The 72,089-nt window shown below is 36.2% G+C and overlaps 2 protein-coding genes, 4 long non-coding RNA genes and 1 pseudogene across 9 annotated transcripts; 4 read left to right on the forward strand and 3 right to left on the reverse strand.

Annotated features, from left to right (window-relative positions):
* Positions 1-18,370: 18,370 nt before the first annotated feature.
* Positions 18,371-20,884, reverse strand: LOC113360666 (glycine-rich protein 2-like). The gene is made up of 5 exons (XM_026604152.1): positions 20,860-20,884; positions 19,392-19,688; positions 18,961-18,998; positions 18,802-18,867; positions 18,371-18,493 (listed from the first exon to the last, which is right to left on the reverse strand). Exons 1-5 carry the CDS (start codon positions 20,882-20,884, stop codon positions 18,371-18,373), a joined length of 549 nt encoding a protein of 182 aa, XP_026459937.1.
* Positions 20,885-27,476: 6,592 nt separating this feature from the next.
* Positions 27,477-29,035, reverse strand: LOC113358676 (S-type anion channel SLAH1-like). The gene is made up of 2 exons (XM_026602297.1): positions 28,074-29,035; positions 27,477-27,969 (listed from the first exon to the last, which is right to left on the reverse strand). The coding sequence occupies exons 1-2, from the start codon at positions 29,028-29,030 to the stop codon at positions 27,673-27,675; spliced, it is 1,254 nt and encodes a 417-aa protein (XP_026458082.1). The 5' UTR covers positions 29,031-29,035; the 3' UTR covers positions 27,477-27,672.
* Positions 29,036-42,118: 13,083 nt separating this feature from the next.
* Positions 42,119-42,929, forward strand: LOC113362121. Its single transcript, XR_003365555.1, has 3 exons — positions 42,119-42,165; positions 42,661-42,735; positions 42,866-42,929. It is a non-coding gene; the product is annotated as an uncharacterized LOC113362121 (long non-coding RNA).
* A 9-nt stretch (positions 42,930-42,938) lies between these two features.
* LOC113362122 lies at positions 42,939-44,346 on the forward strand. The gene is made up of 3 exons (XR_003365556.1): positions 42,939-42,982; positions 43,298-43,399; positions 44,290-44,346. It is a non-coding gene; the product is annotated as an uncharacterized LOC113362122 (long non-coding RNA).
* A 362-nt stretch (positions 44,347-44,708) lies between these two features.
* Positions 44,709-45,670, forward strand: LOC113362123. Its single transcript, XR_003365557.1, has 3 exons — positions 44,709-44,738; positions 44,978-45,048; positions 45,628-45,670. It is a non-coding gene; the product is annotated as an uncharacterized LOC113362123 (long non-coding RNA).
* A 585-nt stretch (positions 45,671-46,255) lies between these two features.
* LOC113358677 lies at positions 46,256-48,913 on the reverse strand. 4 transcript variants are annotated; one of them, XR_003364703.1, is made up of 7 exons: positions 48,622-48,913; positions 48,254-48,342; positions 48,052-48,124; positions 47,627-47,722; positions 47,364-47,522; positions 47,058-47,158; positions 46,256-46,623 (listed from the first exon to the last, which is right to left on the reverse strand). It is a non-coding gene; the product is annotated as an uncharacterized LOC113358677 (long non-coding RNA). The 4 variants fall into 4 exon arrangements; XR_003364702.1 differs by having other exon boundaries at positions 47,415-47,522; positions 48,622-48,911; XR_003364701.1 differs by lacking the exon at positions 48,052-48,124 and having other exon boundaries at positions 48,622-48,908.
* Positions 48,914-69,419: 20,506 nt separating this feature from the next.
* Positions 69,420-71,423, forward strand: LOC113360667 (annotated as a pseudogene).
* Positions 71,424-72,089: the final 666 nt, after the last annotated feature.

Raw genomic sequence — 72,089 nt, forward strand, 5'->3', positions numbered from 1 at the left:
CTTTGTCAGAATCACTATCAGGGCCATTGATGAAGTCTGGATGGATATTAGGATCGTCCGAGTCCTCTTCCGCCTCATCCTCTAATCATTTCGCAATCTCTCTGAGTTCTTTGGTACGAGGATCTTGCTTAATCTTGCGATCCCGTGGCACCTATACCGGTTCATCTTCTGAAGCATCAGAGTCGGAAGGTGCACCGTCAGCAAATCGACGTCTTTCCTCATCCGTTAGTATTCGGCGCCGGGTTCGATCCTTTCTACGCCGACGATCGTCCGCCTCATCATCTTCGGCTTTTCTCTTCATAAGCTCAGCATAAGTGACTCTCTGGTCATTAAGGGGAATGTTAGGCTTTGCCCCCTCAGCGTGATTTGTCTTAGTTTTCGATTTGGATGCAGAAGCTTTGAAATCCTCGTCGGAAGAGCTGGAGGAATAACTATAATCATAATCGCTGCTACTGGAAGTCACCATTTTCTGGAACCAGGAGCATAAAATTATGGACATGCTGATAATAAATCCACTACAAAAATGGTAATCCTTAACTCTTACCTTTTTATAATTCCACCAACAATAGTGACGGTACTGCAAAAGTTAACACTCTAAAATTTGCTTGAATATGCAAAAAACGAACAAAAACTTTAGCACATGATTTTTCATAAAATCATGAACATAATTTTCATCATGTGAACAGTCACGACCAGGTTATGAAAATTTACATGAAAGCAATTTATCATCATAAATAATTGTTTACTTTAATGATTTCTCAAAATCATATTTTATTTGTCTACATAAATATATATATGTATATATATATATGCATGTTATATGTATATATACAAGACGCGAATTATTCACATATACATTTCACATGAGTAGAACTCACGTAAAAAAGAAAAAAAAATTCGTGACCAGGTCACGGTTTTACAAAAAAAGAAAGAAATAAAAATCTCTTTTCCTTCGTACGGACATCTTCTTTGAAACGAAGGTTTATTTCGATTTTATGAAAAGTTCACACCTTTTAAGATGAATTTTTGGTTTCCATGAAAGCTCATAAACAAAATTTTATCACTGGACACAGGTCTATTTTCAAAATAAAAATATCTTTCAAGCTAGGGATTGTTGCTAGTCTCTTGAACTGACGATCGAACGAACATACGTTTAATAAAACAATGGTTTTCAACAAAACTCACACTCATATATACACATGTATAAAATTTTAATATGATCAAAGTATGAATAACTTATGAAATCAGCAAAAAAAAAACTCACTGGTCGGCGTTGGCCGGACGGTGGTCGGACGGCGCTGACGATCGACTGCTCCGGCGGAAATCTCTCTGCTCCTCCCTGATGGCGTGAAGGTGATGAAGAGATGAAGGTGGTGGTTGTGGAAGAAAAAAAAGGCATTAATTCCCTTTTATATCAATGTTTATTTCCAAAACCTAATTTCACAAGGATTTCCTTTTCGGGCCGGGCCCTTGAATCCTAATTCGATCAAGGTCCCATCACCAAACCAACGGTTCTACACCAATTTATGCTCGCTGGATGACGCTCTATTATTCCACTGGGTTTTCTTTCAAGCCATGGTTTGCTCATTCAGTCAAAAATCCGGTAACGTCTTATCTTACGACTAAATTCAATTACTTATTTTGTCTGTAGAAAATCACCATTCAGTGCTGACTGAGGAACATGACTGTCCCTCATTAAGCAGGGGACTTAATGTAGATGGTGGATTTTCTACAATGGTTAAAATCGTAAAACCATAATTATACATGCTCCTGATTCGGTAATTAGATGAGTATTGAGGCTCATGTCTCTCGTTGAAGCATGAAAGCTCATGCCATAAAATCTCTGACTGAGAAGGCAGTCTCTCATAGTATATGTAGATGTGTAGTCTCCCAGCTGAGGCAACGGCACATCTCATGAATACTGAGCAATTCAGTAATCATTTCTAAATAGAATCGAAAGATTGGACGGCTCCTAGACAGCGTGCCTGCTAGTATAGAGCGACAACGTCTTCAGGATACAACAAGGTTTTCCCTGACTATATAAAGGAAATATGACGTTTCAACAAGCTAATGTTTCTCAATTCTCGGATAATTAATGCTCCTAGACAGCATGCCTGCTAGTATAAAGCCGTCAGTTAATTATCTAACATCGTTAACTGAATATTCAAAAATATTCTACGATTCTTAGTAATATTTCGTCACTTCAATTTGTTGTTCTTCCCAGCAGAATTCCACAGGTTAGTGATAAATATTCAACGTACGGGCATCTGAGCAGCTATCGAGTAAGCCTTGACCAAAATGGTGTTAGTGTACTCAGCAATGATGCACGAACGAGCACCTGAATGCGCAAACGAGCATTACAAAACATGAAGGAACGATGAACCTATATAAAGTAGGAAGAAAATAATAAATAATAAAATATTAATCAAGGCGCTGGGGACTAGGCCCACCGGCCGGCCGGTCGTGCTGTGGCCAGTCCCATGTCCAATTTTATATTTTATCATATTTTTATTATTTTCCCTGACCTCATGAAAATCCCTTCATTTGAGCAAATCTCTTTCGTCTCAAGGAAACTACCCAGTCTCATGGTGTTTCCTCGTATCAAAGAAATAATAAAATTCAGAAAAGGTGTCGTGGGACCAGGTCCACTAGCCGGCCGGCCATTCCCTAGCCGTGGCCGGTCCCACACCTCATGAATCCTTATTATTTTATTATTTCCATCATCACATGAAAATTCCCCGATTTCATGATATTTCCCTCAATTCATGAAATATTATAAATTAGGGAGAAAACGCACGGGACCCGGGCTCTCGGCCGGCCATGCCCTAGTCATGGACGGTCCCGCACGCCCATGTCTTATTGCTTTAATATTATTTGTTTCCTTATACCATGGAAACTCTTTCACTTCAAGGAAATTCCCTAGTTTCAGCAAACTCCTTGGATTCATGAAATTTCACTTAAGTTCATGAAAAATAATATAAAATTAGGGAAACGCGTGGGATCGGGCCATAGCCGTCCGGTCACGCCCTAGCCGGTCCCACACGCCCCTTGTTTTCTCATTAATATTTTTTATGATTCCCTCATCTCATGGAAACTCCTTAATTTCAACAAATTCCTTGGTTTCAACAAACTTCTTGATTTTTATGATATTTTCCTAAAATCATGAAAATATTATAAATTAGGAAAAAATGCCTTGGGACCGTCTCCTTGGACGGCCGGCCATGTCTTGGCCTACCCGGTCCCACACCTCATTATTCCTTCATTATTTTATAATTTTATTCCTTCATCTCACGAATTTTCACGGTTTCAGCAAAATCTCTGATTTCTTCATATTTTTTCAAAATGTTGCTCAAACCCATATCGAAAAATATCGAAACTCTCAGAATTGAGACACGGACATTATGGTGACGCGGGCATATCTCCTTGACCGATCAAGGCTTGATGGAATATTCTATTATACCGCAAGCGTACGGCTGTCGATTAGACAGTATACAGATGCGGGTTCGTTCCACAGGGACTGAAACTGTTCTTTTCAATCTCTAACTAAATAAAATGATAAGTAGAATAATAGAAGATAATAAAAGTAGAAAATAATGAAGGATACCAGGGCTTCCAACTCCATCACAATTGTGTACACTAAATAATTTAATAATCTCTATAAAATTCTTTTAATCACTTCAAGACGATTTAGGACACATTTGACGCCTCGGAAGATAAAACGTTTGAACCAACTATTGAATTTTCAAAATACTAACAATTCTCTTCATTTTAAGATGCTGGTCTCTACACAAGAATATTAAAATCATTTATCAAAGCACAAGGGCACATGAAGAAAAATTGTTATCGTGACAAAATGAACATATGAGACCAAAAGAATTATTATAGAAAATCAATTAAATTCTCTTATATACATCATCGGGTTTCATCGTGAACCCTAGTAGAGATATTATTTAGCAATTACAAAAGAAGAAGAAAGGATACGAAAAAGAAACAAAACTACGCTATTTCTCGGCTTAACCGACCTCCCTTTTTCCATCTACTTCAATCAGTATTTATAGTTTTCAAAGGACACCATTTTTCTTTTTCATATCCACTACCACATCATCGTCCAATGAAATTATGCCACTTATCCAATAATATAAAAATCCTCCAATCAAAACGCGCCATGTGTCAAATACTGCAATCAATATCTTAATTATTATTTCCAACTATAAAAAAATATTCTTTCCCAAATATTAATATACTCCATTATTCAACATCATAAAGAAATATTTTTTTCATATCTTCAAATATCCTTTATCATAATATCTTGCACATGGTCTACACACGTTGTGGCACATTTCTACACAAGCCCATATCCAAATAATTGGCCCAATAATTCTTCATGTTTCTTTTTGAGCTTAACCCATTAAATCACTTCCTTTCTCCGAATTCCGCATTTTAGTCCATAGAGCTTTATTTTCTAAAAACTGCAAAACTAAATAAAACCATCAAATATGTACAAAATAAAGAACTAAATAAATGTAAATTTGAGTAGTAAATATGTAATAATTAAGAACTTATCGCACCTTCAAACCTACATTTTGCTAGTCCTCGAGCAAAACTAAAAAAAAATAAGAATCCTAACTCACTGTCGCAGGCATCGCGATTGCACTTAGCGTGTGCAACAAGCCTTTAAACCCCTAGGTGGACCTAGTGGCCGAGTTATAGTCTCGGGAGGATTTACCAAAGATGTACCCACAAAACCTTTACTCCAACAAGTATCCAAAGAGCAATGAGGACATAACGCTTATGATAGATAAAGATATATCCGCTATACAGATAGATAAACATTATGAGATGCATCCTCTTTATAGATGGATAAGATTAGGAGAGAGATAAAGATGAGAGGGACATCTGCTACACAGCTGGACAAATTACGTGCGATGAGTTGAACCAGTGTTAGAAATATCTTATGCCAGATGGAAAGCAGACTGAAAAAGCAACCAATATGCATGTCTATTTGACTCTCTCATAGTGCTCAGTAGAAACGTCTTCTTCAGCTTCAATTGTTGATGATAAACTCTTGGACTTCGTAGAACCTTGACAATCTTTTTTTTCGATTTCTTGCTTGAAACTTCCTTATGGATTTCTAATTCCATATGGCTTTTTGAACAAAACTAACAACAAAATTTAAATGCACATTTTTTTTTCATTTTTTTTTTGATGAAACACGATAATAATAAGAATAATATTTATATGGCCATGAGACAAGGACTTTAGCACTTGGATCTTCGCAACTTGTAATATCTTGGTATCATGAACTTCAACAACTTAATTACATCGTTTGATTTTCTTTGCTCTAAGTCTTCAACTTTGATTTTGAATTTTGCTTTTCTTTCTCTTGTTGCTTATAAACCTTAAACGTCTTCAACTTTCTTCATAGATTTTGATGTCGCTCCGCTTTTTGATGATGATCAGTTTCTACTGAGAGAGAGTCGTAATCCAGTAACTAAGACTACATTGTGAGGTTGCTTTGTCTTTCTGGCATTTCCTTTTGACCGAATTGTCTTTACATCATGGATGGTTAGGTCCATCACGATTACCATCTAAAAGGTACATGTTCTCTCCTGATTCTCAATGATCTCAATGTCTTTTTCTCTAATGTCTCACTAGAATGTTATCCTAGCAATTCGAATTTCTATCTTTTCGGTGAGAAACAGTATGTAAACTTAGCTAACTGAATACTATGTGACTCTAAATGTTGGAGATTCTTGGTACAACTAAAAAATTTCTCCCTTACCCCCAAACCTAAATTGAACATAGTCCTTAATGTTCCATATATAAATATGAATGCATGAACAAAGAGAAATGTTGATCAAAAGAAGAGAGATAGGGAAAGATGTTACCAGGACCATGTACCACAAAGATAGGTTGCCTCCCATTAAGCGCTAAGTTTAAAGTCTTCAGCCAAACATCATAAGAATTAGTCACCACATAAAATCATAAAGTAGTAGTCGGAACAACTGTGGGTCATCTGAATCAAATAATGTTAAAACAAATAGAAGAAAACTGCAGCAGACCAAGCAAGTAAACCAACCAAACACATCCTCTTCAAGTTTTATATTTAAGACAACCATATCTAGTTGTGGTTCAGGCTCTATAAAAGGGGGCTGGATTTCCTCATAGCTAAGATCCAAAAGTTCAGGTTTAAAAGTCTGGAAAAACTCAACTAAAAACTTGGAAGCACATAATGATAACCTGAAATAATTGAGGATCCTCTAAGTCAATTATATTTGACTCACACAATTGACCACAATGAAAGTGGTGGCCATTTTTAAGAAAATGTGTCGACGATTCTAATTTCCTAAAATAATTAGGTTTAGTTCTAAAAACTATATAATGACACATTTCACATTGAGATAGTCGCACATTTGGTAAATAAAATTTTGGTGGGACAGCAAAGTCAATTATGGTATCATGAACCGGATTAACCACATCAACCAGAGGATGGGTTTCTATCAACTGGGTTTCTTTCTGGACATAACTAGGTTCAGGAAAACGTGCATGAAAATAGTATCTTAAGATGGTCGAGGCACATACGTCAAGTCCGAAATTAGGGACCTTTATAAGAGGCAAAGGTAAACCACGTGGAGAATGATATTCACCCCCAAACCTAGAGTTGTCAATATCCTTCGATAAACTAGTCAAAATTTCCTTAGTTACTAAATTATCATATTTAGGAAAATGGTATTTTATGTCTTCTAGGTTGTAATCATGTGGTTCCACATTTCTATAATCCTCAGAAGAGACTATTGTTTCTGAATCACTAGACTCTAAAACGCTACTCTCAGGATAAACTCTTTCATCTAAACCATCATCGGCTTCATAATCACAATGATATACTACACCATCTAAAACTATGGTGTCTCTAGTCAAATCCTCTTCCTTTTGAATAGGTGAACAATCAACAATATTATTAGGATTTGAACTAGAAACAACATGATCATCGGAAGGCTCAATTGGTGTAACAATTTCCTCATTATTATGACTACATATTTCAAACTCTTCATCGACACTATCCTCATCATCATCACAATATGAAGATGGTTGAACCTTATCTAATTGGCAATTAAGTTCTTTTAGAGCAATACTTAAAGATGCAATCCATTTCTTTGTATCTAAGTCATGCATGAGTGACTGTTCATAAAATTGTTTCATTAGTATGTCTCTCCTATTTGAATCTTCAGTCAACTTCTTGAGTGAATTTTCTAAAGTAAGACTAGGATCATAAGAATTATTTTGGTGCAACTGTTTCATAAAATCCTCCAAAGACGGAGAACTTATATTTTGGTCATTATAATATTGCTCACTTACCTGTTCATATGACTGGTGGGCGTGCGAATAGTAATTGGGATCACCATAGTAAGAACCATAACCTTCAGAAGATTGGTAGTGGTCCCAAGTACTATCCACACTATGGTCCAAGCACGAATATTTTCCATTATGATACTTAGTAGGGTAATCATTATATTGGTCTTTATAATACCATCTAGACTTTTTTTTGGTTGCACGTGCAAATGCAAGGTCGACTAAAACTGGTAGGCTCAGGTTACCTTAAGCAGAATATACCTACAGTCAAAGACTGGTCAACGGTACTGGGCTAAGTTTTGTGGAATTTCGACTGGTAACTTCCATAAGGCCCAAGGCACGGGTTCAGCGTACTTTTCCATGGGTTTTCCTAAAATCGGTTGTCTGACGATGCAATTGGTGTGTGCAACGTGTTTTTTTTAATAAAGAAAACAAAAATATTTACAAAAGAAAATAAAAATTCTAGACTAATCATGTACAAATAAATAAAATATCTAAAGAATCAGAATATTTTCTAAAATAAATATTTACAAAAATAAATAAAAAAAGAAAACTTGGATACTTACCTGTTTGGTGCGCAAATTTTATTTTCACTTTAAATCTCTAATTATCCTGCACACCAAAAATATAAAGATACCCAAGAAAATCTAGAAAATAATATTAATAATAAATAAAAGAAGAAAAATAAAAATAATCTAAACTATCCTAATTATTTACAAATTTAATAGAAACTAAAAATAACAACCTTTTTTTTAGTGCCCGGCAGCGGCACCAAAAACTTGATGGGATATTTTATTATACCGCAAGGGTACGGCTGCCAATTGGACAGTATACAAATGCGGGTTCGTTCCACAGGGACTGAAACTGTTGCTTTCAATTTCTAACTAAATAAAATGATAAGTAGAATAATAGAAGATAATAAAAGTAGAAAATAATGAAGGATATCAGGGCTTCCAACTCCACCACAATTGTGTACACTAGATAATTTAATAATCTCTATAAAATTCTTTTAATTACTTCAAGACGATTTATGACACATTTGACGCCTCGGAAGATAAAACGTTTGAACCAACTATTTCATTTTCAAAATACTAACAATTCTCTTCATTTTAAGATGCTGGTCTCTACACAAGAATATTAAAATCATTTATCAAAGAACAAGGGCACATGAAGAAAAATTGTTATCGTGACAAAACGAAAATGTGGGACCAAAAGAATTATTATAGAAAATCAATTAAATTCTCTTATATACATCATCGGGTTTCATCATGAACCCTAGTAGAGAGATTATTTAGCCATTACCAAAAGAAGAAGAAAGGTTAAGAAAAATTCTGTTATCGTGACAGATGGACCAAAAGAATTTTTCCATCTGTTTCAACCAGTATTTATAGTTTTCAAAGGACACCATTTTCTTTTTTCATATCCACTACCACATCATCATCCAATGAATTATGCCACTTATCAAATAATATAAAAATCCTCCAATCAAAATGTTCCATGTGTCAAATACTGCAATAAATATCTTAATTATTATTTCCAACTATAAAAAATAATATTCTTTCCCAAATATTCATGTACTCCATTATTCCACATCATAAAGAAATATTTTCTTCATATCTTCAAATATCCTTTATCATAATATCTTGCACATGGTCTACACACGTCGTGGAACATTTCTACACATGCCCATATCCAAATAATTATATCCAAATAATTGGCCCAATAATTCTTCATGTTTTTTTTGTGCTTAACATTAAATCACTTCCTTTCTCCAGCCGAATTCTGCATTTTAGTCCATAGAGCTTTATTTTCTAAAAACTGCAAAAATAAATAAAATCATCAAATATGTACAAAATAAAGAACTAAATAAATGTAAATTTGAGTAGTAAATATGTAAGAATTAAGCACTTATCAGGCGACCCTGAGGCTAGCAAATAGTCGGTCCCACGTGTTTTAATAATTTTGACCTAGTTTGCTCAATTGCTCATATTGGGTCCAAACTCTTCCCAAACAGCTGGGAGTTTGTTAAAACGACCATCAGCTGGTCCCATGACCACCAAGGGACGATCTCATGATCCCTTGGTCGGTCCCTCATCTCTCCATAATCAGGTTCTACTACCTGACGCTCACACGAGTACTATTTGAAAAATGATTAAAGCAGCATTTAATCATCCTTTGACCAACTGATCTTAAAGAGACTTTGGTATTTTGCTCACTTGAGCATCTGGGCGCTATATGGTCGGTTCATCATCCCCTATAGCCGGTCCCTACTTCATTTTTATGAATGATTTTCAATAAATCATCAATTCGGCAATTGATCAAAATTAGGGTTTCGAATCCAGAGCTCTGCAAAACATAATTTTGAGCATATTCAAACAATAATAATTTTACGTTGATCCCGTGATTAAAACTTTAATAACTATGATCGGCTCAGATGTCAGCATCTTAAACTGACGTTTTCTCAGACAAGCAATATTTTCTCAGACGAGCAATATTTGCTCAATTAAAAGAATATTGGTTCAACTATCAATATTCGACGATGTCAACAATTCATTAAACGAGCAACATTTGATCATACGAGCAATATTTGTTCAAATCATGAATATTGGCTCACCTGTCAATATTCAATAACTCATGCGAGCAGTATTTGCTCATATAAGCAACATTTGCTCATACGAGCAATATTTCCTCAGACCATGAATATTGGTTCAACTATCAATATTTGCTCAGATGAGCAACATTTTCTCAGTCCATGAATATTGGTTCGACTATCAATATTCAATAAGTCATCATATGAACAACATTTTCTCAGTCCATGAATATTGGTTCAACTATCAATATTTGCTCAGATGAGAAACATTTGCTCAGTCCATGAATATTGGTTCGACTATAAATATTCAATAAGTCATCGTATGAGCAATACTTGATCAGTCCATGAATACTGACTATTAATGTTCAACAGTTTATCAAACGAGCAACATTTGCTTGTACTAGCAATATTTGCTCACCTTAACAATCAACGTAATTATATCTTCGTCTCAACAGACATGTTCAATTCATGAGTCTCGGAACGTTTGCAAATTATGTTCAACTCAACAATAAAAGGACTCATCGTCCCATAAAGTCAGCAACTGACTAACTAAATACATGTCTGCCTTGCATACTCCACATCCACGAGACATCAATCATGTCACATGGGGGGATATTAACTAGGGTTTTGTTCTGCGGTCTGCGGCACGTGTGTTCATACACACGATGAGAATGTGATCAAGTTTTGAAATCAGTTGGAGGAGTTAGAAAATTAGTGGGTGGAAAGTTAACCAAGTCTCCGCACAATGAACAACTGGTTTCAACACGATTTTCCACTTCCCCATTCTTTGACTCCCGCAACTGTCACACTTCATGGGATCATGGTGTTTTCAATTCAGCAATATATAAGTCTCTGAATCCTGATTGAAAGGACAAGAATTTCTCAAAAAGTTCACACAGACAATCTTTCGTCTACACGAACTCATCGTATGAGCAATCACTCTCAACTGAGTAAAATTCAATCATTCAGAAATTTCTTACGCAGAATACACAACACACCTACAATATCGATCGCCATTGATCTCACACATTTCTCAGTTTCCCTCCTACAGATCAGCCCATCCTCTCTTGTGACCGAATATACTCTGGAACGATCATTGTCTTGGTTTAAGACGGAGTCCTACAGATTGATCTCTCGAACTTAAAGCACTCCCTTATTGCAGTGCATATGTGTGAGGTTAAACATTTCGCTCGGTTCAAGGAGTCTCCTCCTCACAGTCGTCTCCTCAATCCCGTAAAAACCAGCAAATCATTTTTCCCCATCTACAGACCCAAAGTCGAAGACTTGATAAACCAATCTGTCTCACACAGAAAAGTCTATTGGGATAGATAAATCTGTCTCCCACAGAAATACCTATGAGTTTTGTTCCGTCTTTTGATAAATCAAGGTGCACAGGAACCAATTGATAAATCAGACTTATATTCTTGAAGAACAGCCAAGTATTATCAATCACCTCACAAAAATCTTAATCGTATGGAAGCAAAACAAGATATTGTGGAATCACAAACGATGAGACGAAGATATTTGTGACTTCTTTTAATCTTACCTATCGGAGATAAATCTCAAGCAAATCTTAGGAAATATAATACTCAATCACGATAGTAGAAGTAAGATCAGAACACGCAACTACAGAGAAAATAGTTAGGCTGGCTTCACAATTATATATGAAGTCTTCAAATCGTTAACCTACAGGGTTTGGAATAAACCTAAGGTTAAAGGAGAATCGACTCTAGTCGCAACTAGTATCACACAACAGGTGTGGGGATTAGGTTTCCCAGTTGCTAGAGTTCTCCCAAATATAGTCTTCAAATCAGGGTTTGATAGCTTTGGAACAAAGCAACCAATATTCACCGTTAGATGAAACCTGATCTAAGATGGACTTAGCTTGTTACACACAAATGAAATGTACCTTCATTTAGATATGGGTAGCCGTACCTAAACGTGTACACTAGGTTGTCTCAACAATAGTTAATTGAAGTTAGCCATATGAACACTTTCATATCAACCTTATTCATCTTAACCACAACTAGTTTAAATGACTCAAATGAAACTAGTTATAGAGTTGTTCAATTGCTATATTCTCATAGAAGTATACAAGAACACAATTGAAGCAAAATCGGTTTGATTCACTCGAATGAATTCATGAAAATTATAGCCACAGTTTGCAAGTGATTGCATTCCTTATTACATAAATGTATTTATTCATGTCACAACCGATTCTAGAACTTTAACCCGCTCAAGTATGCAAACGGGTATGTATACTTAAGTAGACGCACTTGGACCGTGTCCGACAGTACGCGTACAGGTACGCATACTACCACACATCCAAAAGAACAGTTGAATTATTACGCGTATGGGTACGCATACAATAGTTCTCGGACTTCAACTTGAGTTCGCCAGTATGCATACGCGCACGCATACCAAGGCTCCCAGACTTCACCCTACCTCACAAGTACACATACATGTATGCATACTAAACCGGTCTTGGATCAACATATATGCAAGTACGCATACTATGTTTATAATCCAATTTTGGTTAAGCGTTCTAAACTCTATTTCAATCATTGAAACATTCTTAGAGGATTACAATAGTTTTTTTCACGAACTATTAGCATCAAAGAAATTTTCAAGTTATTAAAATAATCATTACGAAACATTCTAAGTCTGCATCAAATGATTGTATCACACAAATCATGTAAGATGTTACTAGGCGATTTTCACATGATCATATTTTGACTTTCGTCAAGAATATAAGATGAACTTGGTCGAACCAAAATCTTACCAACACATATTTCGAGAAATATGTAAGCGAGTTAAACTCAACTCGGATATCAAATGTGTATAATCGAATACTATATAGCAATACGACTTTTGTCTCAATATAGGAAATAGTGTAGAAATAGACTTTCCGAGTGATAGATGCATTTCAGTCTCCACATAACTTTTGTTGATGAAGTTCCACGAGCTCTCCTTAGTAGTTCTTCGTCTTCAATTGATGAAAGACGTGAAGTCTAAAGCTCAACTACATAATATATCCTAGTCCGAGACATAGCTATAAGTAGATTAAAAATCAAGAGTTATAGTTTTGATCACTAACATTGACAAACAAGCTTGAGATAGCAATGATTGCGAGTTTGACCGAGCAGTGCTCTAACAGAGATTTTCTACTTAACAGTTCGATTTGTTAACTTTATCCATCCATTTTTTTTTAGAATTTTCTCCTCTAATTTCAGTGGTGGTGTAAGGTTGATTTACGTGAAGTTGGATTCTTCAAGATTGTTTGATTGGTAAATGGGGGCAGTATTTTATCTTTACACCAGCAGATCATGATGTTATTTCAAGGGTTGTTTGACTCTAAGATTAACACTAAACTTTATGGGATGAAAATTTTCGATAGCCATTCAGACACTTTGAGTTACATATTTGATTTTGATTTGAGACTGGAAAGGATTTTTTTTAATCAATACCAAATAAAAAAATGGCCACTGCGGCAACTGCAATAGGGGTAGCAAAAACATCATCGTCATCGGTTTCTTAATTTTCAGCACAAAATGCTACTAAGAAACATTTTCTCTATAACAAACCAGGTCGTTATTACTGTGATTATCTCCAAGATAAGATTCAAGCTTGCAGTAAATAAAATTGTTTGCCTTATGAAGACGAGCATGGTTGGTTGATTTCCAAGATGTTATTTTGCCATCCAGGGAGATTGTGATTGTTTACAAATTTTCTTTCCTGCAGTACCATGAAACTTAAGTGATAGAGAAGAAGGAGAATGAGCAGTTAATGGATCCTAAAAAAAAGCTCAGACCTTATTTTCCTATATTTCCAACGATATTTTTAACAAGAAAATAAAAAGCAAAGTGGTTTTAGAAAACCAGATAAGATGAAAATAGACGAATGACTGAGGCCGAAATGTGCACCACGATTTTGAGGGGGTGCACAAATTTGGACTTTTTTATGTGTGTGTAGGTATTTTTGGAAAAGAAACATTTTTGAAGAAATCGGCTCGAAAAATTGCTAAAGGCACCCCAAAAAAGTGATAAGGGCACCCCAAAAATGTGCTAAAAGCACCCGAAAGGAGTTGATAAAGGCACCTGGAGGAGTTTTTGCTATTCACAGCCCAAAATTACTCCTTATACCCCACAAATTTCTATTCACACCCCGAAGATTGCTAATTACACCCCAAATGCTTAAGGCACCCCCATACTGGATAAGGGGCAGTCATCTTCAACCATTGGACTGTAGTCCACCCTGCATTTGCATGTGCCCTGAAAATGTCGAGTTGGTATTATAAAGACCAATATAACGATGATTGGACTGAGTATCTAAATGGACAATATATGTACTGTGACCGTAATGTGGATAGTACTTGGGACCACTACCGACCTTCTGAAGGTTGTGGTTCATACCATGGTGACCCCAACTATTATTCGCAAGTCCACGAATCGTACGAATGAGTGAATGAGAAATATTATGATGAAAAAAGTGTTAGTTCTCCATATTTGCAAAATTTAGAAGATGTACTCAAGCATTTCATTGAAACTTCACAAATTAATGAAACCTTCATCAATTCTTCGATCAATTCTTTGAATGATAGGCTCAATCAATTAATTGAAACCGGACGGAAGTATGACTTAGAAAGTAAAGAAAGAATTGCATCTTTAAGTATTGCTCTCAATAAACTTAATTGTCAATTTTATAAGGTTCAATCATCTTCATGTTATTATGATGATGATGAGGATAGTCTCGATGAAGAATTTGAAATATGTAGTCGTAATGACGAAGAAATTGTTACACCAATTGAACCTTATGATTATGGTGTTATTTCTAGTTCAAATCCTAATAATGTTGATAATCACCTATTCAAAAGGATGAGGGTTTGACTAGGGATACCATTATTTTAGATGGTGTAGTATATCATTGTGATTATGAATTCGGGGATGGCTTAGAGGAAAGAGTTTATCCCGAGACTAATGTTTTAGAGTTTAGCGATTCAGAAACAATAGTCCCTTCTAAGGATTATAGAAATGTAGAACCATATGATTAAAACCTAGAAAAAATGAAAGACTATTTTCCTAAATATGATAATTTAGAAATTAAGGAAATTGTGATTAGTTTATCCAAGGATATTAACAATTCTAAGTTTCAGGGTGAATATCATTCTCCCTGTGGTTTACATTTGATTCTTAAAAAGGTCCCCAATTTGTGACTTGACGTATGTACCTCTACCATATTAAGAGATAATCTTCATGCACGTTTTTCTGAAACTAGTTATATCCAGAAAGAAAATCATTTGATAGAAACTCATCCTCCGGTTGATGTGGTTAATCTGGTCCATGATACCATAATTGACTTTGTTGTCCCACCAAGATTTTATTTACCAAATGTGAGAGTATTTCAATTTGAAATGTGTCATTATATAGTGATTAGAACTAAACCTAATTTTAGTAAATTTAAATCATCGACACATTTTCTTAAGAATGACCACCAATTTCATTTTGGTCGACTGTGAGTCATATATAATTGACTTAGAGGATCCTCAATTACTCGGGTTATTATTATGTGCTTCTAAGTTTTTATTTGAGTTTTTCCAGACTCTGCAACTTGATCCTTCGGATCCTACCAATGATGAAACCTGGACCATGAAAATATTTTATTCAGACCCTTTTATAGAGCCTGAACCTGTATCACAACCAGATATACTTGTCTTAAATAACACTTGATAAGGATGTATTTGGTTGGTTCACTTTCTTGGTCTACTGCAGATTTCTTCTATGTGTGATAATATTATTTGATTTAGATGAACCACAGTTGTTCCGGCTACTATTTTATGATTTTATGGGGTGACTAATTATTCTGATGTCTGGCTGAAGACTTTAAACTCAGCACTTCTTGGGAGGTAACCCATGATCATGCAACAAGGTAATATATTTCCTTATTTCCTTCGAAGTGGTAACAGGTTCTCCCTGTTCATGCTTTAAATTATGTCTATAGAACATTGAGGACAATATTACATTTAAATTTTGGGGTATGGGAGAAACTTTTTAGTTGCATTATTAAAATCTAGAGCCTAGAAATTTGTGCCAATTCAGGATGACACTAACCGGTCTAAGTGGATGAAAACATCTTGATTGTAGGAGTTGAGGAACCGAATAACAGAGTCCATTCATAAAAAGACAGAGTTCAGGTGTTAGAATGGAATCATCACACTATGTTCTGTTTTTATTTTATTTGAAAACTTATATGTTTCTCTAAGTGACTTTGTGGGGCACCTGCATCGAATTTTTACCACTGCCGGGATGGAGTAGGGTGATTGAGTTACTAAAAAAATAATAAAATACCAGATCAATCAGACCAAACATAATAATTCAAAAAAAAAGTAACACTTGGATAGCAATATTTGTGTGTTCTCCCTGTCTCCATCGCCTAAACAAGTGTGGAACGCAGGATACATGGGAATTACCATGTAATCTGCTGATAAGAAGCATGCGCTTGGATCCGAAAGATCTAATCATGTTGTTAAAAAAGGTGGAAATTGAATTATTTTCCCTACTTCTGATGGGCCTTCACAAATATCTCTAACAATCTTCACAAATATCCCTGGTGGCATACTTGAAATTTTATTTAAAATCGTATTTTTCATAGTATCCATTTTTAACCTTTATGTGTTATATACTTCAACTTCTTCTCCACTTCTGATAAAAACACAAACCAACATAGCATCTTCATCGATGCCGCCACCACTACCATTTCCGTCGCCACCAAAACCAACACCACCAGTACCATCATCATAACCACCACCACCACCTCCTTAGTCACTATCTAAATCTCCGTATTTACACCTGATTCATGAATCAATTAGATTTGAGATTGATTAGATTTGAGAGAGAGAGTTCTGTGATTGAAAATCAAATCAAACCAAACGACTCCCACCACCACCATATTCATCGTCACTAGCTCTGCAACTATCAACACTTTCGTCGCTGCCAACTGGTTCGGGATTTTGAAGATTAATTTTCAAAATCAGACCCAACGAGATTGAGATTTTATTTAGGATTTGGTATTTGCTCAATTGGTTCAGATGGTTCAAATTGGTGTTGAAGCTTCAGAGCAGACAGTGGCGGTTGCTTCTATGAATCATAGATGGTGGTTGATGGTTCTGTTGGTGGATCTAAAACTGTAGCTGATGGAAGAATGGGTCTGTGTTTAGTACAGCTAAATTGCTGCTAATGAATGTAAGAATGGATATAGAGATAAATAGATGTATGTTAGGGTGCAGTTGAGCAGATTCACAATTAGATAAATGTTAGGGCAGTGATAAATGTTGCTTTGAATGGTGTTGTAAATCTGTGTGTTGCAGTGGTGTTTGTTGCGGCTGAATTAGGAGTAAGCAGAGGATGATGTTGGTGGCTACTACAATGAAGGAGATGAAGCTATTGTTATTTATGAAGCTACAGGTGATGATCAATTGTTGTTGACCCAATTTTTTATGGGATCAACTCTTGTTGTTGACCCAATTTTTTATGGGATCAACTACTGTTGTTGATCCTTTCAAATCCTATTGTTGCTTATATTTTAAATCATGCTTGTAGTTTAAATTATGTAAATTTCTTCCAATGTTGAACTTGTGGTGCAATGGTAGCATGACTGACTCCATGTCAGATGACGCGTGTTCCACTCACGCCAAGTTCACTCCATTTGCATGGATCAACTTTCATTGTTTATCCAATTTAGGGGATCGACTACCATTGTTGATCCCCTAAATTGGATAAACTTCTACTGTTGATCTTTTTTTTGATCAATTACCATTGTTGATCCTCTAAATTGGATCAACTTCTGCTGTTGGTTCTATTTTTATTTGGATCAACTACTGTTGATACTAGTGGTGGTGGAGGAATGGTGGTGGTGCAATATTAGTGGTGGTGGCGGTTGGTAGGTGGTGGTCGTTGAACGGTGGTGGTGGAATGTTAGTTGAATGTTGGTGTGGTGCTAGTGGTAGTGGTGGTGGTGAAGAAATTTGTTCCATTTTGAAATAAAGGAAAATATTATATGGGTGAGAGTATTAAGGTAATCTAATTTTAAATGAATAATGCTATTAAAAAGTAGGGATATATTTATTGTTGTATAAGGATATATTAATTGAGTGTCAAAATTAGGGACATATAAATAATGTACCATTTCTTAATGGGTTTTGACACCTAACAAGTATATCCTTATACAACAATAAATATACCCCTATCATTTAAAAACCTTATCCATTAAAAACTAGATTACCTTAATACTCTCACTTATAATATTATTTTCATTTAAAAACCTTATCCCTTTTATAAATTTCTTTCTCTAATACTTGACAGCCACCACCACCACCATTTCGCCACCACCAGCACTACCGCCCCCACCACCACCATCTGCTTGATACAACCACCATCAACATTCCACCACTACCGCTAATATTCCACCACCACCATCATTGAAGATGTTGTCACCGCTGTTGTAGCTACCATCCTCGTTGCCGCCACAACTGCCGCCACCAAAATTAGGTGTCAACAACTGAAGTTGATCCAAAAATCAAAAATTCAAAAATAACTTTACTAACTAATATTCATTTTTTTTTGCGTTAAAAATCGAAGTTGATCCCAGTGAATGGAGTCAACAACCAAAGTTGATAGTGTAACCCAGGATCAATGTTTCCAGATTATAATGTCAACAACCAAAGTTGACCCCTTTAAGTGGGATCAACAATTGAAGTTGATCCCATTAAGTGAGATCAACAATGGAAGTTGATCCACAAAAAATGAGATCAACAGTTAGAGTTGACAGCATTTATATGATTTTGTTTACTGTAAAAACCAATAAACCTGGAACCTGTAAACTAACATATCCTTAAGAAATACAAGAGTAACAAGAATTTCTACAACAACCATCTATGATACAAAAAAAATGAAATGACATATAGGAAGAAGTGAAATTTGCGTGAGTCGAACACGCATCATCTGACGTGGAGTCAGTCATGCTACCGTTGCACCACAACTTCCACATTCAAAGAACTTTACATCTATAAAATCCAAAGACACAGCCAGTACCATCAGCCAAACAACAATACACACACACAAAGTCAAAAACCAACAAGAAATTAAGCTATTTTTTTTAACAAACATGATTTAAACTACAAACATGACTATACTAATTAAAGGAAATGTTGTCAACAATAGGACTCAGTAGTGGATCCCATAGAAAATTCTGTCAACAACAGGAGTTGATCCCATTCAACAATAGTAGTTGATCCATAAAAATAGCGTCAACAATGATAGTTGATCCCATAAAAAAAGAAGTCCACAGATTTTTCGACCATGAAACAAAACATCAATAGTAATGTAATACTTCTATTGTTGAATAATAGATGTTGTATCTTTAGTAGTGGTGAATAGTGATAGATTGAAATACATGCCTCCTTCATCGCCGCCACTACCACCATCATTATAGATCTGGTATCTTCCTCCTCCACCACCATCATCTTCTGATAAAAACAATGATAAATTGAAATACATACCTCCTTCATCGCCGTCGCCGCCACCATCATTATAGATCTGATATCTTCCTCCACCTCCAACATCACCACCACCACCATCATTTTCTAATAAAAATAGTGATAAATTGAAATACATACCTCCTTCATCGCCTCCGCCACCACCATAATTATAAATCTGGTATCTTCCTCCACCAGCACCATCACCACCACCATCATCTTCTAATAAAAAAATAGAGATTTGATACCCTCCTTCACCACCACCACGACGACCATCACCTCTATTATCGTCATCATCAACAACAACTGACGCAATGAAGAATCAATACGCTCCTCCACCACTATCATCAACCAGTAAAATAGAGATATTTGAAATCCAATAAGAAAAATCGTTCATATAAATAAGAAAAAACATTCATATTGACTAAAATAAAGATTTGATACCATCCATCACCATTAACGGCGGCAAAAAAAAAAGGGTAGAAAAACAACGGTGATGGTGACGATGGTTTTCGAGAGAGCAGCTGAGAAAGTTTTAGAAATACTATACACCAGTTCGACAACTGTAGATGGAATTAGATTGCTATGGAGTTTCTGCTCAACTGAAGGAGGTTTCGAACATCAACTGCAATGGGACTTTAGAGATTGATGTTATATTTGGATTGAGGAGAGAATTAAGGGGTCAGCTAAGATCTAGTTTGTGTTTGTGGCTGAAGTTGAATTCTGTGTAATGGGATCATTGAATCGGTTACAAGGGTAGCTATTCTATAATTGAATCAGTTGGTCATTGACAGCACCGTTAACGTCGTTAACTAATAGATTTTATTTATAATTTTTTAATAATTAGTAAACAGAAGTCAAGATTTAACTGAGTCAATGCGGTAAACGCAAAGACCGGATAAATGTTAGATCAAAATCAATTTTTGGTCAAAACCTGAATATCAAAAATCAAATAACCCAAAATCTTATTCATTTGACTAAAATAGTCCGGAGGGCATATGTCATACCCAAAAACCCCCCATGAAAAACCGGTTTGGACAATGTCCGAAACTCTCCGTCTGTGAATCATTTTACGGACAGCTGGATGAAACAAACCAAAGGTGGGACTTGGGAGACCTGACATGAGAATGGCCCTCGGACAAATTTATGCCTTAATCTATCTTACTAAACCAAAAGTGTTTTTACCAAAGGGCGACTCTGCTTTCACCTACATAAGTGATTGACGGCTCTCATTCATTTGAAAGTGTAAAAAAGTGAAAGAGATAAATGTCGGCTGAGAATGCACACACCTTCTACTCCTCTAATCCAACGTATGAGAGTAATTCAAGCATAAATTTCAACGGTCAAAGCTTGATTTGTGCAACCATTTATTGTCCGGATCCAAACTCACCGTTCAAAGGCATTAACCACCCCATTATGCCTCATTCATATCAATCCCTATAATTTATGAAACGCTCGATCAAATGTTTAAGTATATAAACTTCTCCATGTTCCATTCCCACTGGCAAGTACATCATCTCCGGATTCTCCACGGAAAAAGTTATTGGTAATTGGTGTTGTTGTTGTTCTCTTTTCCCTTACAGATATCCATCGGGTTCCTCTCATACCCCTGTATTTTTTTTGTATTTTTGATTTCGTTTCATGAGTTGTAGTTAACCTCTAATTTTGGTTTAATCATATCCGCCAGAAATATGGATGTATAATCTGATTTTTGGATTTTAATTTGTCTCATATTTATCTCATCAACGTCAGCAGGCTAGCAACGGATTGTAAAGCTATATATCATCAGGCTACTGTGCTAGGTTGGGTAAATTCATGAATCTATTATCATCTTTTTTGTTTTGTTTTTGCTGGAAAATTGAATTCTTCTGTTTTTCTTCTTTCTCATCAATGTCATCATCATCTTGACTATCTGTATGTAATCTCATCCGTGTGTGTTTCAAAAGGACAAGTTTACAATGCGAGTCTATGTAGCAGCTTCAACTGATAATACCAGTCTTCAAAAAGCATGTACTGGAAGCCTCTATGTTGATCAGGTTATTGATTTTTCTTATATTTTTCCGTTTGTCAACTGAAAATTGATGATTTTTCATAATCGACATAAGTAATTTTTCTTCTTCAGGCTCACTATCGTCTTCCTTAACCACCGATTTTAAGTTTTTTTTTTTTGGTGGGTTTTATCAAAAGAATGGTTTAATTTTTGCGTGTGGGTTTGGTCCGTTTGGAGGATCAAGGTTTTAGGGATTCTAAATCATTTTTGGGAGAACTTTTGGTTTCTGTTGTAAAAAGGTTGGAAGTTGCAGTTGAGGACTGGTGATTAGCTATGAAACTTTTGTTTGGTTCCTGTGTTAAAAGAATTTGGAAGTCTTACAAATCATAAAGTTTTGGATCTATTTCGAAAGTAAAAATGCCAAATACATGATGTTACTATTTTCAAATTGAATCGTAGCTAGCATGAATCATGAAAATATGTTATATTACTTAATTGTAAGAGTAAATTTGTGGGAGTTTTCATGGGGTCGTCAGGGTTGTATTGGTTGATTGGTTTCTTTGTGCATCAATAGAGATTTGCATTGGTTGATAATCAACCACTAGCTTTGCATTGACCCATATATCAGCAAAAGATGGAGTAATAATACTTGAATCTGTGGAAAAGAGTAATACTAACACTCATTTGTAAGTTACTTAACTAACAATTCAAATTTGATAGAACTAATGTTCTTTAATATTTTATTTTCTTCTTAACAGGTTGATAGAGGTAAATCGTAGATTATTCACTTCAAAATTACGTGGAAATTATGACTGAACGGACACAGTGTGGACTTTCTCCTATACTAATGGGTTAAGGTGTTATTTGGTCCCAGTCATGTGTATTTGAAAAATGAACAAAACTCGGTTATATAACATAAAAAAAAAACAAAAAACAAATAGTACGTTGACATTGAACAAGTGCAAACTTTGAGTGTCATGGAACCCACGGCATCAAGAAATATGGGGTGAAGACTCCATCACAGAGTAATCGGGAAAATTCACAAGCATTTAAATGCTTGGAAGTGGAAAATTCGAATGAGCTTTTAATACGGCATCATGGCCGTGATAAAAATGACTCAAAAGTGAAACTTTTTGGTAGTTTATCAGGGAAATAGTGTGACATAAGTTGTTATCATTGAACTCAAGTTATTTCTCACTCCGACAGGAAAATGTGTTATGGCTGCAAGGACAATATCTTGAAGATATTTGGGATACCGAATGAAGAAAGGTACAAGTTCAATGGACATTTTGTTCATCCACATTGACTTTCGCAGTGGCTAGGTAAATCAGTTTATGGGTGATAAGATGTATCAGCTTAGTGGAACTATTCTTTTTATTCATACACCATATGAATAATGTTGTGCGTCACAATCAATCTATTTGATATTCATTAAACATATGAATCATGTTCTTGCTCATACTTGATGGTTTCCTGCATTTATTGTGTATTCGTAAACTTACAATCTTTACCGGTTTTCATTTTATCTGCTATGATAATGGAAGGTATGTTCGTGAACAATCAAAATGTCGGGTGTTTGAATTTGTTTTGTCCAGATCCATAAGGACATTTACGTTGAATTCAGTCATTTGAAAATGCCAATGTAATTTAAGATTTTTATAGATGAAGAAGGGGGTTAATGAAGATGAAGAAAAAGAAATACAAGGTTGGTTGTCAAATTTAGTTTGACTGTTATAGGTGGTAAGTACGGAAAATAAAATTAAAAAGTAAAATTATTTTTGATATTTTGATAGGGGTGGTAAATAGGGAAAATGTGGGTTGCAAATAGGTGAAACCAACATAAAAATCTGGAATGGAAGTTATTGAGAAAAATGTCTGCAAGTATTGCAACGGGTTGTACCAGGCTTTGGGTTCCTGCAGGTGCTGCCATGCTGAGTATTTTCAGGTACACGGATCATATTCCAGTAAGTAAAACAAAGAAATGAAATAATATAAAATAAAGTTAAGAAAATGTTTTGTGGCATCCCAAATTGGGTGATGTAGTAGCGGAATGGCCAAATGCACAAAGATTGATGGGATTTACTACTTATTTTGTCACTATGAACCAGATACCACAACAGATGGTGAATTAGTGATTGATGAAAAGAAACAAAAGAGAGGTTATGAATTCTAGTACGCAGCAGTAGTGGAGATGATATCTGCACGAGTCAAGTGGGGTCGGGAAAGATCTTTTACTTTTTTCACCGAACTTTGAACTCGATCTTCGTTTACAAGTTGGAGTTCCACTAATTCCTTGTTCCGCCACCTTGGCTCCTTTTTGAGTTTCTGATTGGATGATTCTGAGACAAGCTTGAACATAAGTATACTAAGTTGGTCTTATCAAGATTCTTATCACCTCTTAGTTAGGTTCTGCCATGAATAAGATATGCGACCAGTGGAGGGTATTTGAGGTTTGTGATATCATCTTAAGAATACTGCATGTAATGATGCCATAAATTAATACACCAAAACTGAAGACTAGCTCAACTGTCAACTGCTGTATGATATCAGCCGTTCTTAATGATCCAACAGATATAAAATTATCGATCAACCAATCCAACGTGATTGAAATGCCTGCTGCTGCCTTGAACAAAGGGTATACTAATAATATATGCACACTCATAAGTGTTTCTCAGAACTAAATTTGTATTCAGTGATAAGTTAGGTATTCGTACTAATCACCATACTAGATTGTCTTCCACAAAAATATGTTGATTTAGTGTTTTTAAGTTGGAACTACTGCTTGATGATCACAAGGCCACATGCACTTTCGGTTTTGTGGTGGAAAAAGAAATTATTGGAAATGGAATTGTACTAGGATTACATTAACGAATTAAGTCCCACACGTTAAATAGATAGTATTAAGTACATTATTAGTACTTGTGGCGCACCCAGCCAAGTTATAATCCAAAACCTCCCAATGCCTCTAGTTAGTTACAGTTGTAAAGAGATAATAATCACCGGCATACATCCAGTGTAATTAAAGACCATTGTACTCGCATGTTCTGCATGATTTACTTCACTGTTGGTTAGAATGAACCAGTGTTTCTATCTCATCATCGACCATAACAATACGACACAAGAGAGGTAAAATTCAATGCAGATAAGTAACCATTCTTACGTGTTATATATAGAGATTGGTCAAACCAAAACAACTATCACCGCTTAGCTCTTTTTAGGGAAAAAAGAACCATAACATGATAAACCTAAAGTGAAACCGCTGGATCATGATGGCAAAACCGCTGGTCATACCTTAGTAGAATCTGTAGTAGGGTTCGTATTAATATGCGAAACCGTTGGATCAGCACGAGGTCTGTTGGGTAAGAAAATAAAAATTACGTGATGAATGTTAAGTGCTGAGTAAACGAACAACCCCGAGAATACTGCAAAGGATGTATAACACGAGCATCAGACCATGGCTTACGCCACCCTTCACTTCTCTGGCATATTTTACATGCAGCTGGATGAAAGAAACAAATAGAAACTTAAGGTGGGAACAGAGCCAGATCCTATGCGTATTAGGGCCCTGTACGAACTTTATCGCAGGGCCTTTTTACGTTCAAAACCTTTTTTTCCTGACAATTTCGAATAGCAATGAGAAAATGTATAGCAATGAGAAAATGAATCCTTGAAAGAGGAGGGAGGAGGGTGTTGATTGTTAGCATACATCACTGAGTTATAGTGGTTGCTTAGTCTTATAGTCGATTTGTTATCGAACAGAAGATAAGAGTAGGGGTTGCTTTGGTTAGGTTTTGTTTGAGAAAAGTTTGGAGATTTTTAAGAAAATTTTCCCTTTAGATAGGAAGGAAGAAATAAGAATAGAAAGAAGACCTAAGTGAACACGTACGTTAGAGATGAATGTAAATATGTAACGACTGGTCTTAATTTCTAAACTTGAAAAAAGGCTTTGGGCTGAGAAGAGCCCTGTGCGTCACACCTCCTGTACACCCTCAGGCCCGGCTCTGGGTGGGAAACCTGACATGAGAAATGACCCTCGGACAACCTTACTCCTTAATAAGTAAAACAAAGAAATGGAATACTATAACATAAAGTTAAGAAAATGTTTTGTTTCATCCCAAAATTAGGTGATGTAGCAGCGGAATGGCCAAATGTACAAAGATTGATGGGATTTCTTACTTATTTTGTCACTGTGAACCAGATACCACAACAGATGGTGAATTAGTGATTGATGAAAAGAAACAAAAGAGAGGTTATGAATTGTTGTACGTAGAAGTAGTGGAGATGATATCTGCATGAGTCAAGTGGGGTTTAGTGGTCGGAAAAGATTTTTACTTTTTCACCTAACTTAAACTCCGTCACTATTTACAAGTTGGAGTTCCACTAATTCCTTATTCCGCGACCATAGCTCCTTTTGAGTTTACTGATTGGATGATTTTGAGACAAGCTTGAACATACGTATATATACTAATTAATACTAAGTTGGACTTATCAAGAGTCTTATCAGATCCCTTACACCATGTTTGGTTACTCCTGATTCATCTGAGTCGTCTGGATCTGAATCATCTGGATCTGAGTGAAATCACCTGACTCATCTGGATCTGAGTCGATATGTTTATTTTGAGTCAGATCTGACTCATCTGACTCGGAAATAAGTGAGTCAGTGGTTTGGTCCCATGAGACAGGGATATTTTGTTACCTGACTCAAATGAGTCCGAGTCAGGGGTTATGTCTGAGTCAGATCTGACTCAAAATGAAAAACAAACGGTCTGACTGCTGACTCGGTCCGAGTCATGAATTGACTCAGATTCAGACGCCGAGTCAGCTGCAAACAAACAAGTTTCTGCCATGAATATGATATTTGACTAGTGGAGAGGATGGATATATGACGTTTGTGATATCATCTCTCAAGAGTACTGCATGTAATGATGGCATAAATTAATACACCAAAACTGAAGACTAGCTCAACTGTCAGCTGGTGTATGCGATTACAGCCGTTCTTAATGAACCAACAGATATGGAATTAAATTTCCTGCTGCCTTAACTATATATGAACACTCATAAGTGTCTTTGAGAACTAAATTTTATCCAATAATAAGTTAGGTATTAGTAGTAATCACAATTCTAGCTTAATGTCTTCCCCAGATATATGTTGATATATAGTGTTTTAAGTTGGAACTACTGCTTGATGATCACAAGGCCAAATGCACTTTCGGCTTTGTGGTGGAATTGTCGTAGGATGACATTAACGAAGTCCCACACATTAGTGTTAGTATTAAGTACATTATTAGTACTTGTGACGCGTCCAGCTAAGTTGCAATCCACCAAAACCTAGCAGAGTACATTTTCTCAAACAAGAGGAATCTATTGACGTGTGTTAAAAATACCGTGCACTATCTCATACTTGCAGATTAACAAGGAATGTCCACAATGCCTCCAGTTAAAGTTGTAAAGGGAGAATCATCACAGGCATACATCCAATCATAAAAACTTATAAGAAGATTCCGACGTTAACGACTATGTGGCATGCATCTAAACCTACATGGAATGGGGAACCTTTTGGGGCCCGATGGTCCCATTCCAAATATCGTAGACCAATACTTTTGTGACGCTTAGGCAGTGTATATATTTTCGTGTAGAAAGAATACTGGTAGATAGAAAGTATTTTCGACGGATCTATCTGAGTACCTTCTTCCACGTGAAATGTGGTTTTCTGCCCAAGTGATCAAATAAATACATGTGTACAGCGCAATCAGAAAATAACCATATACTTCATATCATGCTTAAGTTCAGGGCGTTTTTACGGCTACCCAGATCTAAAGAACCCCTAAACTTTGAGGTCTCAGCCTTTCAGAACAACACCACACATTCAAAACCATCTTCAATTGTGTATCCACTGCTCCAGACACCCAGGGTTATTGCACAGTTACAAATTTAAAAGCATAATGAAGGGCAAGATATCTGAGGAAGGTTCTCAGCAAGACTAACAATAATATTGGCCATTCAGACGGAACAAAAGATTTGTAAGAAGGGGAGGAATTTTATATATATGTTACATAGACCAAAGGGTTCATGTAAATTGGCATGTATCGACCATTGTACTAACAAGTTCTGCATGCCACTCGCATAATTTTACTTCACTGTTGGTTAGAGAGAAAAAACACCATAACATCAACTTAAAGCGAAACCGCTGGATCATCACGGCAAAACTGCTGGTCATACCTTAGTAGAATCTGTAATAGGGTTCATATTAGTTGGATCAGCATGAGGTCTTTTGGGTAAGAAGTTAAAAATTACATGATGAATGTTAAGTGCCGAATAAACGAACAATCCCAAGAATACTGCAAAAGATGTTGCGGATAGCACGAGCATCAAACCATGGCTTACACTACTCTTCACTTCTCTGGAATATTTAATCGAAGCCAATGCAAGCATTGTCAATGGAAATGAATAAGCCCACCACACAATATTGAACCTTCTCATTGATTTCTTGAACAAATTAGGCCTTGAAACCTGCAATATAAATTTGGATAAGTACGTGATCCTTAATCATAGTTGCTTCCGTACTTTAAATATATGAAAAACTGTAAGATACGTATACTGATCAGGCGACTTACCAGTGACGCAAAGAGGAAAAGAGAGAGAAAGAAAAGCATCTTAGACATCGGATCGAATGTTCCAGTGATCGAATACCAAGCTAAACTTGCCATGCTTGGTGTCGCGAAGAACAAGAAGTAAACAGGGTTTAACATAACTGGTAATCGATCCTTTCCACCTAATCTTTGATATAATGTAACAAATAAGACAAGATAATGAGCCATTCCCAATGAAAACATACAAATTGCACTCTCTTTCCATCCCATTTCAGCTGCTACTCTAGCACCAACTAAATTTCCAATAACTGTTAACTGACTAGTCGGATTTGCCACTGCTGATAGAAACCTTTTTCCTTTCGTAAACCACTGCCCATATATTTTCAGGTCAAGAACTACAACTGGCAATATGAATATCCACCAAAGCGCTGCGAAGTAAATAGTTTTTGGAGCTAAGAATGGTGAAGTTTGAAGTAAGAGAAGCCAAGAAGTCCATGGAGCAAATAAGTAGTTCACTCCTACATGGTGACAGTATTCAGATTTCACCATTTTAAAGTGATAAAAACATTTTAATATGTAGAGAAATGATAGAGATAATAGTGTGGTTAAAGCCAGACACCAAAGAAGGACAAAAGCTGCTCTAGGAAACGCATGTAATAACCCGTGAAACATCTGTGGATCTTGATCATTTGGTTGATCACCAAATGTTTTCCATAGTAAGGCTTGAGTGCAAAAAGAGAGACTTATTCTAAAATAACCGGCATGGATTCTAGTTAGGATTGAGGACGAAGATGAGTAGTGTTTTTTGTTAATGAATGAAAGTTCTTGCTGACAAGCTGGTGCAGCTGTTTGAGTATTGGTAGTGATGATGGAAGAATCGATAACAAGCTCAATTTGGTTATGTGGTTTTTTAATCTCATCCATTTTTGTATGGATTGTGGTTTGGTGCCTAAGGTTTCTTTTACATTCTAAGCATTGCATTATGGGTTTATATAGGATAATCAATGCAAGCATGCATGCGTATATAACTGAGTAATGGGACGGACGTCCTTTTCTGAAGGTGCTCTACAGAGTCCCTTATGCCTTAACAAGTAAAACAAAGAAATGGAATAATATCAAAATAAAGGTAAGAAAATGTTTTGTTTCATCCCAAATTAAGTGATGTAGTAATAGTAGGGGAATGGCCAAATGTACGAAAGCAATATTGATAGGGTTTCTTACTTAATATGTCTCTGTGAACCAGATACCACAACAGATGGTGAATTAGTGATTGATGAAAAGAAACAAAAGAGAGGTTATGAATTGTTGTACGTAGCAGTAGTGGAGATGATATCTGCATAAGTCAAGTGGATCAGTCTAGTGGCCAGAAAAGATTCTTACTTTTTGACCTAACTTAAACTCGATCTTTGTTTACAAGTTGGAGCTCCACTAATTCCTTGTTCCGCGACCTTAGCTTATTATTGAGTTTTTCATTGGATGATTGTTTTGAGCGTATAATTCTGAGACATGTACATTAAATACGGAGTCGAGAATTTTATGCGGATGTTTAGACACTAAAAGCAGAAATCAATTCCAAAAGTTAGGAGGTGAAACTTTTTGTTTTACAACAAGTTAATACTTTTTACTTCCAGGAGTCATTATCGAATTTTGTTACCAGCCTAACGCATTGGAATACCAGAGACAGAAGTCACAAGCAGAACCATATTGCTTTACAAAAACTTAATTTTTTTTGCTTCTTGAATTTTATACCGAAACTGTTAATTTCTTGCTTTTTGACTTAAAGTCACAATGTAACTTATAAATGTGCCAAAAAGATATATCCAAACATCCTCGTAGGCACGTTATTTTGGCCAATTACTTTGTATGTTGTATTTGCTAGAAATATGGCGTGAAAGACGCCTACCCCTGCAGCACATATAGTGGTAAAATCGATGGATGGCAAACAATAATTAGCACCAAATTCGTTATCGATCAAACGATAATAAAGTAATATGGCTGCAAAGAATAAAAGGGTGATGACAAACAAAAGATGTAGAGAAATGTCAGTGATGATAAATTATAGAAGAAGAGCCTATCATTTTTGGAGGACTAAAACCTCTCTTGCGTACGGAATTGATCATTACTGGTTTAGGGAAACTTCACTTAATGGAACTGATTACACAATAGAAAAAGTAGTCCTGGATTGTAATTGATTTGGGCGTAATTCAGGGACAACAAAGTCTCACACGTGAGACATGCAAGGCTTTCTTTATCAGTAAGTTTCCGAACTTTTTTTCCTTTTTGGAAAAAAAAGGAAAAGAAAAGCCATGCATAAAATATGTGAGTAGTGGAAGAAATGGATATTTGATGTTTGTGATATCATCTCCACTGAGTCAATAAGATATCTTTCATTATTAACATTTGGGAGACGTTCTTTTATTAAGTAGGTGCCCTAGACTCCTGTCCTTGGATGCGTTTCTTCTGTATTTGAGGTGCCACCATTCATTAGTGATTCTTTGGCCAGATACTATAATGAATCATAGCATATATAAGACTCAACTGTTGTATGTGGCGTGGAGATAACAGCTGTTCTTAATGAAACAACGTAATTAAATTGCCTGCTGCCTTAAACAAAGGGTGCACAAATTATGCACAATCATAAGTGTTTTTGAGAACTAATTTTTGTTCAGTGATAAGTTAGGTATCAGTACTAATCACTATACTAGATTGTCTTCCACAAAAAATGTGGTGGCAGTGTTTTAAGTTGGAACTACTGCTTGATGATCACAAGGCCAAATGCCCTTTCGGCTTTGTGGTGGAAATTATTGGAAATGGAATTGCAGTAGGATGACATTAACGAATTAAGTCCCACACATTAATTAGATATAGTATTAAGTACATTAGATATCATTGAGTACATCAGTACGTACTTCCCACGCACCCAGTGAAGTTAAGATCCACCAAAAGCTGGCAAACTACATTTTCTCAAGCAAAGAGGAGAGTATCGACTCTGAAGTGATCAAACCATACCAATCATTTCTATTCAGCCCACTGTCAATTTCGTTTTTTATCTTTTGGAATAAATCCACTCAGACCCCTCTTGCGGGGTATGTGGAAATGGGTCCCACTGGTCTGGAAAAAACATTCCGAAAAGGGCGCTGCTACGGTCACTGAGATCGGGTTTCGTGCATAATCCTTAGAACATCTCTAATGCAGGGTATCAACGTCTATTTTATGTGAAGGTCTTATTTACACATTTTTATTTGTGGGTCGTTGTTAAAAGACAAACAAATGATGAAGGTAAAAATTTTTTTAGCTAAAATTCATCTCCAATCCTCAAATCCTTATTAATATTCAACATTTTTTATTTGAATTTAGAGACAAAATGATGATGTGGACCTATAATCCAGGGTCATGAAGAAAGTTTAATTTAAACTTTTTTCTTTACCCCCATTAAGTCATATCATCACTTTTTATGATTTTGACACTTACACTGGAGATAAAATTGTGGTGCAAAAAAATTTAAACCATATGTGGCATGTCTTTTAAGACCTTAACCCATTGCATTGCAGATACTTTTATCTAGCAAAACTTTGACCTCCTCAACCATGGATTAACAGGACAGGAGTGAGATAATTTAAAGTCAAGAGGTGTAGTTATCGATGAAGTTTGTATATATCCACCGTCGTAATGGTTTTAAAAATGCGGATCATACATTTGTGAAACTTGTAGATATCTATTTTATATTATACAAAGGAAAGACCCCTTAACTGTTCATCAACAGTGTTTTGAAGGTGCACGTTTTGGATTTCCAAAATGGCCCTTTTTCCATGCCCACATAACTCATGTGCTATAAATAAAGAGAAGGTATATTAGTACTTTTAGTTTTAAACTTTATCATACATGGAGTGTAAATCTGGGTCCCTATGATAAAATTGATGGCAAGTTGCATGTGCATACGCAAGTGCGGAAAAATCTTGTATACCAAAAATCTAATACATCATGTGGCACGAGATTAAAGGAGGAGTAACTTAATATGCTATTACGGTATACATTATATTTCTCTTTAAGTTGTTTAGTACCTAAACTATTTCTGTCCACGTGTGGTGCATTACTAAAGGTGGAAGTTACTTAGTATGCTACGATGGAGTACACTACACGTAACACTATCAAGATTGCTTAGTTACTCAGCAATAAGCTACAATATAGGTACCTAGGTGTATCTGTTTGCTTAGTTACTCAGCAATAAGCTACAATATAGGTACCTAGGTGTATCTGTTTGTCAGAGATAACTGAGCAGTCTACGCAACATTAATTATGAAGGCGCGTGCTATTCAATCACGTGCGCTGGGAATACGTGGAACCCTCGGGCTAGAGTAGGTGAACGGCTAACGAATGTACCACATTGACCAAGGACCATCATATTTCGATGGAACAGAAAGCAGCAAAGATAACACAAAAAGATATATAAATACTCAGCCTAATCTCACGAATGAGATGGGACTTTTGGGTTGGCTAGAATTAGGAAAAGGTTTTCTCTCCCGCTCTACTTTATCTTCTATTTAATATAGTTCCTCCGTGTTTTTGTATCAAGATCGATAATAAAATTACCATTTTTATCCATGGATGTAGGTTAGAATTAATTGAACCACGTAATTTCTTATGTAATTTATTAACTTAATTGTACTTACTACCATTCACTTACACTATGTTTTCTATTTTACTGAGTTATTTGTTCAACAGAGATATTTAGCTTATCTACTTACTCGCCTCTGTATTGCAGACATATCTTTGTTCTCTTAGTATCCGCTCTTACGAAATATCTTTAATTACTAAGTATATGATCTTCTGAGAAAATCTCTTTTCGAACGTATCTTTATTTCTTAGTATCAGGTCAACTTTGGTACTTTTCTAACTTAGTATCTAATCCACTGAGCTGATCTTGTTACCGGAAAATTAGTAACCACATACCTCCAAATCGATATACTCCAAGATGATTCCAGATTTCAATTCTTTTATTGGACAAGTTGCAAATTTCTTTGTGAAAAGACGAGGGTACGCAAATACACCACAATCTTTTTATTTCAACCTATAAGTCTGATACCAAGTGTGATCGTTTATGGACATAGTCGAGACAATGCGAAAACTTGATATTCACTTGATAATAGTTACGGTCAGAAACCGTTTTACTATATGATCAATATCAAGTGATTAGGATTAACGCACAAAAGTATTAACTTTATTATAATATAAAACAATTACAATGCGAAAGTAAAATTAAATAACACAATGAATGTACCGTTTTGCTAGTCCAGTTTTGAATACTATTAGAATTAATTCGCTATACAAAATACAATACAAACTTCGTATAATTGATACCAAGCAGACTACCTCTAGATACTCAGTTCCCTCAGTATCCTTGCGCCTTCGACTTCTAGAGTCACACATGTGAATAGCAGGTCTTTTGGGTCGTATTCCAAACTGCAAAGGAAGAATCTGTTTGGAAACCATTTTAATCAATCTTACTACAAGATATAGATGAGTCGTTGACAAAGGCTCTTATGTTTAATCTAATAAAATCCTTTGTCTGGTTAGGTCAATCTATCCAATAACTACCGAAATAGTCAAGTTTATATTCACACTCAATCGATATAGATCTCAAAGAAAAATATAGAGAATGTCGATCTCACGAAACTAATTAATCAGATCTATCAAAGATAAATTGATTCTAGTCAGATCCCAGTTGATTAATGTTTATGCAAACAATTCACAAGATACGAAAACTAATAAGAAATATTCTTCGTCTTCAAATCTTCTTTTATCTTCAAAACCTGCACACAATCACTTGAATATCTTGTGACCAATCACGCACAGAATGGAGTCCGTTAACAATGGATTATTACAAGATGTCTTTAGATCTAACAACAACTTTAAAGATCCCGTCGATACTTCGATCTAGTTTGAGTGAATCTTATATCAGAAGAGAAGATTCTCAAGCATAAACAAATAGATGCAATCAAAGTTTCAACAACTGCTAGTCAATCAAATCAAATGAAAATTAATAATACTACAATTATCTAGTTTTCACCAATGGTACTCGTAGAGCTTCTTGATCCTACAGAAGTTTTAAACGAGTGATCGTAATAGATTTCACCTAATTAGGATACTTTACGCTCCGAATAGACGTCTCCACCAGAAACAATAAGAAATGAAGTTTGCCTGGCTCTTAGGATATTTTCTAGAAATGTAAACTTGTGAATAAGTCATGCACTTGAGCATTTTTCTATGAAAGGAGGGTCTTTTCTATCTTTGTAAAGGTCCACATATTTCAAATAAATTTTGAAAGTTCACAAATAAAATTTTATCGTGAGACACAGAGCTATTTCAAAAATCTATCTAATATGAGGGATTATTGTTCATTACTTTAACTACGAATGAATTTTCCTAAAAGTATTTGTGCGAAAGTTCAAGTTTTGAAAATAAAATTTTGATCTTCATGAAACCTCACAAACATAATTTTTTCTACTGAAACTAGACCATGTTTATTCAAAAAATATACATATCTCTTTCATGTTAAGGATTATTGTTCGTTTCCTAAACCGACGGACGGACGACCGTTTGTTAAAAAAAAAATTTCATAAAACCTGCACATACACGTCTACCCATGAAATTTTGTTTTTAAACAACTCATGACTAACAGACAGTAAAAAAAAAAATCGGACTTACCTATTCGGCGTCGGCCGGAACTTGGCCGGGCGGCAGTCGATGATGGTCCGCGGTGATTGAGGTCCGAAGGGAATCTTTTCTCCTCCTGTTGCTCGCATGAAGGTGGCGAAGAGAGGGAGGTGCTTGCTCGGTCTAGAAGATATAAAAAAAATTAGGGCTTCTTCCCTTTTATATCAATTTTGTTTCCAAAAACCTAATAAAACAAGGATTTCCCTTTTCGGGTCGGGCCCGTAAACGCTAAACCGACCAAAACTGGGCGTCCGATCGTCCAAATTAGCAGTGCTTCATCTCTCCATTATCACGGGATGACACTCTATTATATTGTCAGGGTCTTTATCTGAGCATTTGCTCGTACATGACACCGTTGGAGCAAATCGGGGATTCTGAAAATACCTTTGTACGACTGAGTTCCACTGCTTGTCTTGTCAACTGGAAAATAACCATCTAGTGCTTACTGCGGAACATGACTTTCCCTCACTAAGCAGGGGACTTAATGTTACTGGTGGATTTTCGACAAAGGTCAAAATCGTAAAATCATGACACTGCATGTTTCTGACCCGGCTTCAGGAACGCATGTGACGATTCATATTTTATGATCCGTGAACCATTTCACGAACTCTGACTGAGTAAGAGTTCCTCTTAGAGCCATGATGAATATGTTTCTCGAAAGGCCTCCCCGGTTGAGCGTTCGATGCTACACATTTCATCATGACCTCTATGTAGAATCAAATAAATTGGGCGGTTCTCTAGACATAATTGTTTATTAGAGAGATTAACGCCTTCAGGACGTCGACGTTGCACGTTGTTATCTGACTACATAGAGATACCCACCTCTACATAGAATAACGATTGGGCGGTTCTCTAGACAGAATCATTTGTTAGAGGACTTAACGCCTTCAGGACGTTGACACTGCACGATGTTCCCTGACTATGTAGAGAGACCATGTATAGATTCAGGCGGCTCTCTAGACATAATTGTTTGTTAGAGGGCTAAACGTCTTCAGGACGTCGACGCTGCACGTTGTTCCCTGACTATGCACCTTTCAGAACGAGTATGATGCTTCAACTATCTCATATATCGATTCTGCAAATAGATTAATTCTACCGTGACATTCATCCACTAAATTCCTAAAAAATAATCTATTATATCTCATTACTCTGTTCCCTGAATTTCCCGTCTGGATTCATGGATTAATAATAGTTAACCATTTTGTCTCATTACTTCGTTCCTTGAATTCCCCGACTGGATTTCATGGATTAGTAATAGATACTCAATTCATTTTATTACTCCGTTTCATGAATCATTCTCCGCTGAATTTCATGAATTAGTAATAATTACTCAACAATCGGGCGCCTGGACTATCATCGAGTAAGCCCCAAGAAGATAGTGCAGTGTACTCAACGATGATGCACGAACGAGCACCCAAATTCACGAATGAGCATTCAAAAATATGGACAAACGAGGAAACCCACACAAAATAGGAGAAACAAAATAATAATAAAATATAAAAGAGGCGCCTAGAAACCGGGCCCACCGGCCGGCCGGTCATGCCGTTGTGGCCAGTCCCCCATGCCTCTTCCTTTATTTTTTATTATTTTGTTATTTTCATGATCTCATGAAGAATCCTTCATTCGATCAACTTTTCTTGTTTGAGCAAACTCACGGTTTCTCCATATTTTTCTTAAACGATAAAAAATAAAAAATAAATAGGAAAAGTGTCACGGGACCCGGGATACCTAGACGTCCGGTCATGCCCTAGCCATGGTCGGTCCCACACTTTGAAATCCCTTGTTTTCACAATTATTATTTCTCTCATCTCATGAAACTCCTCCGTTTGAGCAAAAACCCTGGTTTCTCCATATTTGCTCAAATATTGCTCAAACCATGAAAAAACCGAAAATTCAAATGATCACACGACCGACTAGGCTGCTCACGTGAAATGTTAAAATATTATTATTTTTTAATATTCTCAAAATATTGGTCACATGAACAAAGTTCTACTTTCTCATTCGAGCAAAATCAAGAATTTCAGTTAAAGATCAAACTCTTCTGAAAACCCAAAATATTGCTCAAACGCACACCAGAAAATATCAAATCTCTCGGGACTGAGACAAGGAAATCATGGTGACACGGACATGCTTCCTTGACCTACCAAGGACGGCCCTAAGGATTGCAAGGATCCGGTTCCATACATCTTTACAATTCTAACCTAATTTGCTCAATTGCTCATATTGGGTCCAAACTCTTTCCAACCAACTTGGAATTTGCTCAATATACCGTCAACTGGTCCCACACCACTAAGGACCGGTTCTATGCTCCCTTGGAAAGTTTCTCACTTCTCCATAATTAGGTTTTATCACATAATGCTCAGACGAGCACTATTTTTAATAAATGATTAAACCCCACATTTAATCATCCTTTCACCAACCAGTCAACAAAGGAAGTTGGTGCACGCTCGATCGAGCACTTGGGTGCTACATGGTCGCCCATCATCCCATGTATCCGGTCACTCCTTCACTCAGTGGCCTATTTTCAATAAATCATCAATTGATCAAAATTAGGGTTTTCGAACAAATGCTCTGCAAATCATGATTTTGAGCAATTTCAAAAACTAATAAACTTTTGTTGACCCAGCAATCAATAATTGGATTAATTATATAATATTTGGTGGGCTATCAATATTTTAATTATTATTGGGTCACGTTACCAATAATTCATCGAATTGAGCAATACTTGCTCGGTTGCTCGAATAGTGATCCAACTATCAATATTTAGTAATTTATCGAATTGAGCAATAATCGCTCAGCATATTAATATTTCGTCGAATATTGATTCAACTCAATATTCAACAATTCGTCGAATTTAAAATATTTGCTCAGACGAGCAATATCAACATCATTCAAGAACTGTACGTCTCACATGTTCAAACCATGAATCACTGAGCATTCGTCAATCATGCTCGATTCTATAAAAACTTAGACTCACTGTCTAATCAAGTCAATGACTGACTAATCAAATGCACCTCTGCTTTGCAGACTCCACGTTCGTGAGACATCAATCACGTCACATGGGGGATATCAATTAGGGTTTTGGTATGGCGCCCAACAACACGTGTGTTCATCCACGATGATAATTGTGAGTAAGTCGTGCAAACGGTTGAGAGAGTTAGAAAAGTAGTGGGTGGACGATCAACCAAGTCTCCACACGACATGAAACTGATTTTACCACGATCTCCCACTTTCCCACTCTTTCACTTAAGAAACCGTCACACTTACTTGGATCAATGTGTTCACTATTTTGACAATATAAATAAGTCAAAAATCAATGACTGGGGAGAACAATCGTCTGCAAACAATTCTCTCGATCGAAAACTTATTTAGACAGTTCACATATTTGCAGAAACCTTCAACACATCCAAAATCCTTGATCATCATTGATCCCACAATTATCAGCTTCCCTCCTATAGATCAACCCATCTCCCTCTTTGTGACTGAATTGACTCTGGAACGGCCATTGACTTGGTTTAGGACGGAGTCCTACAGATTGATCTCTCGAAATCAAAGCACTCACGTGCAGTGCATCTATGTGAGGTTAAGAAGTTTGCTCGGTTGAGTCTTGCTTGAATCGTCGTCTCTTCACTTTCCTAAAAAACCAACAAATCTTTTTTCCCCATCTACAGCTGGTTTAATCATTTACTAAAAATAGCGCTCGTCTGAGCATTAGGTGATAAAACCTGATTATGTAGAAGTGAGGGACCAACCAAGGGGTCATGGAACCGACCCTGGTAGTCATGGGACCGACTGACGATCGTTTGATGAAAGTCCAAGTTGTTTGGAAGAGTTTGAACCTAATATGAACAAATTAGGTCAAATGATGAAGATGTGTAGGACCGACTTCTTACAAGCCAAAGGGATGACCCTGGTCAGTCAAAGTAATATGCCCATGTAACCATAATGTTTGTGTCTCATTTCTAAGAGTTTTGGTATTTTCTGGTGCGCGTTTGAGTAATATTTGAGAAAACATGGAGAAACCCAGGTTTTCCTCAAACGGAGGACTTTTATGAGATCAAGGAAATAATAGTAATAAAATTAGGGATTATAAGGTGTGGGACCGGTCAAGGTTAGGGCATGACCGACCGGCTAGTAGACCCGGTCCCGTGACACCCTTCCCTATTTAATATTATTTTCATCATGTGAAGCAAATATGATGAAACTGAGGAGTTTTGCTCAAATGAAGGAGTTTTCCTGAGACGAGGAATAATAATAAAATAAGGAATAAGAGAGGTTGTGAGACCGGCCACGGCTAGGGCATTGCCGGCCAGTTAGCCCGGTCCCGTGACTCTCTTCCTTATTTTATGTTGTTTTCATCATGTGAAGGAAATAAGAGTTTTGCTCGAATCGAGGAAATTTGCTCGCGTGAAGAAGTTTTCATGAGATCGGGAAAAAATAATAAAATAAGATAAAATAAAATAAAGAAGAGGTGTGGGTCCGGCCACGGTGGCATAACCGGCCGGACGGTGGGCCGGGTCCCCTAGGCGCTCTTTTTAATATTTTGTTATTATTACTTTTCTTGCGTGTTTTGCATAGGTTTCCTCGTTCTTTCGTATTTTTGAATGCTCGTTCATGTATTCGGGTGCTCGTTCATGCATTATAATTAAGTACACTCTCACCATTTTCTCGGGGCTTATTCGGTGGTGGCTTAGATGCCCGCATGTTGAATATTTATTACTAGGCCATGGAATTCTGCTGGGAAAATCCATGAATTGAAGTAACAAAATATTATAAAGAATGTAGAATGTTTTCTAGGAATTCAATTGATGAATCTAACGACTAGAAATAATTAATTGATGGCTCTATACTAGCACGTTGTCTATGAGCAGTACAAGTATTCGAGGATTGAGCGATATGAGCTAATTGAAGCATCATATTTATTCTGTATAGTCAGGGAAAACATTGTTGCATTCTGGAGACGTTATCACTCTATACTAGCAGGAAAGCTGTCTAGGAGCCGTCCAATCGTTAAGATTATATACATGTCTTTTATATGGTCAGGGAAAACATTGTTACATCCTGAAGACGTTATCGCTCTATACTAGTAGGTAAGCTATCTAGTAGCCGTCCAATCGTTCGACTCTATATAAAAGTGATTATTGAAGTTGTTCAGTATTAATGAAATATGTTGTGGTCTCAATTGAGAGACTGCATATTCATGTATGTTCTGAGAGGCAATACACTCAGTCAGAGGTTCTTATGGATGATCTGAGAGGCAATACACTCAATCAGAGACCATCAAGGCATGAATTTTCAAGATTAAACGAGAGACATGAGTCTCAATATTCGTCTGATTACTGGATCAGGAATATGCAAGTTTATGACTTTACGATTTTAACCTTAGTCAAAAATCCACCCCCAACAGTTTTCATAAATCTTATTACAATGAGAATATTATATCTTCAAAAGCAAATCTACTAAAACCAGTCCAAACCCTAATCAACTAGAAAAAAAACCTAATACTAGTCCAATACTAGCAAAATGATATCCTGATATATCCTCTCGTGCAAACCATGTTAGTCCCCAGCTCGAAACACCTTCTGTTTGCAGAGTCTAGTGCGGAGTTTGTTGAGCTCCACTCCTTGAGCCTCCACCTATTCAGTGAAGAGACTTACGGCTTCGTTGTATTACTTCACTTATTAGATCGTCAAATGTACAAAATCCTTACCTTAGCATCATATTCTTGCATGAAATTTCCTCTCATTTTTTCATTAGAAGCTGGGACACCAGCCATAATAAGGGGGTTGTTAAGTCTCTTCAGGTATATACCATTTATACCATTTTCTACTTTTCGCGTGGCGTTGGTGATAGTAAGCGATCACCTTCCTATATCTACTCCAACTTAGGCAGAAACGTACGTGTTCAATATCTTACTAGGAGGTTCATCATTATTATTATTCGGTTCCGGGAATGTGGCTTCGCATATGGATAACGTGATGTCGAAGTTGGGATGCAGGTAACTTGTCCTCCGCGCACCGTATTCATATAATGATGGTAAGTATAAGGCACCACCTTGTTTTCATGGAGCCACAGTCGTCCGAGTACATATATCATATGATATGTCGGGGTCTTCTCAATCACATGAAACTTGACTTTCGCTTGGACGGGACCTAACTTTAAGTCGAGCATTACATAATCATACGTGTCACTGTCAATTTCCTTCAAAAATACTTATTATTGTTGGATGATGAACAACCAACTCTTGGGGCACCCCGGATTACTATAGAAGTTTGAGAGGAATAATGTCTACTAAGGATCCGATGTCTATCAAGGATTTTCTGAATTCTTACAATTGAAGCGTGCATATATGTTCAAAGCAAGATTATGACCTTCTCTTGTCATCATGTCTTCTTTTGTAAATGTGAAGTCTTTGTTGAAAAATGGGTACTCAGAGAATGAAATTTAAAGAACAAAAAGAATGTTGTTGTTGATGGTGGTTTTTAGTTCAGGGCTAAAATTTTGAAATCCTGTATTTAGTGTGTTGTCATTCTGCAAAGAAACAGAGCCATTTAAGAGTAATGAGTGCCTAGGCCTATTTACTCACATATGTATTGAGGAATTCAGTATATTTATATATAAAATTTACCCAGAATGGTGCATTTAACAACAATCCCAAATATTTTATAAATTTTATTAAACTCACTAGTGGAAAAATACAAAATAAAAGTCTGTCAAAAAAACACTTAAAACCTCTAAAAATGACTGCTTCTCGGAGCCCTAAGACTGTAGTCTTATTTCCCAAAACGTCTGCTTTTGGGATTCTTTGATTTTTCAAAATTACGACTTCCACGAACAGACAGTAATAGGAACTAGTGGAAGCAGACGTTTCATTAATTTAAAAAGTGAAAAATACTAGAACCCCCTACTATATGGGTTCAAACATATAGAAGCCCCACAAAATGGATCCTCCACCCTCAACTCCACACTTTCATAAAATGATATTATTAGGCCCGAAAAATCAAATTATCTTTAGATCAGGCCCATAATTAATTATTCCGAATTTTAATAATGGCAACATTGCCCTTTAGTATTTATACAAGGGAATCCCAGAAGCTTCTTTTCATTTCTGTATTCTCTTTCTCTTTCATCTTTATCTCTCTCTGTTATAGAACAATGGTTTCTAGGGTTCCTGAGATTCATTTTCGACTGCATCAAATCTTCTTCGTCTTCATCAAATCTTCGACTGCAACAACAACGATTGATTGCATCTTCTCCTTTTATGCCTCTGTAGTTTCATTTATGTCAAAGATCGATTGAATCTGATCAAAAGATAGATCTTACGAAAGATGCAGATGATTTGTTTAGTCTGATAATTAACCAAAGAAATCGAAGAGAAACATCAGGAAAAACGAATTGAAAGGTAAGTTAATCTTCCTTTAAAGCTTTCATTAATCGATTTCGAGTTGAAATCAAATTTCTCGTGGTTTGATTTTAATGATTTTGAAAAAAAAAATGAAAATTAATCTCGATTTCATTATCTAATCCTTAATTAGAGTTTAGATCCTTAATCATGGGAAAGATGAGCATGATTTTGCGTATAAGTATCATCTTCTCTTAAGGATTTTAGGGTTTTCAGAACCTATATCTTCATTTTTTTTTTTAATTAACCTATCCTAATTGAAATCGAAGCATAGATCTACAATTTTCTACTCACTCTGGTTGTTTTGATTTAGATTTTTTGAAAAAACTTGAACAAAAAATCCATATCTATTCGTCGTAAATCTTAATTTGTATCTACGATCTAAAATAATGTTTTGAGATTCAGTATCAAAGAATCATTGTCTCTGTTACCCATAGATTTGATTTGATTTTTCATCCACTCATATGAACTGGTCTGGTGATGTTGGTGGTGCAGGTAGGGGTTCTTTAGGAGGATGAGGAGGCACTGGTGATATCAGAATTGATAAATTGAATGAGAACTGCTTCATTGGTTAGTTTGTTTATCCAAGTGGCTATAGATGAAACAACAGAAAAGACTCTTGAATCACAAAAGAGTTTGATTGCTCAATTGTTGTACTTTTCTGAGAAATTAGAAAGCTCTGATTCATCCTTATCACCAGGCTCATATGTGTTGACATATATGAAAGAAAGCAGTGCTGAGAAGTAGAAGTCAACTGATAAAGATGATTATAGGTACTTCATTTCAGATGCCATGCTGCCAATGTTTTGCTCTTGAGGTAAATTTTTTGGTTGTTTCTCACTGGTTGTGTCTTAGTTATTTGGTTGTTAGGTACTTCATTTTCCGATGTCATGCTGCAAATGTTTTGGTTACTCTGCAAATGTTGGAAGTATGTTTAATCTGTTTTTTACGTGGTCCTAGGTCTGTTTTGGTTACTCTGCAAATTTTGGTCATCATTGTAACTAATTTTGTTGTTTGATATACAAAGGTGTCCTCGTTAAGCATTTGATTCTCTGAAATTTAAGTATAATTTGTACAACTGACCCAATTTGATAAATTTCATCTAACATGCTTATCTGTTATATTTATGTAGCTGCTCTGAGATAGGAGATCGCAGATGAAACAAATAAAGGGACATGACGCTCCAAATCTATCTCTACCGATCCAATTCATCTCAGTATCTATTCTCCCAATGGTAAGATGGCTTTAAAAAACACTGAAGTGTAACTGCGGCTTACACATGCCATATGCATGTGTAACTTCCTATTACATATGCTTATGACATATGTAACTGCAAATTACACATGATATATGAATGTGTAACTGCGGATTACATGTAGTACAGTTTTCTTGTGTATGAACTTTTACCAGGTTTCCCACTTCACAGTGTAAGGCTTTTTTACCAGCATAGTATTGGTAGACTATGGATGTGTAACTAGTAGTTACACATGCTAATTAGATGTGTAACTTCTAGTTACAGAAGCTAAATTGATGTGTATATATTAGTTACACATGAAAAATAGATGTGTAACTATGCTAATTTGATGGGATATGCATATGTAACCTAATATGAAACTTCTATCCGTTATTAGTTGATTGAAATAGCATAAAATTTCATGTTTGAGCTTATGTTGGTTGGATAAGTAGTAGCTTTTAGAGTCTCTAGTTTACATGGGTTATTTTCATAGTGTTGTAATGCTTAGTTTTTTTTCTTTGTCACTGGTCTTGCTGAGCTTGTATTTCAGTAGTTATATGGATGTGTAACTAGTAGTTACACAAGCTATATGGATGTGTAACTGCTAGTTACACATGCTGTAAAACCACATATATTACTCAAGAAAACTTGAAAGATGGAGTTTATGTTTCTTCCACTTGCTAGATGATTTTATCCTTTGTTCAGTCCCATAGCTTCGTGCAAGTACATTCTTTTGGAAGTTTGTTATGTCGTATTCTGCGAAACTTGTATGACATGAAATGAGAAAATATAACTATTACATATTATGCATTAGACGAGCAAAAATGATATCATGTGGTTGCATAGGATATTTCAGTTTAATGATTTTATTATGTTTAATGTTTCAGCAGTTTCTAATGCAGAAAAGCGACTCTGGAGCATAGTCAAGTCCAGATCATTAGACTCCAATGCTTAATGAGAAGGAGAAAGCTAAAGCTGAGATACATCATATGTTGTAAGTGTCATTTATCTTATTTATTGAGCAACTCTATGTGATATCCCTGTTTCTAGCGCTGATGAAGATAATTTATATGCTCTGAGTACACAAGCATATGGATGTGTAACTGGAGATTACACAAGCCATATGCAAGTGTAACTGCCGTTTACATAAGCCATTACATGTGTACCTGCTAAGCACCATGAAACCCAACTGTTTCAGTTAGCGTGTTCATCTTGAGTAGCATTATTGTGTTAGTGAAATTCTTTGTATGAAGGATCTCCTCTGGCTAATAAGTGGCGGTGTGGTATATGTGCAGGTTTTGGAGCCGGTGGTGGTGGTGGTGTTGTAGTTGGAGCTAAGGTGAGGATATGCCTTTGTTATATACTTTTTGCTGTTAAATTTTGATGGATAATATGCCGCCAAGAGTTTCTGATGCGCATTATATGTTGCATACATGTTTTGATTTCCATTTGCGAGATTGATGAATATGTTTCTTGTGCTGAATTGCTTTTAGATTCAGATATTGATTTTGGTTTTCACTTTGAAAATTTTAGGGATCTTGTATTGTCTGGTACTGACTACTGTGCTGCAATTTTCAGGGTGATGAATTGTTTCATAAGAAGCATGGGATTCATATATCTGGGAATAGTGTGTCGTTGCCACCTCAGAGGTAAAAGCTCAACCCTGTTGACTTAATCATTTGTCCTTCATATGAGATGATAATTCTTGAAAACCACATTTTAGATCTCAATTACATGCCTCAAACAATGTATAATAATGATGCATTATCTCCAGATTACAGAATGGTAGGATAATACTGATTATTAGACTGATTAGATACATGTGTAACTCTTAGTTACACAAGTGAGATGCATGTGTAACTATTAGTTACACATGCTAATTAGATGTGTAGATACCAGTTACACATGCAAATTAGATGTGTAGTTTCTACTTAGATGTGTAACTTTTACTTACACATACTGATTTTGGGTACACATATCAATATGTATGTGTAACTCCTAGTTACACTAGTCATATGCATGTGTAACTGCTAGCTACACTAGCCATATGAATGTGTATCTCCTAGTTACACATGTTATATGCATGTGTAACTCTCAGTTACACAATTCAGATGCATGTGTAACCGCTAGCTACACTAGTCAGATGCTTGTGAAACTGAAATATACATTGTTTTATGTACTGTTCATTTTAATCGTATAAATACTGATTGCTTGTTGTTATATTTCAGGTTTTAGATAACTTCATAAAAGCTAATTGCTTAAACGTGGTAATGGTCTCGCTGGAACTAGAGTTGACGCTGAATACACAAGTCAGATGCATGTGTAACTCTCAGTTACACTAGATAGACACATATGTAACTCTCAATTACACTAAACAGATGCGTGTGTAACTTCTAGTTACACATGCTAAGAAATTATTGTAAATGAATATTAAAGTAATAACTTTTTTTTTTGTGTTTTTTTTTATGTCTATTTATTTGCATATATATACAAGTGTAACTTTGCATTACACATATCATAAGGATGTGTAACTTCTGGTTACACATGCCATATGCATGTGTAACTTCTGTTTACACCTTCGCACTGTATTTTAATAATTTCGGGCCTAGATTTAATAATTTTGGGCCTAGATTTAAATTTTATTTAATGATGGGTTTGACAATATGCATAAGGGTATCGAGGTCTTTTAAAAACTTGGGGCCTAGATTTAAACTTTTTTTAATTAAGGGCCTCATATTATGGGTTATCCATGGGTTGGGCCTGAGCCTAATTTCCCCATTTAAAAAACCAAAAATAAATAAATATTTGTTCAACTGAATTTTTAGCTGAAATAAAATATGATTTGAAACAAACAAGAAACTGAAATTGAATTAAACTTATATTCACCAAATTCATTGTATAACCCCAACAAATTACAATTACTCAAGTTCTTAATCTACAATTACACATGGATTTCATTTTACAATAACAAACTACAATCAGTTCCTCTTCTGAAAATAATTTACGAACATACATAAATCTAAAAAGCAAATCACTGTAGAAAATAACCAAGGAAACATGAGTGAAGTTTGACGTAACAAGAATGCTTCTCTATAGCCTCGGTCCTTGTCAGGTGGTGTCTTTGAAGAAAAGGAATCTGCAACACTTGAAATAAGAAGTTGCAGCACTTGGTCTTAAGTAAGAAACTGATAGGTGAATGAGCTTGCTATTGCATTTTAAGATCCCTGAAAGCATAAAGAAAGTCATAAATCCAATGAAGATTAACAAAGAGACTGATAGATGAAAATAGACAAATATATCTAGTATTTACTACAACTATTAGTATTGATTATCTAATCGGCTACAACTATTGTAGTGACTGCAAAATAGTTTATTATCTCAGCAAGCATCAAGCCTTTCCAGATAACAATTACCAATCCTTTACTCAAAAACAAGTTGGGGTAGGCGCCTCATGTCACAATAACAAACAAAATAGAAAATTGAAATTCGAAATGATGACTGACAAGGGAGCCATTACATTTCAGAAGTCAGTAGTGATTGAGGTTCTTCGTTTCAAGGCACCACTTTCAGAAGTTTTTCAACCATCCTGACACAATTTCTTACTTAGTTCTGAGACAACCAGTGAAAGAAATGAGCGAATTAATCAAAGAACACCAACCTTTTAATGATCACAAAATTTTTTCCTTCTATAAGTTCTTTCTCACCCAGCATAAAGGAACATTCAATAGAATTGTGTGCTGCTACCACAAATAAGCATTCCTGCAATAAAGTTTAACATGAGAAGCATTACTCTCAAGTTTTTGAAAGTTAAAATGAGTTTTTCTCTCAAGAGACATATCTCATGACTTGACAATTACTGCAAGTCTGAAAGTCCTTCAGATAAAAGGATGGATCTAGAGTCTAGAACCTTTTAAAATTGGGCCCAATTAATGAGATTGAGTATGTAAAACCATTCATGTCTTACATATTTTTTGTCCGAAAAGTCCAGATACATTTCATAGACAATTTAGCTCACCAAAAGAATGAACCATCTTGTCTTCGGAGTGAAACTCCACTTTGATAATAGTCCACCAATAGCAGATACAAGTCTTTGTCTAACTTTTCCTGAAGTATGCACACAAAGCTGCAAAATACAAGGATATGTTTGCATATCCCAAATTAGGACATTACATATTTAATCTTGAATGAAACACGAAAGCTTGAATTAGCATGGGCATAATGAGTTACCAATGAAGAGCCTTAAATGACGAGAAGTTGCAGTCCCACCAGTCAAAAATCCATCCGTATGTATGTTAACTATTGTATCTCCAATTCAGCTGCCACCTGCAAAAAACAACCATACACAATTCCATGAAATGATATTTTAAAAACTAGAAGATATACAAGTCCGGGGAGAAAGTTTTCGCACTAAAATATGAAGGATTTACTCAAAAGTCATCCAATCTCAGTGAGGTAGGTTATCCTTATGGAGCCTTGTTATGCAATGTTTGAAAATGATCCATTGCGGCTCATAGTAACCCAGACGCTTTGAGATGCAATTAATAACAAAAACTTTATCTTACATCTACCCAGATGAGCAACTAAAAAAAAAATCACGACTCAAGCATATCACAGTGTCAAGTCAAGACTGAAATATAAAGGATGACAATTACCCTAGCAACATTGTTGCTTTTTCTAGACAGTAGCAGGCTTCTTGATGCATTGGTTGCTCCTCTCAATCATAGTCTTGCAGTAGAACAAGATACAGAGTACAGTTCAATACAGAAACCAAAGGGGGAAATCCCAAATATAATTGATGCTAAAAATCCCTAAAATAATTTATCCCAAATAAGAAACTGAAGTTAATATTCTTACCGATGCTATGAACTTTCTCCCGTGGTTATTGAAGTTGTTCACCCGAAAATCCCTTCTTCCTGCTTCTCTGTTTTGGATCTCCTCAGTATCTGGAAGAAAATAAAACACAATCAAACTCATTATAAATCCAATAAACCTCAGATCTAAATGATTGAATACTAATAAGATAACAAAAACAAAATCGAAACAAAAATAAAACCTATAAAATTAATACAACTAATGAAATCTAGTAACATAACTCAAAATTCAGATCATAAAAATGAAATTAGGACCAAACCCATGATTTAAACTCCATAAAATCAAATGAAGATGCATAAAAATTGCGATTTCTTGAATATTTTTTACAATATATAAGAAATTAAACTCACCAAATCAGCAAGAAACTAGGGTTTTATAAACTCATGGTCAGCATCTATGTCGGAACCAAATTTCTAGGGTTCGATACGAAATTTTGATCGTTGAAAGATTGGATTTGGTTTATGACATATAAGTACAGGAAAGATAACTTGATTAATGTATTTGTGAATAGATATTCGACTCAGGGTTTCATAGGAACGAAATCTGAGAGATTGAAAGAGATGGAGAGCGAGAGAGAGAGTAAAGATGTGTTTAGTATAGGCGGAGAGTCAGAGAAAGATGAAAATATCTAGGTTTATCTCTTAGGACCACAGAAACAATTTCCACTCGCAGTTTTAATTATATTCCTTCTAGAAGCTCTTATTATTTACAAAACTACCACTTCATATTATGACTTCCACAAAAGCTCGATTCACTTTTCCATGTTATTTTCTATAACAACGTCTACCATAGAAAGCCAAATTGGATTAAGTAAGCACCTGGAAGTCATTTCTATAAATCCCAGTCAGACTTAAAAAACCCATTTTCCACTAGTGACTCCTGCTTGTATCATTCATTAATGTACATCATGTCGAGCATTTTCCTATGCTATGTTCCCCAGCTGAACTCTTAATATTGGCATGACATGACAATTATTGTTCACTCGCAGCGGAGTAGCATGAATTTCCCGAAGTGCCAGTATTAAGATCTACATAAAAATACTCAGGAGCACGCAAGTTGCACCGCCCTCTGATAAAAAGGTTTCTTGTGCCAACGCACGGATAATTTATTAAAAATTGTTTAATTTTGTGTCAGTTCACGGAATTCAATTTTCTAACCTAATTTTATCTATTTGCAAAAATTAGGTTTTTTACCCCTGCGCGATATTTTGAACCCTATTGGTCGAAACTAAACCTATGCAAACTACGAAATTGATCCATCATGAAGTTAGTAGGAGCAAGATTTTACCACAAATCAGAAAACAAGAAATAAAGAGGAACTTCGGCAAGTAAAAACAACAAAAAAGGGAGGCGTGGCCACGCCACTTGGCCGACCGATTTTCCCCAGCAGGCGACACCCGTGGCCGATCAGCCCCCTTTCCCATCGACCAATCAAATCGCTTTAAATGCGCCACACGCACTTTTAAATAAAGATGGAAGTTGGCTAGTCGACACGCCTAAATTCCTTAAGGAATGTAATATATACTATACATGACAGTCTTAAAACGATCACGGGCGTACGTTTTGGCCACTCGATTTATCAAGCTTAGACGCTCCCTGACACGACCGGACGAGCATCGCCATACACACCGGCGGGTCCCCTAATGCCTTGGCCAGTCGGAATCCTTCCAACTCGCAAGCAGAGCCACCAAATGCTTACCCAAAGTAGGTTGGCCGCGCGAGTTATAAAACCCCAAATTATGTTAGCGGCAGCAATATGATCTTGGCCGCGCAACTTCGCCAGCCGAATTGACCGGTCTAGATTCAATCTCAATCAACGGGCAAGGTGCAAATACGCTCACCAGCGGCCCAGCTATTGTGCTGACCAGACGAACAACTCCCAACACGGCGCCAACACCAAAAAACGTTGGCCCAAAATAGGTTGGCCACACGGCTTTTAAAACCTAGATTAAATCAACGGCAGCCATTAACTGCCGCAAATCATCTCGGCCGCCGAACTTCGCCAGTCGAATAGGCCGGCCTAACTCATATTCTAAGCGTTCAACAAGATGTGTCCTTGACTATTGGCCACCTCCCTTCCATAAGGAACAATCGGCCATGCCGCGACCTGCCCATATGGCTCCTAAACGATCCCCCAAAGATGGTTGGTCGCGCTTCTTGTAAGAGTCTTAAATAAATTAGCGGCAATCAATAACTGCCGCAAATAATCTCAGCCATTCAATTTGGCTAGCCAATTTAACCGGTCTATATTTAACTTGGACCGACCAATAGGATGTCAAAATGGTTACCAGTCATCACTCTCCTATAGGGACCGACCGGCCTACTTTTGGCGCGCGTGAATGGCTCCTAGCAGCTTCTTGAAAATGGCCGGTCATGCTCCTTTTAAGACATTAAGCTTCGCGACTGATTTAAGCGAGATTTATACAATGATGCTTTACATGCATCGATTATTTTTAGCTGCTTGCTTAAAAGCGATGCTTTACATGCATCTAATACATACGATATTTTACGAGTATCGGCTTCACTAATAACTTAGTTATTTAACCTAACAGCGTCACATGCTATTCTTTGCGGCAAGTATCATGACTTGGCTCGTCACACATGACTACCCGCCACCTAGCTTGCATGTGGTTGGTCAGAATAATTAGGCAAGACCCGCTCAGCAACTTGCTACATATTTTCTATAAAATACTCGAGACATCAAACGTGTCACAAATTGGGGGATGTTCATCAGGGTATTGGTCTGGCGGTTTACAGCGTGCGGCGTGCAACACGCCCATTATAAGAAAGTGTCAGGAAAGGTGGACAGTTAGTGGAAGAAGAGAAGTAGTGGGTGTAAACTGACTCGTCTTCCCTCATAGTAAGACGTGGTTTTCAACATTTTTACAATACCCCACTTCTCCATCACTCAACTACTCCCACTTCCTATGAGATCAGGGTGCGCTGCAACTATGACTGATATAAATAGGTTTTGACCTATTTTGACTAATAACAAGAGTTTTGGTCATCAACACAAGTATCCATAAAAACACCAAGAACTGATAGATAACATTCCGCAAGCCAGTTCCATATTTTGATACAAGTCATAAAGTAGCCACACCTTCAATTTAACCATTCTGATCTCAACACCTTCTTCGCTTCCCTCCCTAAGATCAACCCTTCTCCTTCATTTTATGACGTAAGCAAGACTGGAACGACCATTTCTTGGTTTAGGCTAGAATATTGTACAGATTGATCTCTCGAATCTAAAGTACTCTCGTGTAGTGCATTTGTTTAGGGTTTAGATTCATTTCTCGGCGGCACACCCAAAATTACCAAAACCAGCAGAATCAGTTTTTACCCCAAAACAACTGGCGACCATAGTGGGAGATTAATCTCTCGATTGCAATTTTCAATTTCATTTCAATCCTCTCAATTTCAAGATGGTAGATCTTAGGTCTCGGTCTGTTACCAATCTTGATGTTGCTGGCGCTGATAATACTCTCGGCGTCATTATCCATGTTGATGACACCAATGTACCGCTCGCCAGCACAATCGACGCATCTCGTGGTGTTACATCCTCTACCACCAACACCGGCGGCGCAGGAAACGTTGCCGCCAGCGTGACACCTCCTATCACCAGAGCCAGAGCCGCTGCCACCTTTCCCAATGTTTCTTCGAGCGTAACGCCCCCAATTGTTACCAGAGCTACTGCTACTCCTCCATCAGGACGAGAGGCTGGAGGAGCCAGAAGAAGCCAACCCCTATTACCATTTTTAATTTGATGGAAAGACAAGAAGTTCTCGTTAAGGCTCAGACAAACATGTCTACAACTGAGAAATAGGTAATTACTTTCCTCAAGACACTAACGGATCGGCTACCGCAAGAGTTACTTCAACCCCATATTGAGCTGGCAAGGAATACTTTTAACACCCCCGACGTAAGCACTTCAGTGGGACGCATAGATGAAGAGGCTCGCGTTGCTCCTGAACACTCATTGGAAAGGAATCAACAATCCAATTTCATCACACGTGAGAACCTGGAATGACTTCTCCAAAATTGATGCAAAGAAAACCCGGCGGACATGCACCAGCATCAACCTCCTTATCCTCCTGACGTGCAAAGATTTTCTCTACCGAGGGGATACTCTTGACCTCAATTTTGCTTTATGACGGTACTGGTAACGCTCGTGAACACATCTCTCGTTTTCTAGAATCCATAGGAGAGCATGAACACAACCATATCCTCCGCCTGAAAGAGTTTTCAAAGTCGCTTATCGGGAGAGCATATACCTGGTACAAAAACATTGCACCAAAAAACATAGCCAATTGGTATGAGATGTTAACGCCTATACACAAAATATTTCTTTGTGTCTGAGGAAATCGCTCTATCGGACCTGGGAAGAATGTTTCAGGGAAACAATGAGCATTCGAACGATTATGTCAAGAGATTCGGAATTCAGGAACTAGATTGTCACGATCCAAATGTGACTGAACAACAATTAGTGGAATTATGCATCAATAGGATGGTACCTATCTATCGTGATTTGCTAGAGAACCTGCGCTTCCATACATTCTCTGAACTTCATGAAGCTGCTAAGCGTCCGGCTACAACAGCACCAGCCTTGCTGGAAAGAATCTGGCCCGCCAGGAATGAAGATGCACATGAGACTCGAGGAAAGAGACGTCTCATCAAAAAAAAATACAACACTCAACCCTCTGTAAATGTGATGAGTGAAGGAAGAAAGATAAAATCTCCATCAGCGGAACAACAACCAAAACGTGCGACACCAACGCAGCAGGCAGCTCAACCCTAGAAGGATGCGACTAAGACGCTTGCACAACAACAAGAAACTGGAGAGGCTGATATAAACTTCCCATTTCCGATTGAAGAGGTAATCGAAATCCTAGAAGCATGGATTCAAGATGATACTATCAAGCTACCTCCTCTTAGACGTCCACTAACTGAGAAAGAAATGGCAAATTCCAAATATTGCCATTACCATAGGTTCGTCAATCACCCAACCAGTGACTGCAACAAATTAAAGCACATTTTTAAGAAGAAGGTGGATACAGGAGAACTTCAATTAGGCACTGAAGGAGTTCACGGAGATCCTCTTCCCGTCAGGAGCTACATGATTTCTGGGGACTCCGTCCATAAAAACGTACAGTCTATGATGGATCATTTATGTGTCTGTATTTATCCAAGGCGCAGCGTGAAGACATATTTGCATCCCTCAACCTTGTTGTATCAGGAAAACAACAATAGGAGAGCTTCTGCATGCAGGAAATTAGGAAGGAGCTGCTTCACGAGAAATAATGGAAGGAGAAATAAACTCACGTATGTGAGTTATATGAAAGGAAGAAACTCATCCTTTGAACCATAACGGTCGGCCAAAGCCTTTTAATATTCGTGGTTGTGGATATCATCACCGCCTATGCTCGCCCAAGGTAGTCAATATCGGTTGTACATGCCGATATTATAGGTTTTTATGGGATACCGGAAAATACCTATATGATATCGAAAATATCGCCGATACGAAAACGGAACGATAAAAACGTTCGTATCATCCTGTACTGACCGATATATCGGTTTTACCTATACACTGATATTATCGGTTCCAGTATCATTTTATAAAGATGAAATCTATGAAAGAAAAATTAGGCATTTCAGTATCATCTGTAGTAAAGATCTAGTAAACTAAACATGAACGAGTTAGGGCATTTTTTTTGTTTTCGAAACACTACACCAAATTCAAGGATTAGTTGATGCGTGTCGTAACCACAACAAATTAATTAATATTTTTCCACCTAATTAACAAGTAATATAGTGTAGTCAAGTTCGTTCCCACGAGGAGCAAGAGGTTTTAGTTGTTTAGTTATCATAAAAAGGAGGGATTTAGATTTTATAAAGTAAAAGAATAAACAAAGCAATTAAAAAGATAAAGTTGAAATCAATAATAGATATTAGATCAAGGAATCCTTCTTCGTTGCAAAACAATGATTCAAGTTATGTTCTTTTCCTCCGTCGACTCCAAAATACCTAAAACACTCAAAACAAACGTAAAATACAAAATTCACAAGAAAAAATAGCCAAGAAAGCATAACTACTACATAGTAAATTAGGTGTTTTAGACACCTATCAAATTCCCCCACACTTAGACTTTGCTAGTCCTCGAGCAAATCAAACTAAAACTTACAACTTCAAAGCGTTCCAGCGTCCCAAGCATCCAAAGAGTTATGAGGACATAGAGTTTCTGCATGCTAGTAATAAGAAGTTAGAAATACTAAAGAACATATTCTCATTCTTAAATGTTGAGTGAGAAATAACCACACCATAATGAGAGAACGCGTGTTTGAGAGCGATCAATAAGCACTTCGCCTCGACTTCTACCTCACCAAAAAGGATTTTATGAAATTGCACTCAAAGGACGTACTTTTATGGTTCTCACATGTGTGCAGGTTGGAATGAAGAGAGAAATCTTGTAACACGTTGAATGGTGGGAAGGACAACTTCCAAAATATTTTAAAAACCCACATCTTTTAACATCTTGAAAAACCATTTTTCTGACGATCTCTAAGAAAGGAAATCAACCACTATTATCGAGGATGATATTACTTACTTACCTTCACATCGGATTGCCAATTATGATAACACCACTCTCACAGCATCCAATAGAAACGTCTTCCACTCCTCATCTTCATCTTCTTGGTCTTCGTCTTCGGCTTCAACTATTGATGATAAACACTCGAACTTCGTAATTCCTTGACAATTTGTAACTCTTTTCCTTAAATCCTTGTCGCTTGAAACTTCCTTATAGATTTTTCCTTCCCCACGGCTTATTAAATAAATAAAACCAATGATAAATTTTTCTCTTGTCTCATTTTTTTCTTTTTCTTCTTCTTTTTTTTTTCAATTTACTTTTTTTAGAGACAAGAGAAATAAAATACAAAACAATGGTGAAAATAAAAACAAACCATGGTCGTGGGAAAAGTACTTACCGCTTGATTCTTCACAACTTGTATCGTCTCGAAATCATTAACTTCAATAATTCTCACCTTTTGCTTTTCTTTGCTCTTGTAAATAAGTCTTCAACATGTATATATAATTCCGCTCATTGCCTAGTTTCTTTACTTGGATATGAAATTTTCTCTTTTCTTGTTCCGTTGCTTGTAAACCTTGAACTTTTTCAACTTTCCTTGTAGATTTTGATGTCGCTCCCTTGTTGATGATGATGGTGTTTCTATGGATCCGTTGTTGTCGAGAGAGAATGGTGCTAACTGCAAATCGAACTACAAGAAGGAGGCTTTCATCTATAGACGTCACCCTCATGATTGAAAAAATTATCACTCAAAAGATAAAAGAGTAGTGCTTCTATTGGTGGGAGGTTGGGTAGCTCACCATTCTACCCGGAATTAACGTACGGTGACACACACTCAAAAGAAAGCTCTTTAGTTATTTATAAATAAATGTGGTCGGTGCCTGGCATGATATAAATAGGGTAGTCTCCACTAATGATTGATCAGTAACTCTAATAATGCATGTCTCCCTGCTCCTAATATGCATTACCGGCATGATTAAATCCATTATTTAACACTCTAACAAGCAAGAAATCCGAACGTAGTTCCCTAACACTTTCAAGTTCAGTTATGTCGGTCAGAATTCTCTATATAAACATACCTAGAAGTATGCTAGTGACTCTAAAATCTCTAAAAGTTGGAGGTTTTATGCATTTTTTTTTTAAATTGCTTAACCACTCCCTCACACTTAAACCTTACATTTTCCTCAATGTAATTGAATCCTCCTAGTAAAGTCAAGTGGGAAATCCTAACATGATATGGAACAAGAAAAATAAATAAACGAAACAAAAAGAAAATAAAAAGCAAAAGGATAAGAAATACAAAACCTATGGGTTTCCACCCATTAAGCGCTTGTTTTAAAGTCGACGGCCCGACTTGGATTCTTGTAATATTCACTCCTCATATACTAACAATCTGAAAATTTGGGGATCCACCCATAGTACCTGTTTTGCAAACAATAGCTTCATACAAATATTAGCACAAATAAACAATAGTGAAATTATCGCTCAATAGAAACTTCCCCCACACTTATTCTTGTCCATACTCGGAAGTGTATAAAGAACATAGAATTTGGGAACTTCCATGGTTTTCTTTTGGCAAACCTGCATAGTGTTAGCATCAAGTGTTCCCAATGGTGGATATCTAGAAACAAAATCATCCAAAAATACTTTCGAAGCACATACATTCAAACCAATAAGAGGTAAAGGAGAAGAATCAATATGCAAAGGGTTTGACAAACCTTGCACAATTTCTTGTATTACAGAATCATCTTCATCCTTAAAAAATTCAAGTGAATTACTTACCTCTTGTATATCATGGTCTTCTATCAAACCTTTCAACCATTCTTCGTCGTTTTCTACCTTAACCAAAGTCTCGGCATCACTAAAATCATTGGCAAGTTCAATTGGGTCTTCCACAAAATCAATGAATTTGGTTTCATCCTCTAGCATCATCTCTTCAACATTCTCATCATCGGAATCGGGCCATTCAATAAAATGATTTTCCTCGGTATAAATTGTAAGATCTTGTGAGGGTGTTACACCGTTTATAACAATAGGTAAGTCACACCCAATCTCCTCCTTTTGAATAGGTGAAGGATCGTTATTATGATCCGGAGTTGGAACAACTTTATCCTTGTTGCAACGTTCATACACTACCGCGGACTCATTTCTTTCCCTAAGGAATTTTTTAAAAGCACTAATTGCATCTTCCTCAAGCTCTACCTTTTGAATAGTTAATTGATCATTATTAAGATCAAGGCTCGAGTAAGCTACAATAGCGTCATCAAAAGTCTCCAAAGGTTGGTCCTTTTTAATACAACCATCTTCACTTTCAGATTCATCATAATAAGAATATTCATCGGTTTCATAACCTTTATCCAGACGTCGTTTAAGTTCCATATGAATGGTCCTACTAATTTCTGTGACAAGCTCTTCCGAGGTTCCATCATCTTCCAACTTGTATAATTTCTGTGCAAGTTTCTTGACGTTCACACGGTTACCACCGTTGGCTACAATAGGTTCTCTTTACCAGGACTCTTCCCTTTGAATAGGTGAATAATCATAACTACGATCCAGAGTCGGATAAGAAAAAATTGTTGCAGAAATTGGTTTGTGCGACGTTCTTTTTATCACGGTCAATTTGGTCTAGTATTTGTCGCATATCTTGCAATTTTTTCATAATCTGGATACAACTCGAATGAAGCCAATTAGAAGTAGACTTATCCCACCTTGGTGCCTGACTTACATACCTACTACAAGGTTGTTTATATGTATGAGAATATCCATAAGGTTTTGTAGGAAATTCATCATAGCCAAAAGATTGGTTTTGATTGTATCCTAAAGATGGTTGGAAGTTGCCATAATGTTGAGGTTGAAAACCGTATTGATTGTTGTAATATGCTTGCTCTTGTCCACTATACACTACGGGAAAAATCATCATTGACGACACAAGATAAGCGTTGTAGTACCCCTACGACAACTCCATTTCATGCATTGTGGAACGGGGGTATTGTAGAAAGTCCAAGTTTTTCTACAACGGTTGACAAGTGTTGTAAAGGGTGATGTGATTCATGGTTCGACAATAGTTTGTCAATATTGTGATTCTCTTTCGATTTTTTTTGATAACCTAACACAACTCTTGCTTGTATTGTAGAACAATAGTGGACAACATAAGTAGCATATCGTAGAAATTTTTAACACAACACTTATTAGTATTGTGAATATTACAGTTTACACTTGTTAGCATTGTAGAAGTACCTTGATACAACTATACTATGTGTAGTAGGACTATCTTGGACAACACATAGTTATGATTGTAAATAAACTATTTTACAATACTTGTGAATAAGATCAAACCCATATTTCAGAATATATATTTCACTTTTGTCACTACTATTTGTGAAATGTAAAGAAACAACTAGATTAAACTGAAATGTAAATAAAAAATTGGATTAAACTGAAAGACTCGTTCAAATTAAACCAAACCCAGAATTAAAGCATTCACATACCAATGTGATATACACAAAACATACAAAAAAGTGGCAGTGATATGTTTGTTACCAAAAGTTAAGTCTCCAAAAAGATCACAAAAGATTAAGAAGTCTATTGGTAGATTATTCTATCTTCGGGCCATGTGATAAAATTTGAAACAGCATCATGAACAGTTCTGACTTCTGAAGTAGCTTGGTAGACAAGAGCATCATCCACATAAGAAACCTTCACACATACAGTGTAGGCTCCAATGTCTCGGCCCCTCAGATTCGTACACTGACATTTGATTAAACCTTCGCACATTTCCAAAAGAAGTAAAAAACAAAAGAGACTATTAACTATAAGATGGTGAGATATAGCCTGCTTTGCGTTACTATGAGATTCTAGTCCCTTCTCCGAGTTGAATGTCCTAGTAAACAGTTAAAATAAAATATGTCAGATACCATAAGACATAAGGGGCAGTACTAACTGAGAATTTAATTTAAATGCACATTACAACATACTTGCTACAAGTGTTGCAAGCGACTGGAGTAGCAGCAGATTTTGGAGTTTCTTGCTTTATTTGTCACTCTTACCAGCCTTCTTAGCAGGATAAGGAGTCGCTATATGGACCCCAGTTCCCTTCTTTACATCATCACCTATATTCAAAACGAATATTCAAAATCTTACTACAGAAGTTCAAGTATAAACAATAAAAAACAACATACCACTAAACAATATAAGCAACAACAATCTGCTTCTTTCTCAAACAAATTGATGTCGCCAACTGGAACAGTATTTTGAGGCATCCTAACTCTTAACTGGTTACCTCTGACATCTTCTCGATCTTCCATGCCCATTAAAGTATTTTGAGGCATCCTTGCAATGTTGATACACCTTGACCTTCACTTCCAGGGAGCCATGCAGCTACGAGAGCATCAACATCTGATAGATAAGGTTCAATCACAAAAGGTCTTCCATACATAACAACAACAACACACTTGATAGATCCACAAACGTTCTTCATAGTGCTCAAACCAGGTTCAGGAATTGTTAAGTTAAGGTTGTCCCCCGTTGTCTCTGCATATGGTTGCTCGCCCATCATGAATTTTACCTTCAGAATTCTCTTCACAGCATCGTCAATCCTGCTCATGGGGATTACGTTCTTCCCAACCAGGTAGGTTAGATCATGGATAAAATCAGTGTGGTTCATTGGAATCATGATCTGCAGAAATACCCAAAACATTTAATATGTCAAAGTAACTTATTGTAGTTTTAACATTGAACTTTTAGTTTATGTCAAAATGGCCATCATACCATGTCAATGCCGACATTATCCCAGAATGGACGGAGTAAGTATAGTTGGTGCCTGCTGGTGAAGTAATCCTGTCAATACCTTGCCAATCGGAAATGACGAATCCCTAACACATAATTCAAGCAATAGAAACAACAGTCTGTCAGTCATGCCTTCATTTTTCTTGGTCCAAATTAGTTTAGCTAATGCTGGTCTAGTTCAAAGAGGGTTTTCTATCTACCCTGAAATTAAGAGTGTCTTTGAGGAAGTTAGTAACAAGATCACGGTTAGCATGCATCTTTTCACTGTTCCAGCTTGAGTACGAAACCATGATGGTTGATACACCCTTGATGATTGAATTATAATAACCAGGCATATGAATACTGAGTAGTCCATGCCAGTCAGTCACTGTGTTGTACTCGTTAATACCCTTTGTTGTGCCACCATCACCAACGAAATGCTTTGCACAAGCAGCAACCTTGTTGCTACAACACACCAAACAAAATAATAAGTCAATCCAAATAAAATTATATAATCTTCTTGCAATGAAATAGTAAAAATGATGTGAAATCTTACTTTCCACCAACATAAGGAACTCCTTTTCGAGAATCCGCGGGAACATCTCCTTGTAAACTAAGAATAATCTCAGTCATTTCCTGAACAATCTTCATCTTCTGGTACTTGGCTTCAAGTATGGCTCTCTCTTTAAAAAACATTGCTTCAATTTCATCATGCTTAGTATGCAAACAAGAAACAAAATTGTCAAAAACCCATTGTAGATATAATCAATTAAAGACCCACAAGTCACTGAGCACGAATAAGAAGGAATAAACACGGTAGTTAATCATCACTGGGAACTCAACAATTTCAAATCCTGATAAGAACCCTAATCTCTAAAAGCATTGAATAACAAAAACCCTAAACAAATAATTCAATTAGACCTCTATATCATTTCCAAGATTCAATTAGATTATAAAAAACCCTTAAATCCCCACAAAATACACAAATAAATAAACCATGACTCCATAAACTTACCATAAGATACCCTTTTCTTCCACCTGAATTCATCTCAGCATCTCTTCTCCACTGTGCTGGAGCTCAATACTTATTCAAGCTTCATCGTCGATAGAAGCAATCAACAGCTATCTCCCATTGATTCAACACATAAGATCTCATTTCTTAATAACTATCTTTAATAGCCAGTGAATACAAACAAAATAAGTATGCGGGCGAGCAACAAACCTGCTTGTGCATCGGTGCTCCACCATATGCAACAGCGACTTTAACACCAGTCTGATAAGAGAACTTTTTCGCTTCATCATGTATCTACAGGACCACAAAACCAAAAATGAGTAATTAGAAATTAGAAAAGTGTATCTACATCACTAATAACAATCATTAAACAGAAACTCAAACAAAGAACTTAGCAATTTTCACCTGGCAAGACAACTCTCTAGATACCCTCCTCTCCTCCTTCAATTTCAGTAGCACTTAATTCAGCAAATTTGTCAGCAACATCAAATGAGTTTGGCTCATAAGTCCTTCTCCCACCACCACCACTACTACCACCACCACTAGCACTCCATCTACCTCCTCCTCCTCCACTAGCACCACCTCTAGGTCTAACTCAGGCGGTACCTGAAATTGCAAATCAAACACCATTATGTTAAAACAATGACAAAGAAAAAAAAAAGTAAAAACACAAAGTGAAAAATCCCAAACATTATACACAAATAATACTTACAATCCAAATATTGTCAACACCACCAAGTACAGCAGCAGCAAGCTTTGATCTAAAAGGATTCCAGACATTGTACCCAATCACTTTACTACCACCTTTCATTCAACCACTACCACGACCTCCTCCTTTGTTGCCTCCTCTGCCTCTACCACCACCACGGCCTCTAATTTTTCAAATCAAACATTCCCATCTCTAATCCTTCCCTAAAACCTCAATTTCAATTTCAGTCACTTGATTCAATTACATCTAAGAACCCTAATATCTATTTTGGGAAAGAACAGAAACCCTAGCTTCTCTAATCTTCATTAAAACTCACACATCAATCACTAATTCTTCCTCATCATACTGTGTTCACAAAACCCATCTTTAATTTCTCCATTTCTAACTCAATTAACGATTCACTGAGAAAACCCTAGTTCTCGATTCATAACAGGACTCAATCTTCTTCTTCATAATTAGCAGAAACACCAACTCCTTCTTCTTTTATACATCCTCACGATTTAAATTTCCTCAAGCCATACCTAAATTTCACCTCTCGATTTTCAACTGAAGAAGAGCAGAGAAGAAGAACGAAAAAGAAGAAAGAAGAAGAGAGAATAAGAAGAGAAAATGAGTTTCAAAGAAGCCATTGCAATTTGAAAGAACCGATCTACAAATTCCGTAAGTTTTTTTACATAAGAGAGTGATCGAGAAATAGATTCTGTGGTGAGTTAGGGTTTTCTTTTGCAAGGGAGGCGGAAGATAAGGTTAGAGACGAAGATAAGAGAGGAAAATGAAGAAACTGTGAGAAATTTTCTTTTGATCTTCTATATACCTATCTTTAAACGGCCAAGATTTGATTTAAATATGGTCATACGGATTAGGGATATCTTTGGACGGTGGAGATTTGATTTGAGACTGTCATACGGATCAAGGAAAGTGTGTTTTCTTTGTGTGTTTCTTTGTGCTTTCTCTATGTGCTTCCGGATTGAATTTCGACTAGTCACATAAGTCGTGAAGTAATTTCGACTATCCATACATGTCATGAAGTAGCTTTAGTTCACACTGGAAGACTCGGGTTCTCAGGATACACCATTGAAATCGATAAATATGAAGCTCTTTGTGTGTTTTTTTGTTCATTTTTGTGATTTCGATTTGTGCTTTTGTGCTTTATTTTTTTGCTTTCGGTTTATTTTAACTAGGGTTAGCAAGATACATCATCGAAATTGATAAATATAAAGCTCAGTGTCGACTCGAACTTCAAATGTGGCATAATGGCATACAAACTATGAATCATGAAGCTCCGGGAGAGTTCTGACTTCAAACTTAGCATGATACATCATTGAAATTGATAAATATGAATCTCAATGTCGATTCAAACTTCAAATTAGGTATAACGACAAATAAAGTATGAATCATGAAGCTCCAGGAGGGTTCTGATTTCAAACTTGGCATGATACATCATCGAAATCAATAATAAATATAAATCTCAGAGTCGATTTAAACTTAAAATATGGTATAACGACATAGAAACTATGAATCATGAAGCTCCGGGAGAGTTCTGACTTTAAAAGTAGCATGATATATCATCGAAATCGATAAATATGAAGCTTAGAGTCGATTCGAACTTCAATTATGGTATAATGACAGAGAAACTATGAATCATGAAGTTCCGGGAGAGTTCTGACTTCTAACGTAGCATGATATATCATCGAAATCGATAAATATGAAGCTCAAAGTCGATTCGAACTTCAAATATGGTATAACGGCATAGAAACTATGAACCAAGAAGCTCTGGGAGGGTTCTGACTTCAGACTTAGCATGATACATCATCGAAATCGATAAATATAAAGCTCGGTATCGATTTGAACTTCAAATATGGTATAACGACATAAAAACTATGAACCAAGAAGCTCTGGGAGGGTTATGACTTCAAACTTGGCATGATACATCATCGAAATCGATAATTATGAAGCTCAGTGTCGATTCGAACTTCAAATATGGCATAATGGCATACAAACAATGAATCAGGAAGCTACAGGAGGGTTTTGACTTCAAACTTAGCATGATACATCATCAAAATCGATAAATATGAATCTCAATGTCGATTCAAACTTCAAATTCGGTATAACGACAAACAAACTATGAATCATGAAGCTTCAGGGGGGTTCTAACTTCAAACTTGGCATGATACATCATCGAAATCGATAAATATGAATCTCAGAGTAGATTCGAACTTCAAATATGGTATAACGACATAGAAACTATGAATCATGAAGCTTCGGGAGAGTTCTGACTTCAAACTTAGCATGATACATCATTGAAATTGATAAATATATATCTCAATGTCGATTCAAACTTCAAATTAGGTATAACGACAAATAAAGTATGAATCATGAAGCTCCAGGAGAGTTCTGATTTCAAACTTGGCATGATACATCATCGAAATCAATAATAAATATAAATCTCAGAGTCGATTTAAACTTAAAATATGGTATAACGACATAGAAACTATGAATCATGAAGCTCCGGGAGAGTTCTGACTTTAAAAGTAGCATGATATATCATCGAAATCGATAAATATGAAGCTTAGAGTCGATTCGAACTTCAATTATGGTATAATGACAGAGAAACTATGAATCATGAAGTTCCGGGAGAGTTCTGACTTCTAACGTAGCATGATATATCATCGAAATCGATAAATATGAAGCTCAAAGTCGATTCGAACTTCAAATATGGTATAACGGCATAGAAACTATGAACCAAGAAGCTCTGGGAGGGTTCTGACTTCAGACTTAGCATGATACATCATCGAAATCGATAAATATAAAGCTCGGTATCGATTTGAACTTCAAATATGGTATAACGACATAAAAACTATGAACCAAGAAGCTCTGGGAGGGTTATGACTTCAAACTTGGCATGATACATCATCGAAATCGATAATTATGAAGCTCAGTGTCGATTCGAACTTCAAATATGGCATAATGGCATACAAACAATGAATCAGGAAGCTACAGGAGGGTTTTGACTTCAAACTTAGCATGATACATCATCAAAATCGATAAATATGAATCTCAATGTCGATTCAAACTTCAAATTCGGTATAACGACAAACAAACTATGAATCATGAAGCTTCAGGGGGGTTCTAACTTCAAACTTGGCATGATACATCATCGAAATCGATAAATATGAATCTCAGAGTAGATTCGAACTTCAAATATGGTATAACGACATAGAAACTATGAATCATGAAGCTTCGGGAGAGTTCTGACTTCAAACTTAGCATGATACATCATTGAAATTGATAAATATATATCTCAATGTCGATTCAAACTTCAAATTAGGTATAACGACAAATAAAGTATGAATCATGAAGCTCCAGGAGAGTTCTGATTTCAAACTTGGCATGATACATCATCGAAATCAATAATAAATATAAATCTCAGAGTCGATTTAAACTTAAAATATGGTATAACGACATAGAAACTATGAATCATGAAGCTCCGGGAGAGTTCTGACTTTAAAAGTAGCATGATATATCATCGAAATCGATAAATATGAAGCTTAGAGTCGATTCGAACTTCAATTATGGTATAATGACAGAGAAACTATGAATCATGAAGTTCCGGGAGAGTTCTGACTTCTAACGTAGCATGATATATCATCGAAATCGATAAATATGAAGCTCAAAGTCGATTCGAACTTCAAATATGGTATAACGGCATAGAAACTATGAACCAAGAAGCTCTGGGAGGGTTCTGACTTCAGACTTAGCATGATACATCATCGAAATCGATAAATATAAAGCTCGGTATCGATTTGAACTTCAAATATGGTATAACGACATAAAAACTATGAACCAAGAAGCTCTGGGAGGGTTATGACTTCAAACTTGGCATGATACATCATCGAAATCGATAATTATGAAGCTCAGTGTCGATTCGAACTTCAAATGTGGCATAATGGCATACAAACAATGAATCAGGAAGCTACAGGAGGGTTTTGACTTCAAACTTAGCATGATACATCATCAAAATCGATAAATATGAATCTCAATGTCGATTCGAACTTCAAATTCGGTATAACGACAAACAAACTATGAATCATGAAGCTTCAGGGGGGGTTCTAACTTCAAACTTGGCATGATACATCATCGAAATCGATAAATATGAATCTCAGAGTAGATTCGAACTTCAAATATGGTATAACGACATAGAAACTATGAATCATGAAGCTTCGGGAGAGTTCTGACTTCAAACTTAGCATGATACATCATCGAAATTAATAAATATGAATCTCAATGTCGATTCAAACTTCAAATTAGGTATAACGACAAATAAAGTATGAATCATGAAGCTCCAGGAGGGTTCTGATTTCAAACTTGGCATAATACATCATCGAAATCAATAATAAATATAAATCTCAGAGTCGATTTAAACTTAAAATATGGTATAACGACATAGAAACTATGAATCATGAAGCTCCGGGAGAGTTTTGACTTTAAACATAGCATGATATATCATCGAAATCGATACATATGAAGCTTAGAGTCGATTCGAACTTCAATTATGGTATAACGACAGAGAAACTATGAATCATGAAGTTCCGGGAGAGTTCTGACTTCTAACGTAGCATGATATATCATCGAAATCGATAAATATGAAGCTCAAAGTCGATTCGAACTTCAAATATGGTATAACGGCATAGAAACTATGAACCAAGAAGCTCTGGGAGGGTTCTGACTTCAGACTTAGCATGATACATCATCGAAATCGATAAATATAAAGCTCGGTATCGATTTGAACTTCAAATATGGTATAACGACATAAAAACTATGAACCAAGAAGCTCTGGGAGGGTTATGACTTCAAACTTGGCATGATACATCATCGAAATCGATAATTATGAAGCTCAGTGTCGATTCGAACTTCAAATGTGGCATAATGGCATACAAACAATGAATCAGGAAGCTACAGGAGGGTTTTGACTTCAAACTTAGCATGATACATCATCAAAATCGATAAATATGAATCTCAATGTCGATTCGAACTTCAAATTCGGTATAACGACAAACAAACTATGAATCATGAAGCTTCAGGAGGGTTCTAACTTCAAAATTGGCATGATACATCATCGAAATCGATAAATATGAATCTCAGAGTCGATTCGAACTTCAAATATGGCATAACGACATAGAAACTATGAATCATGAAGCTCTGGGAGAGTTTTGACTTCAAACTTAGCATGATACATCATCGAATCAATAAATTTGAAGCTCAATGTCGGTTTGAACTTCCTAAGAACGATGAATTCATTCATCTACAGCTAAGATTCCATCGGAATATTCTCCGTAACCTTAAACACACCACAAATTTTTAACTTCGACATTGAACCTGGCTACGAGCTCAAAACCTGGCCGCGAGTAGAATACAATAAGTCGGAAACTGCGTAAGAACGATAAATCCACCCATCTACAAGTAAGATTTCATCGGAATATTCTCCGAAACCTTAAACACGCCACAAATTAGACACTGAACCAGGCTCTGAGCTCGATAGTTGGTCGCGAGTGGACTATTATAAGTCGAAAACTTTATAGGAACGATGAATTCACCAATCTACAGATAAGATTCCATCAGAATATTCCATTTACAGGTAAGATTCCTTCGAGATATTCTACGAAACATTAAAAAAATCATATTTCTGCATATTGTATGCGTACCCGGATCCAAGATCGAAACCTGGCCGTCGAATCCCCCAAACCTCATTTTTTCCCACATTCTATATTTTAACTTCAACAACACTTATAAGTGTTGTTATACGTTTCTATTAAAAAAAAAAAAACCTAAACTTCTGAACTGTAAGGATGGTTCATGAGCTAGACATCCATGCATTAGGTTCATGTTCGAATCTCCCCTCTAACGTATTTTTCATTATCATATTTTTGTGTTCTTCAACAACACTTGTGAGAATTGTGATAGGCTAAATCACTACACTTATGAAACAAAGTTGTTATACCTAAATGTCGTCACAACAGTTTTGCTAAAGGAGTTGTCGTTTGTTTTCTTAGCGCAACCCCTTGTTCCTAAGGGTTGGTAGTGATGATATACGACAACTCTTCCTTTGAAACCAGTTGTAAAACATAGGAATTTCTACGATGTATAGCGAAGTGTTGTAAATCTCCAGTTGTAGATGTATATTTTTCCCGTAGTGATACATGGAAAACTGGTACCTGAAATAAGATTCTAAAAAACTAAGTTAGATACGATATAAAATCTAACAAATCCAGAATAAAGCAAAAATAAAATAAAATAAAAACAACTAAAAATCGTCCGCTGCTCCCCAGCAGCGGCGCCAAAATTTGATGCGTGTCGTAACCACAATAAATTAATTAATATTTTTCCACTTAATTAACAAGTAATATAGTGTAGTCAAGTTCGTTCCCACGAGGAGCAAGAGGTTTTAGTTGTTTAGTTGTCACAAAAAGGGGGGATTTAGATTTTATAAAGTAAAAGAATAAACAAAGCAATTAAAAAGATAAAGTTGAAATCAATAATAGAGATTAGATCAAGGAATCCTTCTTCGTTACAAAACAATGATTCAAGTTACGTTCTTTTCCTCCCTGCGACTCCAAAATACCTAAAACACTCAAAACAAACGTAAAATACAAAATTCACAAGAAAAAATAGGAAAGAAAGCATAACTACTACATAGTAAATAAGGTGTTTTAGACATCTATCATTAGTAACTAGATTTCGCAACAGCTTTATCCCTGTTGTGAATTTTCAGTTGCGAATTTCAGTTGCGAAAATTTTGCAACAGTTCATCTTTGTTAAAAAAATCGCAACTTGTGATTTTTGTTGCGATTCGCAACAGATTGGAGTTGTATGTGTGCGACTCATGAGTGTTCCTGCCCACACTTTTAGCTGGCTCACTATGCAGCCCATTCAGATACTCGGAAAAGCTGACTCGGTTCTCTATCTTTTTTATTATCGATCACAGCCTCTCATTCTCTATCTCATTACCTTCTCTCTCTCGTTCTGCCTCAATACTTTCTCCCTCATTATCCTCTCAGCGGAAACCATATGAAACCCAGTTTAAATCATGTTGTTTATCATCTCTCAGCGGAAATCATTTCTAATCAACTTTCTATCTCTCGATCTCACCTCTTTCAGAAAAAATAATAAAATCATTTGATTCAAATCGTTCAAATGAAAACTTAGGTTCTTCATCACTGTTTGCTGCATCTTTTGGATGACTATCTATCAAATTGAAAGCCAAAATCTAACCCCTAAGCCTATATTTACTTTAAACAGATGTGACGTTTCTGATGAACTAGTAGATCTGGCCTGGATGATAACATTCTCTATTGTTATCATGTTTCTAGGTTGTAGCTGTTGATATTTACGATAGGGGGTAATCTTATTGATGTATTGGTTACTCTAAAGCTTTAATCAACGTTCTGCAATCAATTGGTGGTGGTTAGTATTCTGTGATATTTTTTTAGATTTAGCCTTTTTTGAGTGAGAACATATAATCAAGCAATTGAGCTCTTTTTTTTTTTTTTTGTTATTGCGATTTTTTCTTAAATTTTTAGGGTTTTTATTACTTATTTATTTGGTTTTTGTTGTGAGAGAGAAGGAGGTGGTGGTGGTGGTTTACTGGTTTTAATGGCGTTTCTGTTTGATAATAGCTCTGGGGAAGTACAAAATATAGGTGAGATTTTGATTTTAATGATAAATGGGTTTTATTTTTTCTAGGTTTTATTCAGAAATTAGAAATATAGCTAATTTTTTTGTGTTTGTTAATGAGGTTCTCTTAATTTTTCTGGGTTTTGATTTAGAAATTAGAAAAGAAGGCTCATTTTTCTGATTCTGATAATGGGGTTCTCTTAAATTTTCTAGGTTTTGATTCATAAATTAGAAATAAAGCTTCTCGTTTCTCTGAGTTTCACTTTGTGTCTATTTTGACATTGTTTGATTTTGAGTTTGGTTGGATTTATCTAGGTTATGGATGTGATGATCTATATTCAGAGTTATGGAGAGCTTGTACTGGTCCTCTTGTTGATGTTGGTGAAAGGGTTTCTTACTTTCCTCAAGGCCATATGGAGCAAGTAAAGACTCGTCATCTCTAAACTGATTTTCATTATCCATTCTTCATCCATTTTTTGTTTTCTGGTAAAACTTTGAGATAATTTGGTACATTACATTAAAACCTGGTGAAACCGTCACTGTCGAAGTGCTTTATGTACTAACACGTTCGTTAGAACCCTTTCCTGAAGAGATCAGACAATCAGAACCACAGTTTGTGTATTTCCGTGATAGTGCGATTATTTTATCACCTTATCATGTTAAGGAACAGACAACATTTGTTAAAACTCCAAGCAATAAGGTTGAATATTTTACGAGAGTTAAACCTACTAACCGTGCTGGTGCAGAGACCAAGTATGGGCAATATGATAACCGTACTCCTTATATTCATATTCTCCAATACTTGTTCACTTTGAGAATAACAGTCCATTTTCGGTTGTTGAGGAACTTGTACATGAGGTTGAAATATCTCACCGGGGAAGCCTACAAATTACAAAGCACTATGCTCTGGCCCATGCTGGTGCACGTCATAAGGTCATCTTCTCAAGGTTAGTTATTAGTTCATAGTAAGGTTTTCGTATCATTTCTCGTGTAAGTATTGGTGGAATTATTGCACCGTAAATGTACTTAGCTTATCGTTTTATGGCATGTTTACTTCATGAAACCAGATAATCTGACATCCTATGAAGTCTTCTAATATTTTGAAACATTGTTGATTTGCGGATGTTTGTATTGTTTCTACTTCTAAATTGTTATCTGTCATGATCCTCTGAACTCTTCATTCTTCCAGGGTTGAATATCAATCTAGGCCATCGATTAGTGGTGTATCTTCATTTAAGCAGCTAATTGCAAGACTATCCCCTCGAGTGCAATCCGTCTACTATCACATCACACTTGTGTACTAGTAATTCAAAGGTTTTTTAAACATCTTACACTTATGTACTACACAAATTTCTTACTAAGAAATTGTTTCATGGGGTTCTTTATAAATCACTATAACTGGAATTTTCTGTTTCAGTCCGAGCTTGAAATAGAGCCACGTTATCCATTGTTTGGAGGATGGAAAGCCACTTCCGTTATTGGGTATGGACTACCATTAGAGGACTTCCTTTTTGAGTCGGATGATGGCAAGCGTTGCCTTAACTTCAGTTTCGGATGTCCCCTTGTTAACACCGTAGTTGAAAAATTTACCATGAAGGTACAAATAATATCATAGTTGTGTTAGACTCTTAATTTTATTTTTACCGGATCCTTTCATCCATGATCTATTAAGTGATATGGAAATGAAAAACGTACAATTATCTGTTTTACATACTGGTTGATTGTATATACGTTATGCATCAGGTGGTGCTACCCGAGGGATAAAAAGATCCTTCTGAAATCGTTCCTTTTCCAGTTGATCAACATCTCGAGGTATTTCTTCATTAATGACTTACTGTTAAGAGTTGCTATACATTTGCGTATTTTTGTTGACTATACCATGAGAAATGTACTCAATCACCCATATCTAAAACATTGTATCTTTGTGGAATTCTTGCAGACAAGTTACTCGTATCTTGATGTTGTTGGAAGGACAGTGGTGGTTCTTGAGAAGAAAAATGTAGTTCCTGAAACACGGTATTCCTTTCCAGGTAATTATCCAACCTATCAATCAAATGGACCAAGGGTCGAAATTAGCACTAAATATGAATCCTAGTGTCTAGTGTAACTTCTTTTGCTTTTCTCTATTCTAATTTCACTTTCTGGCTTTTCACCGTTCAATCCTTTAATGAAGAATTTTGTTTTTATAGTTAGAAGCATCAACAAATAAATAATTAGTTCAGAGAATTTTTATGTTTACTCTACCTTCAAGATTCTTTGTCGAGTTGTTCATATCGAATTACTGGCATGTATTAGTCTTGGTTCTAATCTATGTTTAGATCTTTTTTATGTTATATTGTCTATTATGATGCTAATTGGACTTTGAATATTTTTTGTGTAGGCTGAACAAGAAGCCGATGAGGTTTATGCAAGAGTGACTTTGCAGTCAGAAGATTATGCAAGGAATCAATCAATCTCTCATTGAAGTGTTTTTCTTCTTTTGTTGATTTGTCGATTTTGTTTACTTATAAGCTTTTTTTTTTGTGTGTGTTTTGTTGCATTTTAGCCGAATGAACCTAGTATGATCCGTGTCCACAAGAACCACCAAGAAAGTCAATCTTTTTGTAAAATTGTTTTCACATTTGGAAGAGATTGTAGTTTGTTGAACTCGTAAAATGAAGTCAGTTAGTAATGTTAATTCAATTTCAATTTTTTTTGATAATTTTGTTGGATTAATTAGATTCCCAAATGAACAGGGGTAACTTGATTTTGTTACAGGAAACTTTAATTTGAGCCTGGTTTTTGACCGGTCAAAACCAGATTTTGACCAGTTAAAACCACCATTTTTTTGATGTTGCAAAAAATTAGCAACTGTTTCAAACTATTGCGACCTCCTAATTTCGTAACTGTTTTAAACTGTTGCGACAAATTCACGTAGCAAAATGAAAATTCGCAACGGCTAAGGTGTCGTTGCGAAACATTGCAACATCTACTTTCGTAACAGATTCAAACTGTTGCAACCCCTCTTTCCAACTGAAATACACTGTTACTAATCACTAAAAATGGTGTAGTGAAAACAGATTGATCCATAAATAATTAATGGT

This window comes from Papaver somniferum, chromosome 3, assembly GCF_003573695.1.
Source record: "Papaver somniferum cultivar HN1 chromosome 3, ASM357369v1, whole genome shotgun sequence".
NCBI lineage: Eukaryota > Viridiplantae > Streptophyta > Magnoliopsida > Ranunculales > Papaveraceae > Papaver > Papaver somniferum.

What these genes read in the sequence shown, in the direction of transcription:
- LOC113360666 (XM_026604152.1), bottom strand. Translation starts at nt 20,884, where the DNA reads ATGGGGTGGTTAATGCCTTTGAACG. An exon ending in TAGTGGCGGCGATGAAGGAG is followed by an intron (nt 18,999 to 19,391) that starts GCATGTATTTCA and finishes TGGATTTTATAG; the next exon opens with ATGTAAAGTTCTTTGAATGT. An exon ending in GTGGAAGTTGTGGTGCAACG is followed by an intron (nt 18,868 to 18,960) that starts GTAGCATGACTG and finishes TTTGTATCATAG; the next exon opens with ATGGTTGTTGTAGAAATTCT.
- LOC113358676 (XM_026602297.1), bottom strand. Translation starts at nt 29,030, where the DNA reads ATGCAATGCTTAGAATGTAAAAGAAACCTTAGGCACCAAACCACAATC. An exon ending in TTTTCCTCTTTGCGTCACTG is followed by an intron (nt 27,970 to 28,073) that starts GTAAGTCGCCTG and finishes TTTATATTGCAG; the next exon opens with GTTTCAAGGCCTAATTTGTT.